General features: G+C 34.5%; 4 protein-coding genes across 8 annotated transcripts in view; 2 read left to right on the plus strand and 2 right to left on the minus strand.

The window, feature by feature from the left end:
- Window positions 1-2,584, plus strand: part of Clec7a (C-type lectin domain containing 7A) — a 12,614-nt gene extending 10,030 nt beyond the window's left edge. For both annotated transcript variants that reach the window (XM_013153225.2, XM_013153226.2), the window contains one exon: window positions 587-2,584. In XM_013153225.2, coding sequence (XP_013008679.1) covers window positions 587-719 — 133 coding nt within the window. In that variant the 3' untranslated portion in view covers window positions 720-2,584. The remainder of the gene's footprint in view (window positions 1-586) is intronic.
- Window positions 2,585-16,911: 14,327 nt separating this feature from the next.
- On the plus strand, window positions 16,912-39,260 carry Clec1a (C-type lectin domain family 1 member A). 3 transcript variants are annotated; one of them, XM_013153162.3, is made up of 7 exons: window positions 16,913-17,178; window positions 25,130-25,159; window positions 27,499-27,597; window positions 29,128-29,304; window positions 34,438-34,589; window positions 36,659-36,777; window positions 38,220-39,260. In XM_013153162.3, the coding sequence occupies exons 1-7, from the start codon at window positions 17,055-17,057 to the stop codon at window positions 38,368-38,370; spliced, it is 852 nt and encodes a 283-aa protein (XP_013008616.1). In that variant the 5' UTR covers window positions 16,913-17,054; the 3' UTR covers window positions 38,371-39,260. The 3 variants fall into 3 exon arrangements, with proteins under 3 accessions (XP_023421059.1, XP_013008616.1, XP_003470390.1); XM_023565291.2 differs by lacking the exon at window positions 25,130-25,159 and having other exon boundaries at window positions 16,912-17,178; window positions 36,711-36,777; XM_003470342.5 differs by lacking the exon at window positions 25,130-25,159 and having other exon boundaries at window positions 16,915-17,178.
- Window positions 39,261-41,508: 2,248 nt separating this feature from the next.
- Clec9a (C-type lectin domain containing 9A) lies at window positions 41,509-59,434 on the minus strand. Of its 2 annotated transcripts, XM_013152943.3 has the most exons (6): window positions 59,259-59,434; window positions 57,965-58,045; window positions 48,171-48,251; window positions 45,343-45,494; window positions 43,895-44,016; window positions 41,509-43,320 (listed from the first exon to the last, which is right to left on the minus strand). In XM_013152943.3, the coding sequence occupies exons 1-6, from the start codon at window positions 59,347-59,349 to the stop codon at window positions 43,188-43,190; spliced, it is 660 nt and encodes a 219-aa protein (XP_013008397.1). In that variant the 5' UTR covers window positions 59,350-59,434; the 3' UTR covers window positions 41,509-43,187. The 2 variants fall into 2 exon arrangements, with proteins under 2 accessions (XP_013008397.1, XP_063094295.1); XM_063238225.1 differs by lacking the exon at window positions 48,171-48,251.
- A 3,875-nt stretch (window positions 59,435-63,309) lies between these two features.
- Clec1b (C-type lectin domain family 1 member B) lies at window positions 63,310-69,762 on the minus strand. Its single transcript, XM_003470347.3, has 6 exons — window positions 69,477-69,762; window positions 68,767-68,865; window positions 67,646-67,771; window positions 67,335-67,486; window positions 65,741-65,847; window positions 63,310-63,513 (listed from the first exon to the last, which is right to left on the minus strand). The coding sequence occupies exons 1-6, from the start codon at window positions 69,538-69,540 to the stop codon at window positions 63,369-63,371; spliced, it is 693 nt and encodes a 230-aa protein (XP_003470395.1). The 5' UTR covers window positions 69,541-69,762; the 3' UTR covers window positions 63,310-63,368.
- Between the last annotated feature and the right edge of the window lie 2,327 nt (window positions 69,763-72,089).

Genomic DNA, 72,089 nt, shown 5'->3' on the forward strand with positions numbered 1-72,089 from the left:
TGGCTTCTTCAGGAGACTGAAGAGCAAATAGAAGAGGGCTGTGCTTCCATTTACCCATAGTAATAATTATTATAAATATCTACATGTGTTATATTAAAATTCTGCCTCAAGGATGCAGTAAAATGGAGAAGGATGCTTGTCCTGCCTTTAAGTGGTCTTGACATCTCTGCTTCTTCTTTTATTTCTAGATTGTCTTCAGCATTAACTCTTCTGTTTGGTCTAATAATTAAATACAGTCAATAGTAATTTCATTAAACTATTTCTTGATTTGATAAATATCTAGGTAATAGACTGAAAGGTAAATAATCAACTTTCTATAGAATATTTGATAGGCTTTCTTTTCTCTCAGGGGCTTAATTTAATTTTATGTGGCTAGTGGTATTTCCTGAAAAATGTTGAGTCATTTTTCTGCCTGAATTATGGAGTCAATTCTATTAGCACTTGTGAATCAAAACAGTTTAAGTTCGGGCTCCTTTTCCAGTAATATAGACCCTTTAAATTTTGTTCACTATCATTTTGATTTCAGCTCTATGAACTAGTATTACTTCGGTTGTGATAATTATATCACTGTATTTTATTTTAACAGTTTGCAAATCCGAAGTACAGCTACCCAGGAAAACACACCTCACAACTGTGTATGGCTTCATGTGGGAAACGCTTATGACCAACCCTGTAATATTCTTTCATTTAGTGTCTGTGAGAGGCTGCTGTCAGGGTGAGGAAACACAGGAGAAAAATATCTGGGATTTAAGCATGACAAGAAAACAGTACAACAGTGTGGTATGTGAGTTCAAAATACAGAAAAGGTTAACAGATTGATAAATTTTAATATTAGCTGAGAAACAGACTGCAAGGCTCTGATTTCTGTACTTGTCAACTGCATGAAGAAACTAGTATTAAGTTATAGTAAACAGAGTCCTAGACTTGGATCCAAGGCAACCAAGGTTGAAATTTGGTTGCAAGATTGACTTAGTATTTTTGAGACATAAACCACAAGGCTTTGGTGCTTCAAGGGTATTTTAATTTGTGGATCTTCCAGAATTGTTCCTTGTTCTCAGAAAGCGACCATAGAGTATGCATTGTGTATTTCCATGACTTGTTCCAGAATTTTGAACATAACAGACATGGGTAGAAGACAAAAGGTACAGTGATGTCTCTGTTCATGAACGCTTGTATTTGCAAACAATTTTGTTCATAAACCAAAGAATTTGGCAATTTTTGTTTATTTGGTTTGTGAACTCTGAATCAGATGACGAACATGACCACAGTCATCTTCCTGCATGACCATGAGTGTGGTCACCATCAATTCGAGAACCATGGAATACATTACGTTTATGAAATGAGGGACAATTGTACTTCTGAACCACTAAATGAAGGAATAAGAAAAAACTTCACTAAAATCAGTTATTGTTTTCATCAATGTGATTATGGTTATGATTATTATCATCAAAAAGTACCAACTCCAGCTTCTTTTCTCAATTAAATAACTCAGATAGGACTACGTCTCTAATAGAATCCTGTGTAACGTATTGGAAAGCTACTCTTATGGGAAAGCTTTGTCCTTTTTAAAGTATTATAAAGAAAAAAAAAGATCTGAAAATGATTTTAAAACAGAAGCAGGCTCATTGCCAACAGTGTTAGTATTTTGGAGGACACGTTTTGCTATTTTTATGATGCATTATTTTATAATTTTACCTATTCCTTAGGTAAAATCCTTTACCTATACCTATTACTATAAAAGTATTATTATAATGTAAGTATATTTCTTTATGTGCTGGTTGATCTCTCTTCTTTTACACTTTCCCATTGGTTCTAGTAAAGATAGAAAAACTGAGGCTGAGAGACCACTTACTTCCACCCATTTTAATTTGGGCAACACTCCAGGGCCAGTCCTCTTCCACTGCTCTAAGAGAAGCAGAAATAAAATAATAAAGATCAAAGAAATCTTGAAGATCGAGGCCTGACATATTTATGTTAAAACTCATGGTCTGACCTTCAGTAACCATCTCTCTATTTGAACTTTCTTAAAGATTCATAGATACGGACTGCATGCCATTTATATAATTTAGTCAGAGTGAACTCTGGGAATGCATGCATATTGAAAGCCTCTGAAGATGACTCAGTACATTGTCAGTCATTCTGGTCACTCTTATCCAGAAATCCATTGTGAGGCACCAGGCCTGAGGTACATATCTTTTAAAATCCAAATTTGCAACGTATCTATGTGCTGTGCTTTTTGTTTCCATGTCACCCCAGTACCACTTTGCTGATCATACTTGTCCTAAACACACTTTCCCATTATCTTAAAAAAATATAGCTGAATTTTCTTTTACCAGTGGATAAACCCTTCCAATTCTTTGTTAGCCATACACAAGAGTCTGGGATCTATGCATTAGATCCACTATGTGGTAACAGTAGTGTTAATACTGGACTGTGAGGATTTCTGTATTGTTGAGAGACACTTGTTACTTTGTTAATATGTGAAAAGAAATTGAGTCAAAAATCACTGAATTTTTCATAAATGTAATTTTGTATTGTGTTGATTTTACTTCAGTGTAAATAAAATGCTTATTAAAGAACCTTATATCTCTAAATTATGTGTCTTTTATATAAGTATCACTGTTACAACCTGGGCTTTTCCCAAAAGTACAGATGAGTTTTATGCTAGGAATAGCATATACATATAGTAGTAGTGAGTTAAAGAATAAATTTGGGTTCTTAAAGAATTTTTTTAAGAAACTCAAGGGAAGATAATGGAGATTTTGCGACATTTACTTTCTTCTTTTAATGTGCAAATTCATATCATCATCATCTGAGGAAAAAAGTAAAGAAGGCAAACATAATTCAGGATGAGAGTATATGAAGTATAATTAATATAGTTAAAGCTTAGAATGGGAGTTTGAAGAAACTCCAAGTATTTTAATTTTGTTTTTGGTTGGATTAATTTCTTCTAATTTCTCAGGGTTCAGAAATCATCATAATTAAGGAAAGTAATTTATATACTGAAAATCTATCGGTTCTAACCCAGAACAGATGGGACAGACAATTACTCAAGAGATAGCTGTATAAGTTTGAATATGACCAAAGTGATGGTGTAAAGCAGGATTGCTGCGGGTTGTCCAAAAGATTCTATTCCTGACCTGTGGATGTATAGTTTATGTTGCAATTTACATAGAAACGTACATGTGAATGAAAGGAAACATTTGTATTTTTTGTGAGGCAAAGAAGAAAAAGCTGCTAGTTGAACCCAAGTCTAGAGGATAAATTCAAGGTGAGTGGTAATTATCTTAGAGGAAATGCCTGTTGAAGGGCATCTTTGCTTGCCTGTGTTGTAACAGTAATTTTTGAAGTTGTTCTCTAGTATTCATCATTGTTCCTCTACAGCGGCCCTGGTGTTTGGGTACCCACCCTAACTTTCATAGAGCCAATATCAAACAAATAACCCCCAAAATTACCCGAGAAAGATTTGCTAGAGCAAAGGTCAAAGTTGAGGGAGAGTCCCCAGGCCATTTTGCCATTGCAACTCGCTGTAAGCCAGCGGATCTCAAGGAGTAGTGAGATAGTTTTGGAACTCACTTAAGTAGCTCCTGGAAACTGGGAAAAAAAGAACTTGTGCTTCTCTAAACCAAAGGTACTTGTTACCAGCATTTCTCTCTCCTCAGAGTTGAGCTCAGGAAAATCCATGAGGGGTTTCTGTTGCTTCTGGGAGCCCTCAAAATTTATTCAATCCAAACCCATCTATCCACCATGAAGATCAGGCCCTGGGCATACTCTCCCAGGTTAGGGTTAAGGTTAGGATTAGGGTTAGGGTTTACTAGTGTCAATTTGCCCCAAAGATCAGGAATCCACTCCATTGCTGTATCCAGCACAGACACAGAAAGAGAGTAACAAAGAATGTAAGGTAATGCCCTTATCTCACATCCTCTCTTACTGGAAAAAAAATATAATAACCTCAGAAGTTGCGGGGCTGACTATGCCCTAGAGCAAGAGCAGTTTGTTTAGTAGCTCTAAGATAAACATCAATGTAATCCATTATTTAAACAGTCCTTTCACAGCACAAAAGGAGTTCTCTTTCTAACAATATCTGGTGTTAGTTTATTATGAGATCTCTGTGCTAGCTGGTCACCCCTGAAAAAGTTCTGATTAGTCATTTTGTAACTATATATCTGTATCTTTAAAAGATTGAACTATAGATCAATGTGGCCAAAATATCTAAGAGTGCAATGTGATTTAAAAGCAATTGTTCTGGGGCTGGGGATTTAGCTCAGCGGCATAAGCGCCTGCCTTGCAAGCAGGCAGTCGTGAGTTCATCCCTGGTACCGATAAAAAGGAAAAAGACAAAAAACAAACAAACAACAAAAAAAAGCAATTGTTCTCTGTGCTTCTTCTTTGTCCATTTAAATTGATTAAGGTAACTTCAGCTGCTTTGTTAAAGCTTTATGAGCTCATATCAATTTTGTGGTTTCTTTTTCATGTTTGCCCTTGCAAACTTTTGGATCTTATGGATTTTACATACACAAAATATATGCTCTAGGATTTTGGGGTTATCAAAACATAAGGCTTGAAACATTGCAGAATGAAGGTTAATGGGCTATAGACTTACATGGGGTGTACAAATAAGAGCCTTTAAGTTTGATAATATAAAGAGTATGTATGATTTAGGTTAATATTTGCGTTTCTGTGCATCAACTCTAAGCTATAACATCCTCCAAAATTACTAGTTAGACATGATTTTAGCCCAAATATTTTTTAGTTCACATAGTTTAACAGTGGACTAATTTAAATTACTTAGTAAGAATAAAGAATAAAGATTCCTTGGTAACATGTTTCCATCTAGGTGGTTAAGCCAATCAAAATAAGATTTTCAAAAAAAGTTTTTTTAATAAATAAAATGTATATTGTGGTCTATACACAAAATCTTACATGCTTTTTTTCTTGATCGAAAATGATACATAGCTTTAAAAAAGTGTTAAATGTTGTGATTTACTACTCATATACCATCTAAAATAATTGTTAAGCAAATAAATGTGGACTCCTTGGGCTTTGAAAAACTTCTGGACAAATCTTTCAGCTGCTGCCTGAATGTATTCGTTCAGTTTTGTCCACTGATGAAACTTGCTAGGTTCTTTTCCAAAGTTGTACAGTGATGTATTCCCAAAAATATTAAATATGTTATTATAATATAAGTTGGTTATAATTAAAAGGTTGGATTCTCTATGTCTAAAACAGTAAGACTTTTTTTAAGATATTAAGAGATTTGGTTAAATTTACAAAGATTTTAAAAACAAAGGTTCTATGTTGTGCTAAGATAGTTTCTTGTGTTTTTCATTGTTAAACTTTTAGTTATTAAAACTGAATTTTAAAAGTTTAATTAAATTATAAAACATTTTCAATAATCAATTTATAACTGGTTAAATAAGTATTTTCTTAGTTTGTAGCACAACATATGTGTTCAAAAACAAGAATAGCTGTAAGTCCAAACTTTAACATGATTATGGTGTTAAAACCTCTAAATATGTTTTTTAAAATCTCTATGTATTTTAAAACCTTTAAACATGTTTTTATTTTTTTTTTATTTTTTTTGTCTTTTTCTTTTTTTTTATTGGTACCGGGGGTCGAACTCATGACTGCCTGCTTGCAAGTCAGGCGCTTATGCCACTGAGCTAAATCCCCAGCCCCAAAACCTTTAAATATGTTTTTAAATCTTATCAGTGTAATTACACCTTATAAGCCTGTTAAAAATATAAATTCTGCCTTAAATATTAAAACAGTAAATATGTATAAGGATTTCTATATATAGCTATGATAGTAATGATTGCTAACTTCCAGTGAATTAAATCCATTTGTGTTTGTCAAGTATATAGGCCTTCAAAGATGCAAAACTAAAAACTTATATTAGTAACTTTCTGCATAAAGTTATCAGTAAACTTTTTATGATTGTGTTAAAATCATAAACGTATGTAATTATAGCTGTGACATCTCCTGACTTTTTATCTCTCTGCGAATTCCTTGCATATATCATAGATTCCAAGACATACTGATCTTTAAAGAAATTTTTTGAGTAAAAGTCCAAAGTATGTACAACTCCTTTTTCAAGTTTCTGGATCTGTTGATGAGGATTAAAGTGGCTATGAGCCAGGAAAAATGATTCTTGCTCTGGATACAAACAATGGATCTCTGTGTGGATGGCAAGGGTGCCTAGACCAGTCCCGACAAAAAGCAAGATGGCGATAGTCTGACTTTGGTTTGTAGTGGGTTGCACATGCAATGTGACCTCAACTCAAGACTGGCAGCTTCCTTCGAGAAATATAAGCAGGGTGGTTTATCTCTTCCCAAAAGTACACAGAAGAGATACCAAAGATACACAGTAGTACCTCACTTTATGAACTGAACTCGCTGCACAATTTTGGAAAAGATGTCCATATTCATGTTTGTGTTGGAAAGATGAACCCCGACATTTTTGTCACCTGATGCAGAATTTACAAACAGAAACAAAATTTTGTCAAAGGTTTCTGCTTGCAAGCCAAATTGTTTGCACAAAAATTGTTCATGAACCTAGCTACCACTGTATACTACTTGTTTTTAAAATTTTTTAATTAAAAAAATAGATAAAAGATAGAAATAATGAGTAATTTCAAAAAACACAGAAAGAAATCAACACTGGGTAACATTATCTTAGAAGCAGTTCAAATTACATGAGCTAGGCATAAAACATGAGCAGATAAACAATGACAGCATAAACTGTTCTATTTGATGAGTTAACAAAGAGTTAGTATAGTTCTCTATTTTGCACACTTACAAACACATCCAGATACATGTGTACACCTTCATGCAGGTAATCTTTTCCTTTCTTGTACTTCTCCATCCCCTTTTCCCAGCTGTTCTTTCATTCTGAGCACTTTCTTTCCCTTTCATTATTACAATATCTATTGTACATTTTGGATCTTATACTTCTTAAATAATTATAGGTAGCTCAGTGTTTGTACCCAAAACATCACTTTTAAGTTTTATTCTATAAACTTGGGGCCAGTGTAGAGGATTTAAGATGTTTAATTATTTCTTCTCTAGATAGAAGTAAAAAGGATGAAAAGACATACTCCTCAAACTTGGCTTAATAATAAGGAGAGATAGTGAACAAATATCTCATCTAGTGATCTTCAACTCTTTTCTGGCATAAGGCGTTACATACTAAAATAAAAATGCAAATATACTTTTAAAGATAACCTTCCTCAATGCTTCTAACCTACCAATCTAATGAAAGTCACCCAATCTTATGAAAAGGGATGTTGGTATTCCCCAAAGGACAGGAGTCTACATTGTACTAAAAAGAGTATCACCAAAGAAAAAATAAAAAGATCTCCTATGCTTCTAAGGGAAGCAACATAGTCAAGCAAATCCATGATCCATCTTGGCAGACAACATTGAAAGAACTGAGAGGGCCTATATATAGTCTCAAAAGGGAACTCTGAGGAACCTTAACTGCTCTTGCTATATACTAGGATGTTAATTTTGCTTATACAAGTTTCACTTAACTTGGTCTTAAATACCCAGGAGAAAAACAGAATAAGATATAAAAAAAAAATAATAATTTAGACTATCTATGCAAAGGGATATATAAGTGCTATACTGACCCCTGCTGCCGGTCTCCAGCTACATCTGCGATTTGTTACTATTGTGGTTCAGTGAGGTGAAAAAGCCACAGTGACAGCTATAAAAGTTCCAAAACCTTTTAACTCCTTAGTTAAAATTGTTTTTTAAAACTAGAGTCTTCATTTTTCTTACAGCCAAAACTAAGTAATAAAACTTACACGCTTATAAATAAAACTTGTCTTTAAATAAATAATTCATATTAAAAAATCTTAAAACAAAAACAATCAGACTTGAGATCAAAATGTTGGAATGGTAAGCAGCAGAGAAAAAGTCTCTAAGTGTTATCATCCAGGTTCTGGAATATAGTAACATGAGGAGACCAGAAGGAGGAAAGTGGGTCCCCTGGACCCAGGAAGAATCTCAAGCATGAGTTGAAGCCCATGGAAAGTATGAAGAGACAAACTTCAGCCAAGAAGTAGCCAGTGGTGCCTTCTCCCTGAGATGGGAGTCACTGCGTGAGAGGAACAATTCAAACCTGTGGGCACACAGTGATGGTGGCAAATAGCAATCCTAGGGACCTCTGTGGAGAGACACCACAGTGGAGAGGAGCAGCCATGTGAAGGCCTGCACTGGTTGGCAGTGAATGTGGAGGGCTCAGTCCTGCTACCAGAGAGTGCATCTGGACTGTAGCCATTTTGGAAATGGATCAACTGTGATCAGAAACCAGAGCTGCTTCTGGCTCATTTAGCATCACTGAGCTTGGCTCAGGCCCGTGAAAGGTGGTTAGATGGCTGCAGGCAGAATGAGTCTGGTCTCAGTCAGGAAGGGCAGGTCTCCTGATGCTATTCACTATCCTGCCAAAAGGCTGTAGCTGGCTTGCTGGGATGTATCGGTACAGATCAGTTTCCACAGGTTGTCTACCAGTGACAGCAGAGACAAATCTGGAAGTGGACTTTTTTTCCCTCTTTCATTTGTTTTCTTTTGTTGTGGTGGTTTTGCTTGTGTTTTCTCTTTTCAGTTATTTTCTCCTCGTCTTGTTTTTATGTGAGCATGAACATAGTTTCTAGCCTCTTTGTGGTTGTGGTTCTGTTCTTGTCTTCTCTTTATTCCTTCTGTCTTTCCCTCCAGTCTTCTGCATCAGTTTCCCAATTAGTGTGACACCCCATTGTCATCCAGCTTTAATTTAATCTCTCTTTTTCCACTTCCCTATTTTCTCCTTAAACCATTTTAAATTTTTACCTGAAATCAAAATTGACACATTAAGGATTTGTGTACTTCATAAAATTTTTTGGTTTGTTTTAGATTTTGTTACATAATCACAAATCTAGTTCATACGGTTAAAAGTGGCAAATTAATGCTAAGCTTTATCATTTTCTAAGTTGTATTTGATGCTATGAATACCATTATAGCCAAAAGGATCATAATTTTTCTAAGCATTTGGTTTTCCTGCTACTTCATGACTGAGATTGATTAAGGGTCAGAGAAAATACTGTGGTACAGTGCCAAAGAATCAGTGACTGGGTCAAACAAACAATATCTTTCATATCTAAAAATTTGAAGAGGTATAATCTTTAAGCAAACCCAAAACCCCAAAACCAGCTGTACCTGGAAGGTATCTCAGAGACATACTCATTACTTATGGGTCCTAAATACTAGCAATAAAGCAATCCACCATAGGCAATTTTAAAATCACCACCCAAGGGGAAGAAAAGAAAAAATGAGAAGACACTTAAACAAGATGCAACCCCAGACATTCAGTTCATCAAGGGCAAACTCAGGAGTCAATGAGGTGGAACAATCTGAAAACCTTCCACCTGGCCTTTCTGAAGAGGTAGCAACAAAGGAATTGAATGAGGCTCTTTAAAAAAACAAATAAGAAATAATCTCTCAGATAATTGCAGAGTTGGTGTACAAAATGAAGATCATGCTTAGTGAAGTTAGAGCAAATACAGAGAAAAAAATTGATGATTTTAAGAGAATTATGGAATCAATGAATGCTCAGCATAGGAAAGAAATGGAATTCATAAGGTAGATTCAATGGAATAAAAATTTCGTTGAAAGTATTCACAGCAGATTAAGCCAAAGGTAGGGACGGATTTCAGATATTGAAGAGAGGCTTGTAGTTAGCAAACATGAAAAGAAAGATTTCTCAAAAACAGCAAGGGACCGTGAGAAATCAATCCAGCAGCTGCTAGGTGACACAAAGAAGAATAACTTAAGGTTGATTGGAGTCAATAAACAAGCAGGAGATACCACAAATGATATAAAAATCTGTTCACAGATGTCATGGTAGAAAACTTCTCTGGTAAAGAAAAAGAATTTGGCATACAGATAAGTGCAAGCATAAAGTACTTCACTTAGCCACAATCAAAAAACATCTTCAGCCAGGCAGATCATAGTCAAGATTCCAGAAACTCAACACAAGACTAGTCTTTAGAGCTGTTAGAGAAAAGAAACTGTAAAGGAAAGGCAGTCAGAATTACAGCTGACTTCTTAGCCATAACTCTAAGTCAAAGAGAGCTTGGAGTGAAATACTCCAAGTTCTAAAGGAAAACAATCTTCAAACAGAATGCAGCAAATGATCAAGCAGATTATATATACCATGACTAAGTTGGATTCATTCCAGGGATGCAGGTAGGTTCAGTATATGCAAATCAATATATATATAATTATGCTATATTAACATAGTCAAGGACAAAAATCATATGATTATCTCAATAGATGCAGAAAAAGCTTTTGACAAATTCCAGCGCCCATTCACAATAAAAGGCTAAATTCTACATAAAATAGAAATAATTGGTCTTTACCTCAAGCTATTAAAAGCCATGACAAAACAACAACCAACATAAAATAAATGTAGAAAAGCAGTAAGCTTTCTCTCTAAAATGAGGAACAATATAGGGATGTTACTATCTCAACTTTTATTCAGCATTGTCCTGAAAACTTTAGCCAGAATAATTAGACAAGAAAAAGAAAAAAAAAAAGGAATAAAGTTAAAAAGGAAGATATTAAACTACCCTTATTTGCAGGTAATATGATACTCTACAAGAAGACCACAGAAACTCCACCAAAATATCACTAGATTTAATGAACACATTTAACAATGTAACTGGTTACACAGTCAACACTCACAAGTCAATAGCGTTTCTGTGCATGAAAACAAACTCACAAGAGAGAAGTCAGGGAAACAACACCTTTCACAATAGCATCCAAAAAATGAAATACCTAGGAATTAATTTAATGAAGGATATGCAAGATTTTTACATTGAAAAGTACAGTAATCTAAAAAAGGAGACTGCAGAGGATACTAGAAAATGGAGCAATATCCCACGCTCTTGAGTAGGAAGAACCAATATAGTGAAAATCACCATATTTCCAAAACTGTTATACAGGTTCAATGCAATTCCAATCAAGATTCCAAACCTTATCTCACAGAAATAGGGAAAACAATCCTAAAATTTATCTGGAAGCAGACGAAACCTACAATAGCAAAGGCAATTCTGGAAAACAAAGGCAAGATACCTGACTTGAAATTATACTACAATTATACTATAAATTATACTATTGTGATGACAATAGCAAGGTACTGGCAAAGGAAAAAAAAAAAAAAGACTTGATCATCAATATTACAGATTAGCAGAGCAGAAACAACTCCAGACATACTAAGTCATCTTATCTATTACAAAGATGTCAAAGATTCACTGGAAAAAAGACAGCCTCTTTAATAAATGGTGCTGAAAAAATTGGCTCTGTGATGCTGGACATTAAAATTAGACCCATGTCTTTTGCCATGCACTACATTAAATTTGGAATGATCAAAGATCTAAATATTGAAACAAAAATTAAATCTGCTGGAAGATGGAACGGATAAAATTCTTGAAGACATTGGTGTAGGCAAAGATTTTATGAATAAAATCTCTATTGCCCAGGATCTATCACAAAGAGTCAATAACTGAGATTTCATCTTATTGAAAACCTTCTTTGCACAGAGAGAGAAATCAACAGAGTGAAAAGATAACCCACAATGTGGGAAAGATGTTTGCCTGCTGCTCTTCAGACAAAGATTTACTGTTGAGAATATGTAACAAATTCAAAAATAAAATCAAACCTCCCAAATGTAAAAGCCCAATCCAAAACTGGGCAGCTGAGATGAACACACATTTCTCAAATGAATAAATGCAAACAACAAATAGGCATATGAGAACCTGTTCAACATTACTGGTCATTTGAGAAATGCAAATTAAAACAACACTGAATTTTGACCCACATCTGAAAGAGTAGCTAGTATCAAGAAACCAACAAATAATAAATTCAGAAGAGCATGTAAGGGGGAAAGGAACACTTCTCTATGGTTGGTGTAAGTGTAGACTGGTGCAAGCATTGTGGAAATCTGTGTGGAGATTCCTCAAAAAACTAGGATTAGCGGACCCATTTAATCTTCCTTTTCCCCTTCTAGGTATCTTCCCAGAAGGATTAAAAACATCATACTACAGAAATATATTTGTACCCATGTTTATAGCAGCACAGTTTGTAATACTTGAAACATGGAAACAACTTAAATGCCCATAAAATGAACAATGGACAAAAAAAAAAAAATGTATTTTTATACAACGGAGTACTACTCAGCCATAAACAAGGATAAAATTGAAACTTTCATAGGCAAATGGATGCAACTAGAGGCCATATTTACAAATTAAATAAATCATACTCACATGTATATACATCATATCATATCCCTAGTGTGAGAAGCAAAAAATTATATATATTTTATAAAAATTTTATATAAAATTATACAAATTACATATGCAAATTACATGTACATTTAAATACCATATTAATTATATTATATGTAAATATTGTACTTATTATATATTATATACACATATTTATCATATAAAAACTATCATATATACATGTGATAGGTAACATAGTTATACTAATTTCTCTCATTTCATTGAAAAGTTTATGCTAACATTGTTTGGACAATTAAATATATTAAAAATGTCTTGTACTATGCATAAGTAATTTGAAAATAACAATACATATCATATTAACCATTGTTATCCTCTAATTATTTTTTTTGAAATTTTGTTTTATTCTCTTCAAATAAAAAAAAGAGACAGATAATCTCCTGTCAGAAAAAGGGAGATTGTATTTATTCCAAAAAGAAAAATGTTGCTTTTATGCCAACCTTTCTAAACAGTCAGAGATCTAGCATGTAGACCTGAAAGCCTAAAATCAACCTGCATCCATTTACATCCCAACCTCACTGTGTTGTAACTCTATGGTTCCTGGCAACTTTTTAATGAGAGTATTCCCTTGTTATCCAAGGGTCGCCAGTTCTAGAACCCATACTGATAACAGATCTGCAGACATTCAAATCTGTTATGCAAAATGGTACAGTATTTGTATATAACCTATATCATTCCACTCATAAACTTTAAATCACCACTAGATTATTTATAATACCTAAGGCAACACAAATATTATGTGAAATTCTGTTACAGTGAATCATTTAGACAAAAATGACAAAAACAAATTTATATATGTTCACTACATAGACGATCTTTTTTCAGGTATTTTAAATCTGCAGTTGGTCAAATCTGGGATGCTGAACCCTTGAATATAAAATTTAAAGCTACACATGACGATATACACAGATTTACCGACGGGCACTCCTCTTGATCTGTACTCAGGGCCCTTAAATTGACCTCACAGTGCAAGGCATCTTGGTGCCGCCCTCTAACGCCCACTCGCAGCTCAAGCAGCAGGAATGATTGATGCCTCTGCATCCCTAGCGCAGTTAGATCATCACTGCTGGAAAGTGGATTGAGAACAGAAAAATAAAGGACAAAAGCCAAGCACTAAGCAAACTAAATAGACTGATTTCCCTTAAGGAAAATTAGAGTGCAGAGGAAAAACAGAGATGGAATCCACTGGCGATGGGAACCTTGGCAAACAGCAAGAAAGCAGCAGACAGCGGAAGCAAACCTGCATCTTTCAGGTCCTCTTTCCCTTTGCCCTCCTGCATGCACTGCACAGTCAGGCACTTCCTCCATCCTTCTCACCCTCCTTGTCTATCAGGGCTTTTCTTTGTTCTCTCTAACAAAGAACAAGCATAACACAGTGTCATTCCCCACTGCTTGCTGTGTCCTGTCCTTTGTCACCTCAGAATAAGAACATAAAGGGAAGGTATTGAAATTCCAATATCATATATTGTAATTCAAATACTGTATATTGTAATACAATAATGTAATCCTTTTTCCAGCTCACTTCATAACCCAGAAAGTTGTATTTATAATGCTATAGGAAGTTACTGAAATTCCAGTGAGTTAATTCCAATCTACCACCTCCGATGTAACCCATGGCAATAGTAAAGATGACGCTATGACATATTCAAAGTTATGATCAGCTAAGGGATCCTAAATTACATCCAAATGAGGATATATGGACAAAGGCCTTGATCCAAGACCTCTCCCAGAATTTATTATCTTGTGAAGGAAGGAGTGGTTCAAGGGTGAGTGACAGGGAGGATGGGGGGAACTATGTGAGTAATGTGAGCTGCCTAGCCAGGTGGGGAGAAAAGCATCTTTGCAATATGCAGGGAGAATGATATGTAGAAGTATCGGTCTTCATAACTCAATTAGGGTAGCATTTGAAAGGTTTTAGGAGATTGTTGCTTCACTTTCTAATATGTCAACTTTTGTGTCCTTGGGTGCCAGAGCTTTTTACTGGAGGTAACTGGCTCTGCCATCTCACTGTGCTCAATGCTTTACAGAGAGCACTATGTGAGAAACAGGAAACTGTCAGGTTGGCTTCAAGACTGCATATCAGTACCTCAGCTAGCCTTATTTACATCACTTAGAGTCAATTTATGGGAGAATGGGACAGCAGAGCCCACTTTGTACATATCAGTATAGGGAAATAAGACTTGATTTAATTAATGTCCTAGCAGGTGTTCTGTATTTAAGGAGAGGTGCCTAAATCATCTTCTACATCTCTCCCTTCCTTGTCTTTTGAAGAACGTTGAGCAAGATCAGTCATGGTTTCATGGCCTCTAGGCATCTCTAGGTTGTGAAACCTCTACGACTGACTTTAATAAGAAGAATTATAAACAAGAGGATGAGCACACTAATTCTGATACAAAACCAAAATGAACCTTGAGGTATATAAAGGGATTCAATTGTTTTATGGTATCAGCAAATTTATGCCAGTCTTTAATTAAGACATCAAAAGGAGCTATCCATTGTGACATTGATAGCAGTGCTCGCTGAAGAGAGCCTACATTCATAGTAATATTTCGATGAGTTGTTCCGTGTATACATTTCTAGGATGTAGGCTTTGGTTATACAATTAAAGTTGCAGCAACTGTTCTGCATTCAAGGAGAGGTGTCCAGGTTGTCTTCTTCTACAGGAGGGCGCTTTCCCTCAATGAATCTCACCAAGGTGGCTGCTGGACTTCCTCTCACATCTCTTCTAAGACTCAACACACACATCACTTTCGCGAGGCTTACCCTGATTATCTTATTTAAAATTGCTAGCCATGCTTTTCCAACATTTTAAATCTCATTTTCCCTTTCTATATTTACCATAGCACTTATTGGAGACTAATATACTCTATTATTTATTAATTTATTTTGTTAGTATATCATTTTCCTTTTTCTGGGAATGTGGACCAAGACTGGAAGAGCTTTAATTTGTACTGATGAATCCCAGAATCTGAGAACATTACCAGGAAAGCACAGATCAGTGATGCTGATTCTGCAGCAGTGTTTTTTTTTTTTTTTTTTTTTTAAAGACAAAAGATGTTAATGTAGAGTTGTTTTTTAAAACTAAAATCTTAGTATTCAGGTTTTGTTGTGGTGTTGGCACTTTGTGACAAGTAGGTGGGTTTTGGGTCGCAGTTGGCACTTGGTCTTTAAGAAGTTTGCCATCACTAGATGTTCAACAAATATATTTGTTTTTGTTGAAAACATCAAGTACCCAAGGAAAAGTAGTGGGAGTCTTAATGTACATTGTGTATTAAAAAATTATTAAGTATTTCCCTGAATAACCAGAGCAATATTTGTAATTGCTGGTTTCCTTAGAACCATAGTTAAAGGTACTTCTTACATGTACTTTTTTTCTGGCCTCACTTATTGGTATTTTTAACGTTTTATCTTTCTTTTAATATTTCACTATCATATTTCACTTGCATATTTTAAATTCTTACTGCCTTATCTTCTGTAGTATTCTCTAAAATTTTCAATACAATGCAAAATGACAATTAAGTTTGAACTTTTTACTTTTTAACAAGTTGTTATTCAACATAAAGTCCTCCTTAGGTTTCTTTTTTTAAAATTTGAAACACTGTGTAGTATATATGGCTTGAGCTTCCACAGTGCCATGTTATGAGGATGCAGCATTTACCAGACAACTAAACCTAGCAAGCCTTGTTCTTGGACCTCCCATCCTCTAGAATTACGAGGAATAATTTTGTATTGTATTGTTCATAAATTTCCTAGTCTCAGATATTCTGTTGTTGCAGGACAGCCTGCCAAGTATTGTCACTGTACTGGAATAATTCAGGAAGAATTTTGGGACATTACCTAAAACAATTGCTTCATTTCCTTTTTCAGTTTATGAAAATTAGGCACACATTTTTAATTAGCTTCTCAAAGGATTGTTAGCAAGAGTACTAAAAAGTCTGCTCACCAATAAAATATGCAATTCTGCACAATCATAGTGCACGTATGTACAACAAAATGTTAGACCAAGTTCAACTATAAGAAGAAAATTGGCAGTAGGAGAGCATTTTTAAAACTGATTCTGCTAGCAACCAGCTATGTGACTAAACAATCACTTCCCCTAGATGGACTTCAGCTTCCTTCTGTGTAAAACAAGAGTAGAAATGATTAGACGCTCTCAGAAGCGATTTTTTGGGCTGACTTTCCCTGTATGTGATAGTTTGCACTTTTATTGAGAGACAGGAAGAGGCTTGTCTTTTTCAACAGCGCACAGGTGATTAAACTCATCAAAGTGACTCAGTGAGTGCATAATCAGTAAAAAAGAAAAAAACTGGGTAGCATGTGACCCCTTTTTGGATTATCATTCTTCAGTGTCTAAAGAACCAGAAGTGCTGTTGCAAGGTCTTATCACCTTTACACTGCAGTTTCCTAACTGCAAACAGATTCAACATAAAGAGTCTGAGAAAGGCAACTGTTTTAATAACTGTTCTGAGACTGCCCAACAGAAAACAGATGCTGTTTCCCCTCAGCCTGACAAACTTGGCGTTTGGAGCACAGGCTTACAGGGAGGGGCTGGGCCTCTCCAGTCAGGAACTAGAGGCAGAGGCTTCCCGTGCTGCTTGTCGGGAGAGAACATTAGGAATGCCTTTCAGTGCCTGGCTTCCTGAGCTATCCTCTGGTAACCAAGCAGCTTAGAGCAATCTGATCACACTTCCCCTCAGCCCCGCAGGAATCAGAATGCAGACCAAATACAGCAGCGAGAGGGACGTGAGGGACATGCTGGATGACGATGAGGACACCACCATGAGCCTGCATTCTCGAGCCTCTACTCTCACCTGGCGGCCAGAGCCCAGACACACAGGTACTCTCGTCTCCTGGAGCCCAAGTAATGACAGCCCTGGGCAGGCATAGGAGATGAAGCACTTCTATTGCTTTGCAGCTTCTGGGCTAAGATCAAGTGAGAAGAGGCAGCTCTCCTAGGAAGGCACAAAGTGGAGGGAAGAGAGGAAGCTTTTTTCTTAATTTGCAGTGATGTATATCTGTGCTCTTTCCGTGACTTACATGACATACAGACTGGTACAGACATCTGAAAAACGTAATCTCAGCATGTACACACATTTGTTTTTTCTGAAATTCTCTTGTTAGCATCATAGTTTACAGTGTGAATGGGTTGCTGGGTTGCCTTTCCAAGGTGGTAGAACATTCTAAGGTGAAATCGTACCCATATTAAAGCAACACCCTTTCCCTTTTCCCCAGTCCCATAAAGACCAAATTGTGTGATTTTAATGTTTTTTTTTATCACTTGTGATGTGATTTTTAAATTTAAATCAATAAAAGCTGTTTGCTAGTTTTGAACTCATGGCTCTCAGAGGGCAATTTCCAAGTGCACCAACTCCTCTTGGTGTTTTGGTGTAATAATTTTGCCTATTGATGCTATGTGATCTTGGATGAGTCATGTCAACACCCAGCATTCAGCTTTTTCTCTGTGAAATGAAGGATGATTGAAAAAAATGCTTTCTAGTACATTCCTCAAACCCTGATACTCTGTGATTTAATAATCTCAGGAGGGTGCTTGGATCTAATTACACTCACTTTCTATTTCCTTTTGTCCTATTGATCTCAGCATATTATTGAGAAGATTGATTCAGACTAAGAAAATACTTCATTTTAGTTGCCTTTACCTTCCATCTTATTTTACTTACAACTATTTATCTGATATAATAATACTTTTTGTTCAGTTCCACTCATTTCCATAATTTGTACCACAGAGAAGGATCATGTTTTCTTATCTACTAAGACAATACAAAGCAGAAATGTGACTTAGTTCTTGAAAAAACTGACTCACACAATATAGATAGTTCCAGGTTCTAGGTTCTAACATCAGGTATGGCACTTATCTTGGACAAATTACTTAAGTATTCTGGGATAGCTCAGACTCTATTTATAAAGCCTTACTGATGCTAGACAGGTCTTCAACGCCTATCAGATGCTCAGCACTGGTTTAATCACTTTCTGCATATTTATTCGTATTAGTCATTTTATTTTATTTTATTTTATTTATTGGTACTGGGGATCAAACTTACAACTTCATGCTTGCTGGGCAGGCACTTGTGCCACTGAGTTAAATCCTTGGCCCTGTCTTTGTCTTTTTGAGACAGGGTCTCACTATGCAGTTTAGGCTGGACTTGAGCTCACTTTGTAGTTCAGGCTGGCCTCGAAATTGCAATAACACTCATGCCTCAGCCTCCTGAGTGCTGGGATGACAGGCATGTATCACCATGCCTGGCTCTCAAACTAATTTTAAATAGAGCTTACATTAAGGTAGCTATGAGTATTAAGAGCAACAAATGGTATAAAGAATATGGTATATCTGATACTCCAAAAGTTTGAGGTATCTTTCAGTTTTCTATTCCTTGAAAATTCCTACTGCTGTGTTTAACATTTTTGCATCCATCTGTATCAGAGAGATACTCGCTGAGTGACTGCATTATAACATGACCTTTTTCTTTTGTTTATATCCAGGTTTTCTTCACTTTTTTTTTTTTTTGTCTCTCGTGTTTATCGGTACCAGGGATCGAACTCAGGACTGTTTGCTTGCAAGGCAGGTGCTTATGCTGCTGAGCTAAATCCCAGCCCCTTCCTCACCTTTTAAAATCAGGACATACCCCTTCTTATTGCTGTGTCCCCTTTCTCCTCTATCAAATAACAGTTTTTTTCTTTCCTGCACTAAACTTTTGCGTCACACTTTCTTCATAAACGCCCTTCCAGTTAAGACCTACGGATATGGATTTTTGTTTTTCAACTGAACTACCCAGTAACTTATCAGGGGATACTGGGGATTTCCAGGCTCCTTGACCTCCTTGACCTGCCAATAGCAGGGAGGTCAGTTTCTGCAGCCACAGGATATGTGTAATAGGATATGAAATGCTTCCCTCTGACAGATCTTGGGAAGAATCACTACTCATGGCTGTTGTTTATTGTGTATAACTTCGTTTTTCAGCTCTCACTGGAGTCAGGAGTTCTCCCAAAGGTTAGTGATCGACAGCAGCAGGAACAGTGTGTACAAATAAGTTCAGCTAAGGTTGAAGGGTGGAGAGGAAAGTGGAGCAACATGAAACACTAGCCGGAACATCTGGAGGGCCCTGAAGAAACCGATTTTGGAGGACTAGGAGTGTAGGTTACCAAGAAGTATCTTGGACACAAGCATCTGGTAGCAGTCGCCTTAGCCTGTGTGGAAGAAACCTTGTTTTCTTCCTGTGGTCTTGAAAATATTTAAAGAAATATTACCATAAAATTCCAGTTATTTCTTGGAAAATATATCTGCTATCCTTTGCTGTAGAAAACCACAGCCATCATCAGGGAGACTGTTTTGGGAATGCAGGTTCAAAGGGCTGCTGAAGTGAAACCACAAGTACTTTTTATTTTAGGATTAATAAAAATAAACCAAACACATACATTTGTTTCCCAGATTTTTATTTTCTCAATAAGCAATCATGTTTGTATTAAAAATACAAAACAACTGGGAAGAAAGTAAAAATCAAACAAAATCTCACCCATGTTTTTTTCCCAGTAGTAAATATAACTCCAGTTTGGAAGGCAGTTGGACTGAAATACTAAGTGATCAGTACAGTAGTGTGCTCAGGTGGAAATTCATGCATGAGCTTGGTCATGTCTCCCTGACAGTGGCTGGAGGACCTCAGGACAGATCTGAGAGAGCAGGCAAGCGCTGCACTGGGGGATTCAGGATGCACCACATGATATGGAATGAGGCATGCGGTGTTTGGGCTTGGAACACTGCAGGGTGAGAGACAAGAACGGAAGAAACAGCCAGAATAGTTCTAAACAGCTATGTTTTTGGAGAATTACGCACAATATGTATGGCTAAGATGTACAGTTGGAGACAGGCTTTGTGAGGGGCAAATCTGAAAGTTAAAGAGGGCTTTTTAGAACATAATGAGATATTTTAATTCTATTTAGTACTTAAAGTGAGATTAATGCAGTATTTATACAGGAAGGAACACAATTTATGTTGTGGGGTGACCATCTAGGCTTTGATGAGGAGGATGGACAGAAAGAATGTGGAATTAAACAGGCTGGCACTCAAGTTTTGACCTGTGTGTGTGCGAGATGAACTGAGTTTGTACAATAACAAAGAAGATGAAGCAGGTATGACAGATGTTGAGGAGAAAGACTTTGAAGAGTTGATGACATGAGAGAAGACAAGGAGAGAGAATCAATTTAGCTTGACCAAATTCAGTCAGCCGCTGTGAGAATGGTGCCATCATTACTTAGAAACCACAGGAGCAGGAGGGCAGATGATACATGCAGTTTGAGGGCTTTTAGGAGGAGAAGCATGCATTTGAAACTGTCTGCAGGTTTGTATGTGAAGCAAGGACTAAACCTGGACTAAAAACACTGTGGATGTACCTTAGTGGTTGACTGTCTGCCTAGTGAGGTCCTATATCAATCCTCAGCACTATAAGATACAAAGATAGATGATAGATAGATAGATAGATGATAGATAGATAGAATGTGAGAATAATAGATGGGCGATGATTCCTGCTGAAGACTAAACATTATCACATCAAAAGGATATGCAAAACTACTCTGCTTTCCTCCCAGCTTTTTTTTTTTTTTTCTTTTTTTGTGATACCAGGGATTGAACTCAGGACCTGGCACTTACCAGGCAGGTGTTTACGCTGCTGTGCTAAACACCCAGTCCTCCTCCCAGCTTTTTAACCTCCTTTCCACAACTGCAGTGTACATTCTTCTATGCAGAGGTAAGGTATAAATCACATCTCACTAATTTAACAAACCCTGAAGCATACTCACTAAGTATAAAATATTATAATAGACACCAGGGAGCCCTTTGCTTTTGAGGTACTTAGAAAGTAGAAGAAATAATTTGAATCAGTAGATATAATAAAATGTCATTAAATGCTATTAAATACATGTCAGAGGCCAAGAAGCCACAAAGGAAAAAGTAAGTTACCTGCTGATTGGCTTTCAGCATTCAAAAGACAAGTGCTTTAGATCCTTAAGGTTCAGTCTCCAACTGGAGAAAGATGGAAATTGGGTGACTTTTCTTGGTAAGGATTATAGTTCAAAGAAAACACCAGAGAGATAAGAGACAGCAGTTCTTCATGTCAGAGAGAGAACATATTAATGAGCAAAATTAAGAAAGATGAGTTCATAGTAAGGAGGCTCTAATTTTGGATTAGATTGTAGAACAGGATACAATATTTTTGGGAATCATCAGCAAAATTTAACAAGAGAGGGCAAAGAAAAGTGTTTGGCTGAGGATGAAAGGCCCTCAAAATGAAGAGCAAGATTTGGCTCAATGATGCTGAAAGGTAGGCGAGGAGCCTGATGGAAGATGATAAGCAATTCTGACTAGTAATGGATAGGTCTTGAGAAACTTTTCTTCTCAAATAAGGGCCATGATTAAAAGGCCATGATTATGCTTTAGAAAGTTCACCAGGCTGGTAGAGTTGAGAAATTCATGCTTCAATGGGGTTGCAGTGGGACTGAATGGAAATGAACAATATGGAAGGAAACAATGGGATCTTTCTATGATTCCATACGGATGTATTGTTCAAGGTCAAATACTAATTTGATATTCATTAGGAGGATTGTAAAATGATTTAAAATGTTTAGCTCCAAAAACAGTGTACATTTCAGGTACACTGGTACATTTCAGGCTTCTTTCCTTATTAGCTGTGCATACCTATGCAAGCTAAATAACTCCTGTGTAGTTCAGCTCAGTTCAGTTCAATTCAGTTCACTTCAGTTCAATTCAATCCAGTTGAGTTCAACTCAACTCAACTCAATTCAATTTCAAGTAAAGGTTAAAAGTAGTTGCTCTCCTGGGGATTTGGTTCAGTGGCATACGTACCTGCTTGGCAAGCTTAAGTTTCTGAGTTCAATCCCTTAACACAACAACAACAACAAAATTGTCCTTTTGAATAATTTTTGAGAGCTTCCAGTAACTACAACAGTATTAATAACACATTTGGTAACAATTACTAGCAGTAGCTGTGTGTTCCTGGGTAGAGTAGCCCTCCAAGCCTCCACTCCTAGCTATAAAATAGAGTAACAATCTCTACTATAAATAGCATGTTAATGAAACTATATAAGATAATCTGTCTAGGATATTTATTTCTGTAATTCAGGAAATTTCATAATCATCATTAATGGTAGTATTGTGTTTGAACTATATTTCAGTAAGTAAAAGTCACTCCTTGGGTTATAAAATTTAGTAGTCTAAATATAATTATCATTGCTCTGCATTGAAAACTTAGTGATATTCAGGAAATAACTCCTATAGTTTTAGATGCAAAGTTTTAAAAATAATAGGGATGATAACTCATTTACATTTAGAGAAGGAGAAAATAGCAATAGATGAAATATATCCACATAGGAAACTGGGTTTATTTTTCTTTTGTCTTTTTGTGTTTTTGAGACAAAGTCTCATTATGCAGTTTAGGTTGGCCTTGAGTTTACTTTCTAGTGTAGGTTGGTCTTGAACTCACAATGATCCTCTTGCCTCAGCCTCCCAAGTGCTGGAATTAGGAGACATATATATATATATATATATATATATATATATATATATATATTTTTTTTTTTTTTTTTTTTTTTTTTTTTTTGGACACAAGAAACAACCTCCAGGCTTGGGATTTAGTTCAGTGGCTGAAGTGCTTGCCTGGTAAGCACGAGGTCTGGGTTCAATCCCTGGCTACAAGAAAAAAAGAAAGAAACAACCTTTACCCCCTAAACTGAAGAAGATTCCCATGAAGAATCTACTGTGAACTGAACTTAAAGGAACAAAAAATAAGTTGCTGAAAAGAAAAAGAAATAAATTAAAAAATACATCTAAAAGTCCAAGAGGGGCTAGCATGTGCCATCCTGGAAAATGTTAAAAATACAGTGATCTAAAATGATAAGAGAAAGAAAAATAAATTGCAAAATATTATGTGCCTTGCCACGACTTCTGGCACCATTTGCCTATGATTCCTGGTCCACAGGGAAATGTGCAATGTAGGGTTAAGCATGACAGTTTAATCCTATCTTTGCAACAAGTCTGCAGCATGACATTATGCAAATTACTAAAATTCTGTTTCTTTTTCAGCTTTCAAGACAATTTGCATTTCAGAGGGACATTCCTACAACACATTTGACAATGTTTGCTTAATTTCTTGTAGGCCTTGGGATTGGCAGAGTGTAAAGGCATCCCTTTCAGTTCCCCCTGAAGAACAATTGGTCAAGCATGACTACTTTCTTCATCCACAATAGTGTTTGTCATGACAAAGGAATTTTTATTCAGAACTTAACCCTGGCACTGTAATATGGTTATAGTAAAAGGACACAGGAAAAGAGTGCTTTTTCTATATATATCTTATTATTCCTAGGGATGTTTATATCATTCCTTGGCCTGTCCACACCTCTTTCTAAACATGCCTCAGGAGACAGCAGAGGGGTTTGCTTCCAAAAACCAAAACCACAGTAAAACCAAGCCAAACTCAGGAATCCCTCAGGCTGTTTCTTTTTGCAATAATTTTTTTTTTTTTGGTCTGGGTGGTCTCAGACTTAGCGTGTTTCAGAACACTTGGAATAGAATCATGGAACATAGAACTCAGAGTTAGGAAAACAAACAAACAATAACAACAAAAAACATCAGGAAGGACCATCTCTCTAAAGAGTGACACATTCAAGTCTTTTTATCATGGAAGCACGCTTCTCAGGGACTGACCATGGCAATCACAGAAACTCCTTATGGTAGATTTCTCAGGGTACTTAGATAAGGGAAGGAGCAGTTGAGAATGTTGAAGGAGAAAGGAAGAGGGTTTCCAAATGTGAAAATTTGACCTGGGAAAGATGATTCACCAGAAGGAAGTTTTTAAAACTTTGATTATTAGCAGAAAACAGCTTGCATTTTATTTTTCTGTCCTAGAGGTACTTTCAGAAGGATCACGTACTCATTGTTTTTGTGAATATACTAATTATAAAATGATGTTCTAATATCTGAAATCTAGGCTTTTTCTTCTCAGTAAGTTGAAAATTTGCCCTTTTCTCACTCTTGGTTCTCTGAGCACAAACTCAACACTTTCTTTATCTCTAGTATTATGTAAGGGAAAATAGATTTGTAAAGGGATAAGTAATTTGTTTTGTTTTTGTAGCTCTTTTTCTCCTTTTGACATTTTTCTTGTTTTTAACTTTGGCCATGGCAGTATTAATCATAAAAAGTGAAGAATTTTTATATTTATGTATTTAAGATGTGTATTTGTTTATTAAGTTTAAGTAGGGGTAGTCAGGCGTACAGCAGAGGTATTTTATACAACAGATACATTCCATCATATATGCAGTATTATTTAAGCCATTTCAATTCATGTCCTAGTTGGTAGGCTACTATAATGGCTATATAGGTAATAGTAATATCCAAAAGGAAGCTTATTTTCTGTAGAATAAGATACAAGTTAAAACAGTGTGTATGCTTGTATGCGTGTGTGTGTGTGTGTGTGTGTGTGTGTGTGTGTGTGTGTGTGTGTCTATGTGTGCATTTTGCTGAGATTGCACCCAGGACCTCACTCATGCTAGACAAGTGCTCTATCTGCTCAGCTATGCTCTCACCTAGGAGTTATATTTAATAGTAGTAATAAGAAAAAAATAAGTCCACGATGGTGGTAAATCCACATATGCACTTGTGCCTCTAGAAGCTACCATAGGATCATCCACATGATTAATTCTCTTGGATTATATTTAATTTTTATTTATTTATTTATTTTTGTCTTTTTCCTTTTTATCGGTACCAGGGTTCGAACTCATGATTGCCTGCTTGCAAGGTAGGCGCTTATGCCGCTGAGCTAAATCCCCAGCCCCTATATTTAATTTTTAAATTCTTAAGAGTATTGAAGAGAATATAAAGCCTCACCTGTATTGTTTGCTGGAGCTTGTTCCTTTATGTTCTGCTGATCTGAAATACTCAAAGTCATGAGAAAATGATTCTTTTTATAATTATATTTATTTTTTATTTTTTGGTACTAGGTATTTAACTCACAACCTTTTGCTTGCCAAGCAGGCGCTTATGCCACTGAGCTAAATCTGAGGCCCAAGAAAATGATTTTTTTTTTTCAGGAAAATTTAGAATACACCACATAGGTGAGATCATTACAGTACGTAAATGGAAGCAAATGTTTCATATTTGTTCATGACACAGGACTTCCCATACAACAATGTATAGACACCAGAAAGTTTGGGAGGTATAGTTAGTTGTTTTTGTACTTTACTAACAGAATTGCTGCTAAAAAGTCAGTTGATTTTTGAAAATCAACCCATAAAATTTTTTAGGTAATTCTTGGCTTTTTAAAACTTTCTATCTTAGGTAACAATAGTTTTTCATAATTTAATTTTTTTATTTAAATGTTTCCATATTTATTAAGCCCTTGTAAGTTCTATTTTTAGTACTGGAAATACACTAGTAAACAAGATAATGGAATCCCTGTTTTAATACAGTGTCATTTGTGGGGAAAGAGACAAACAAATACACATTTAAGTCAAGAAATATTAGCTATAATAATACCATCAAGCACATACTCATAACAGGGTAAATCACTCGCAAGCTAGAGATGGGCTCAGGAGCCTCTTCCAAGATTGTGCCATTTAAACTGAAACAAGAAACAGGAAGCAGCCTGTTAGTAATCGTCTGTGGACCTTTAAAGGAGAGGAAGAGGTAGGCATAACGTAAGGGGTGAGGTAAGGCTACTGTGAGTACAGCTTTAAAACAATGGGAGAGGAGTTCAGAAAATGAAAAGAGTGAGGTAAGACCTGTATGGAAAACAGTTTTGTAGGATTTTGTTGCAAGTGCAGTAAAGCTACGGGGGGCTTTCAAGTCACAACAAAATTGCCATTATTGAAGAAAAACAATCTGTGAAGGATTTGTATTTTGTTCTAAATGCAATGCAAGCTGTTGCTAAAGATAACTATTAAGACAAATAAGATTTATATTTCAAAACATACCACTAAATCTACTCTGTGATTTTTTGTTTACTGTCCCTGCGAGACTGTAAGTTCCAGAGGACGTAATCATATTTCCTATTTCTACACTATCTTTACCACCTATCTTTCCCCCTTCCTTGTTCCTAGCAAACATTATATATAGGACCTGGTGAGACGGAAATGAATTTAATGTGTTATAATGTGTTTCTTCAATCTTTCTGCTTTGGAACCTGACTTGAATTTTCAGTGAAGTGCAACTCCTAGATCACAAAGAGATCAGTTTGAAGGTTTCACTCTATTTTATTTTAATCACAGTGCTAGACACTACCTGCAGTCAGGTGGTGGTCTTTTCTCTCAGATATGTGTGGTCATTCAGATCCGGATACATAGGTGATAGTCTGCTCCAGAGGTGCTGTGAGACCTCTGTAATTACAAGTCAAACTTAGGGGATTGGTGATAAGGAAAGGATGTTGTCTATGGGTTTTGTTTGTTTTATTTAATGATGTAAAATTTGAAATGGCTCCTATTCCTTCTTGAGAAATATATGCCCATAATCTGCTATATTAGATAATAATCTATTTTTATAGATTATAGTAATCTTACAGTCGACTTTTGGGACATGCATCAAATGGAGGAACAAACAATAATCTTACAAAAGAGAGATGTTCAATAAAGAAATTCTGAAAAGAAATGTTAAAATGATAATTTCTGATTACTGATACACAATTTGCTTCTTTGAGAAAACACATATGGACACAGAGAGGAGAGCATGTTGTATAAGTTCATTTTCCCTGATTGTATGGAAAATTGATTCTTGGTAAATTTCAGGGATTCTCAGGCTCTGCTTCAGGCATTTTTCAAGAGCGTGTCTCATATTTAAAACTTTGGCAAGCAAGTGATACAAGCACCCATATAAAGACTGTGGTGATGCAGATGATGATTCAGTGCTAAGTAGGAGGACAGGTGAGCACAGAGAAGGCTGGTGCTGTGAACAAATCTAGTGCTGATAAAGAGACTTAGTTGAACTGGTAGATCACGCTTCTAGGACTGAGTCAATAATCTTATGCTTATATGCTGTCCTGCATACATTTTTATGGTCCAGAACTGACTCCACTCACTTGCTGGCTGATGACTTAGACCCAAGTGGGAGAAGCTCAAGTTTTGTTTTCTGTTTTGTTCCCCACAGAGCTCAGGACTCCTCTTTCTACTTGGCGCCCAGTGGCCCTGACGCTGCTAACTTTGTGTCTGGTGTTGCTGGTTGGCCTGGCAGCCCTGGGCCTTGTGTGTAAGTCTGCACTCTGCAGGGGGGAGGTTCCTAGTTCTCAGGTTTGTCTGGAAGGAGGAATACTTGTTACAGAATAGGTTTTGGTTTTTTTTTTTCCTTTAATTCTGAAACCTGGGAGTAATTCAATGTTCTTTTTGCTAAAGCAACTAATTAAATGATGAATAGTAGAAATAGTAAAATGTAGCAATCACTTGCCAACTAGAATTAAACATTTTAAGAAGCATTTTTTCCATCTATATTTCAGTGTCTAACTTCATGCATGCTCCATGCTGCTATTGTACAAGAATGAAGTGACTGGGTGTTTGTCCTTAGCCTGCGCGGTTGGCTTGGCCAGTGTAGATAAGAGACTTTGTTTATATTCACACCCTCAATACAAGGAGAATGGATAAGTTCTTTAATCACTGCAATAGTTTTCAAAAAGGCCATGAAATTAAAATCATTTAGCAAAAATTTGTGAAAAGCAAATAGGGAAAAATGCTTTCAGAAATCTTTAAATTTGAAACTAGCAGGAAATTAGAAACTAGGAGTTCCTTAAGGAAGTGAGTGTGTATAGGAACTGCAGGAGTTTATGCTGGAGGTTATTGAGACTGTGTCTATATTACACTGTACAATTCTTAGAACTACCGGGTATTCATGAATAAGGGAGAAAAAGGAAGTGAGTAAACTTGCCTCACTGGATTAGGACGAGAAGACCACTGAATGCCACAAAGAAAAGCAGATGTTTTAAATGTCAGAATTAGGTTTGTGTGACATCTCAGATTGACACTAGAGTGTCCTAATTCTTCACTTTTTAATGCCTACTTTATTCTGTTGCACATATGTGTGCCACGAAAAGGCCTTTACTCCTCAAATCTTCCTTTTTGCTTCAAAAGTGGGGTTTTATAGGAAATACCAAACATTTTGTTTATGGCCTCTTAATTTTAAAAATAAAAATTTATTTGTTCTCCCAACTTCTTGTTTCATTTTTACATGACTAGTGTTTTGCAACTACTATTCTTCTTAGGAATATAATGCAACTGAGGATTCATAAGGCATTTCTATATTTAGGTTTAGAAAACTGAAGTTCAAGAGCGGGTTGAAATTTTCTGGTTAAGTGACGTTAAGGAAGCTACTTTCTCTCATTAATAATGCTTATAAATTTATGAGAAATGGATACAAAATTTATAGTTTTAAAATTTGAATGAGCAACAATATATGACACATTGACCGTATTCAATATACTGAACAGTAGCTATGTGGTTTAGGCTGAGTGACAGTTGATCGTACATAAAAATAAGAAAGTTTGGAATTTACTTTTGAAGTTAGGGGCTATTATTATGATTCCATATTTTTAGATTGATTTAGAGAAATTAATTTTCCCATAACATAATGATTTGTTATGTATATCCTAGAATTTGAACTCAAATATAGCAATTAAGAACTGAGGCTCTAGGACCTTAAATGATATACTTTTTTTGTCCTCTTCATAAGTGAAACAAAGAAGAAGGAATTAAGAAATAGGCTGCCAGTGTGACTTGGTTGCTTGATTAGTTTTTCAGTTCTACCAGCTCTCCAACATTCAGCAAGCCATCATCACTGAAAAGGAGGAGAGGCTGGGGAACCTGTCCCAGCAGCTGCAGTCTCTTCAGGTTAAGAACAAGAAGCTCGTGGACACTCTGCAGCGTGTGGCTGAAAAACTCTGCCGTGAGCTCTATAATAAAAGTGGGGGTAAGTCTGTCCTCATCTCTGTGTCCCTAGACTATCTGTCAATTTAGAGCTCAGTTTTCTATCACCTTAACTGGGAACTGCGTATCAGTTGACTGGTTTGCTTTGAACTCAGTAAAGAGTTTGAACTTCAAGATCTGAGCTGTTACGGGATGGTGCAGCTCACACATGTCTGTGTAGGACCCATGAACGGATTCCTCAAATGCAACATTAGAAAACACAGAAACGTGGGGGCTGGGATTTAGCTCAGCGGCATAAGTGCCTGCCTTGCAAGCAGGCAGTCGTGGGTTCGATCCCCGGTACCGGTAAAAAGGAAAAAGACGGAAAAAAAAAAAAAAAAAAACAGAAAACACAGAAACGAGTAGCTTGAAATGACCAATATAATACTATAAATAAGTAAAATTCAAGATTATGTCTCAATTTACTATGGCACATATGCTTAAAAATCCATCTGAGTCAAGAAGTTAATAAATTTATAACAGTAGTTCTTAAGTTTGAAGAACCATACAAGGATCAAATATAAAATGTAGATAGCCTTCATCAAATCCTAGTTATTTTAATTCTGTATTATTTGGCTGGATACCAAATACAAGCTTTTAATTTAACTTAATTTATTTATTTTGTCTTCTTGAGACAGGGTCTCGCTGTGCAGTTCAGTCTGGCTTTGAGTTAACTTTGTAGCCTAGGCTGGTCTTGAACTCGCAACGATCCTCCTGCCTCAGCCTCCTGAGTGTTGGGATTATAGGCGTGAGCCACCACACCCGGCTTTTATTTTATTTATTTATTTGATCTTTTTCTTTTTTATCGGTACCAGGGATTGAACTCATGACCGCACACTTGCAAGGCAGGCACTTATGCCGCTGAGCTAATCCCTAACCCCTTTTTATTTTATTTTTTGAGACAGGGTCTGCAGTTCAGGCTGACCTAGCATTCACTTGATAGCCTAGTCCTCGAACTTGCAGCGATCCTTCGGCCTCAGCTTCCAAGTGCTGGGATTACAGGCGTGCACCACCATGCCTGGTTAGAAGCATTTTAATAAGGACTATAGATAATGGCAATACTATACTTTGATTTAAAATGTACAGCTGACAAAGACAAGAAGTATCACTTTAATCTCTGTCTCACTCTATCACTGAATTTCTGTTTGTCTGCCTTTCTCTGTATGTCCTACTATTCTCTCTCTCTCTCCTCTCTCTCATTCTCTCTCATATTTGTGTTTTACTATTCTCTTGACTTTCTTGGATTTCATGGTGGTTCATTAGCTTCATTAAAGTCAATCTTTTCTTTAGTTTTCTTATACATGTATAAGAGGCAACATATTTTTTTTTTTCTTTTTCTCTTTTGGTACAAGGAATCAATCTCAGGGCTTTGCAATTGCCAGGCAGGTACTTGTGCCCTGAGCTATGTCCCCCATCAGCATACATTTTCAAATCTGCGTTATTTATCATTTGAGAACACTACAGTAAGATGATCTCTTTTTCTTTCACAAACATACCACTTTCCATCCTCAGCAGAAACTCTGATTGTGTGATTACCCAGTAAATAATGCCACACTTCTGCTTCTCCAAGTGATTCTTTCCTTTGTGACCAATGATCTCACTGACTATAATTTTCTTATTCTTTCTGACTACCCAGCTGGATATTATTATTTTCTTTTTGGTCTCCTATCATCAAAAGGATAATCCACATTTCTATGAAAACAGTGGTCTCTGGAATTTTCATCTGGTATATAAAAATAAAAGGAAAGCTAGGGAAATAAGTCATATTTAGCTTAAATATGAAATTGACATATAAATGTTAAGAACCAGGTATATAAGAGTACATAAGAAATAACATCCAGGTCTGGCCCGCAATAAACTGATTAGTGTTCCTCATGTTAAGAGAAGAGAAGCAGAAACAGAAAAGACTACAAGAGAAAAAAATGATCAAAGATGTATTTTCATGTATTTATACAACTAAATTCTTTTCCTGAGGGTATTGGCCTTGATTATACTAATATTCTTGCTTCATAGATCACAAACAATTTTAAATGTCGCATTCTATAATATATATACATAGATAATTTATATGTAACAAAAATTCACAGAAAGCACAAGTATGCATCTTTAATATTCTTAAATATGTTTGTAATTTTCCTAGTTGTACATACCATGAACAAAGCAGCCTATTTTCAGTATATACATTAATCTAGCTAAAACAAAAAAAAAAATATGAGCTTTCTCCTTAAACATACTTTGCCTATATAGGTGCGTTTTTATAAAATATCATGTGTGTGAAGTGAACTTGTTCTGGCTTTTATTTCATATTCCTAAATGATTACATAATATTAAGTTAGATAAAGTTACAGAGGTGAGAGGGTTTTGTACCTCAGTTTCTTTAGTTGCATGGTGTTTCTAGCTATTTCACATAAGGCCCCCAGTCTTTTTTTTTGCTTTCCATCTTATCAACCTTTGCAACGCTTTATACATCCTTTAAAGTTACATTTTTTCATCAGGTTTTGGGGATGCTGCATGTATAAATTCTTGTCCTTAGTGCTATTTATATTTTCCATATTTGCCCTTTGCCACAATCCTTTTAGATGAGCATCATTTCCTCTTCTGATCTAACTCATAGGAGGTCTGAAGCTCCTTTCATTTGGGAGAGAGTTTGTCCAGCTTTGTCCTTTTCATGATGGCGGAATTCTAAGATGAGCAGAAGTATCCGAGGAAGAGAGAGAGCGCTCAAAGTTATACAAATGCACAGCAATTTCGTAGCCATCATGTGATAAAGATAACCTCCTAGATTATTTATTAATCCAAAATTTTCATGAAAAATTTAAAATACACAAGGAATTATTAATAATATAACATCCATCAGGATAGTGACCAGATTTTTCAATGAATATTTTCTATTTTTATAGGATACAATATAATTTGAGTCAGTATGCAATGCATAATGATCAAATAAGGGTAATTAGCCTGTTCACATTTTCAAATATTAATTACTTTTATGTTCTGGGAAACTTGGTACTCTTCTTTTTATTTAGAAATTCATCATAAATTGCTGTCGATTTTATAGAACAATTAGAACATCAAAATTTATTTTTTCTCCGTGTTTTGGTGCATCTTATCTAAGTTCTTGTCGTCCCCTGCCCAGCTCCTTGCCTTGCCAGTCTGTAGTGACCAGCATTCTCCTCTCCTCTTCTATGAGTTTAGTCTTTACTTTCCACAAATGAGAGAGAACATTCAATATTTGTCCATTTCTGACTTACTTTACTTAACATGATGCATTCTAGGTCTATCTACTTTGACCCAAATAACAGGATTTCGTTTTTATGGCTGAATATTTTTACACTGTATATATATATTACATTTCTTTTATCTGTTCATTTGTTCTTGGACCCCTTGGATGAATCATACTGTGGCTGTTATTGTAAGCTGTCTTGCAATAAATATGAGTGAGCAAATGTCTCTTTAATCAAATGACTTCATGTGCCTTAGACACATGACCAGGAGTGTGAAACTGAAAAATAGCTTTTAAAGGAATCTTCATAGTAATTTCCGTATAGTGCCTGTCCTAGTTTACATTGCCACCAATAGTATAAAGAGCTCCTCTTTCTATAGATCCTTGCCATTTACTTGTTATTTTTTTTCTGGATATTGGCACTTTTAACTGATATGAGGCAGTATCTCACTGAGGTTTTTACTTGCATTTCTTTAGCTAATACTGGGTATGAGCATTGTTTTACACATATTTATTGGTCATCTGTATGTTTTCTTTTAGAAATGCTTATTTAGATCACTTTCCCATTCGTAACTGGTTTGTTTTTGTTGATGACTTTGAATTCATTATATATTCTCGGTATTATTTTTCAAATGAATAGTTTACAAATACTTTTTCCATTTGCATTGATATCTCTTGATTGTTTTCTTGTCCATGTAAAAGCTTCTCAATTTGGTATAAATCCATTTGCCTATTTTTACTTTTATTGCTTATGCTTTTGGGCTCATGTTTATAAAACTCTTTGCATAGCATTTCTCCAGTGTTCCTTATGGTACTTTTATGGTTTTTGGTGTTACATCTAAGTCTTCCACCCATTTTTTTACTTGCTATACTGTAGAGGATAGGAATCTACTTTCTTTAATCTGCACAGTTTTGCCAGGACTATTTATTGAAGAAACGTTTGTCCCTTTGGTTAATGTGGAAAACTCAGTTGGCTGCATGCTTATGGATTAATTATGGCATTCTCACTTATTTTCTATTTGACCATCTAGATTTTTAGCATGTTAACCGTGTCACACTAAACTGCTTTGAAAACAATGAAACCTTTATGAATATGATTAAATTTCTTGCCCAATCACTTATCCACAGAGGACTCAGGTCCTGACTCTCAAAGGTCAGGTACCCACATAGTGTTTAAACCGTGACTCACAAGGCCATATGTATTCTGGCAGCAAAATCATGGCCCAATTTGCACTTGACTTTTCTAGACTGGATGCCCATTTGAATGTTTTTTGTTTTTGTACTGGGGACTGAACTCATAATCTTGAGCTTGCCAGGCAGGGACTTGTGCCACTATGCTAAATCCCCAACCCACCCACTTTAATATCTGACACATAAAAATGTATCACTGTAACTTCATGCTTTTCTCAGGGTTCATTTTTTTTCCTAAAATTCTAGTTTTGATTAGAGTAACGATAGGATTCATCTCATATTGGTATATATTATTTTTTTCAAAAATCTACCTTCTATTGTTCAGGAGGATTTTGAAGAGAAAATTAAAGATCTTTTGTTTCTTGAAAACATGCATTTTGAGTTTCTGAATCATGAATAGCTTTATAAGACTAATTATTCTCTCCGTGGATTGAATCACATAGGCAAGGGCCAAAGAATTTCCATTACTATGTCTCATACTTCATTTAAGAAGTTCGTTTCTTCTTTAATTTCCACTTACTAGTCATTAAAATTTGCTGGAATATTGTAAATGCTTAGTAAATATTTGTATTTATTATTGCCTGGGGAATTAAATTGTCCAAAACAGAATTAGTTTGTTCTTGGGACATTAAATTCCATATAAGTTCATGAGAAGAAAAACAGCACAGTCAGGTAAAAACTAACTTACTGAAGTTTTTCTTCCCTGTCTTCTCTACCTGCAAGGACCCAGGTGCAGCCCTTGTCCAGAAAAATGGAAGTGGCACGGGGATAAATGTTACCAGTTCTACAGAGAAAGTAAGAGTTGGCAGGGCTGTGAATATTTTTGCAGTGCTGAGAACTCTACTATGCTGAAGATAAATGCACAAGAAGTTTTGGTAATGTCCTGAGTATTTTCAATTTGAAAATGTATCCATCAGCTTTTTGCCTCAGAGACAAAACACCTGACATATACGATTTAAAAGAAGAAGGATTTATTCTGGCTCATGGTTTTAGGTGTTCCAGTTCATGGTCAGTCACTCTCAAGACAGAAATATGAGGGCCAAAGGACATGGTGGAGAAATCTGTTTACCTTGTAGAAGCTGGAAGCAGAGAGCTTGGGAAGAGCCAGATAGGAAACAATCAGATGTAGTCTCCAGTGTCAGACTAGCTCAGACACATCTACAAGTGTCCTTTGTTAAACTTCTAGGCCTCTCTCATGCCCATCAAGTTGGCAATCAAGATTAACCATCACTGAATGATTCTTTCGAAAAAATTCTTGTGTAAAAAGAACAGGGTAAACTGGGCATAGTTACACATGCATGTAACCATAGCACTCAGGAAGGCCTATAACTCAGGAAACTGAGGCAGGAGGATGGTGCATTGTTCAAGGTCAGCCTACACTACAAAGTGAGATGCTGTCAAAAAAAAAAGGAAGAAGAAAGAAAGGAAGGAAGGAAGGAAGGAAGAAAAGAAAGAAAGAAAGACAGGGAGAGAAAGAATAAATAAGAAAATTCTGATGAGTCAAATTGACTGACCCATGGATTTTTCCACTTACTTCAGTTTAGGCTCAAGTCTTATTCCTGTTGCTTTGAGTGATTTACTGAAGTAGATAAAAGCATCTCTACTATTTACAGATACTACATAAACCTGAGTAATAACATCCCTGCAGGCTATCTTTTCATTCAGGAAGAAAATGGGGAATGTTTTTAATTTCCTTCCTCTTTTGATTTGTATAGGGAGGGAACAATATTTATAAAATGGCTAAAAAGTGAAAATAACATGTCTGCCCTTCCATTATAAAAATGAGAAAGCTGTTAATTGAAAAATATTCAATGATATCTTCAGCATAATCTGCGAACATATATTGTGCCTTCCCGAAGACTAGACAATGTAGAAATCAGAATAAGCATACAATTTGACACGTATCAAATAAGCACACTATTAAAATAGTATGATTGTTCCCTCTCATATTATTTTGTTTTTGGATTGAAGTCCTCCATCAATGTAATCATTACTTATTTATTATTATTTCTCTAGAATTTAGCAGAAGTTATTGAGGCAAAGCAGATAATCAAGAAATGGTTAATTAAATACACAACTCACTGTAAAATTCTTAACACCCTTCTAATTACATCTTAATTTGAACCATTTCCTAAAATCTTCATGAATGATTCTTTGTAATTCCTATCATTTACTAGCACAATATTTTTACCCTTTCTTTTAGGCTCAGTTTATGCATAAAGGGAGGATTTTCTTTTACGAGTGCAACATGAATTGGCATAAATCCTCCTAATTGTTCTTGTTTTCTCTGCCTCTTTCCCATACTGGTGACACAGATATATAATTCATGTACTACATGCAGTGGTGGAAAGTTTTCTTCTGAGAGCTCTATAATTATTTTCTCTCAGGTACTTTATACATTTATATATATTTTAATCATTTTCACATGACTTGCTTTCAGAACTTTTAATTTGAAGGAACCCTCTTTTACTTAGAAAACATATTTTCAACCACAGTTCTTTTCACATGCCCACTTTATTGTCTTCTAACAGTTTCACCTACAGTTCCAATACTCTGGTTGAATCAACAGGTACCAAAATTAGACATAAGTGTATAACAATGATTAATGCAATGTGATTGTCTTAAAAAACTCACAGAATGGTAGAAAGAAAAGACATATTATACTCAATTTAGAGAATTTCTACTAACATTATTAGGAGTATTAAATAAGACTAGATAAAAAGGGGTAAAAAACTTTTTAAAATTTCAATATGGATATTACAAAAAATTGTCACTTACCTTACTATGAAGATTTGCACAAACATATGCGCATAAACATGAAAATTTAAAAATTTCACTTCCTCCTGTAAGAAGTAACCCTTTCAAATTCTTTTACCAGCTTTAAGTTGAAGCATATTCCCTATTGTTTTCTCATTAGCTTTCTCTCCTGCGTGCCTTTTCACAGGATTTTTCCATGCTTCAGAGCTACTCTGAGTTTTTCTACTCTTATTGGACAGGGCTCTCCCGCAACGGCAGTGGCGAGGCCTGGCTGTGGATGGATGGAACACCTTATTCCTTTCAACTGTAAGCCCTTTGAGCATTTTGTGGGAAAGGCATTTAATAAAGTATTGGAATTTAGTATCTTGGTTGCAAGCATTCATCCAGTATATCCTTTGTACTGGATACTGTGATGTTTGCAGGGAACTCTTAAAATGTTGGAGACAATGCTTGCTCTTGAATTTGAATGGCTTATAAAGTGACCAGGAAGACAAATGTTTAGTAAATGTCAAGGGCCACTTCTATGACTGTTTTCAACAGAGCATATCTAGGAATCACTGTCAATGTCCACCCAGCACAAAATGAGAGAGACAGAGAGAGAGAGAGAGAGAGAGAGAGAGAGAGAGAGAGAGAGAGAGAGAGTTGTTGAAGAGTAAACTGAAATCCAGGAGGAGCCAGGTTGTAATGGTGATTCTAAGGTCACACAGAGTGTCAATACACAGAACCAGACACGGGATAAAACATTTGATTTCTTGACTTTCTATAGAGTGAAATAAGGAACACATGTTTAAAAATATATTCACCAAGAACAGCTTCTGTATTTTCCACAGTAATGACTTTCATGTTGTGGAGGGTACTTCTTTTATTACTTTTACTTGGCTTATTCTGCAATCTGTTTCTTTTCTTACCTTGAATAAATATAAAACTTTGGATATAGTCACTGAGAATAGATTTACTGATAATATTTAAGAACTGCTATAAAACACTACTTTTACTTATGATGGGAGCATTAGATAGAAATATGCATGGAACTCTTTGAAATAGGAAAATGTAGCTTTGTACCAAAATATGTTATATTTAAAAGTGTATTTGAACAGATATCTTTCTCCCTTACAATAAAACATTTATTTTCCTGGGATGTGAGCAAATTCATGAGATCATTTGTATTTTGTATTTAAATAAACTAAGTCACAGAAAAGTTATACATTTTTAAAAATAGCAATAAAATCATAGGACATATTTGAATTGGAACGTGTATTTTCCCCCCTCAATACTGGGAAATGAACCAAGAGCCTTTGGGCTGAGCTATATGTTCAGTCTTTTATATTTTAAATTTTGAGATAGGGTCTCACCTAGGCACTAAATTGCTCAGCTTGGTCTCAGACTTGGGATTCTCCTACCTAAATTTTGCAATATGATAGGATTTCAGGCATGCAGCACTGTACCAGAGTGTCTATGTTTTATTTAGAAATAGTTTTGAGGGGCTGGGGATTTAGCTCAGTGGCATAAGCACCTGCCTTGCAAGCAGGCAGTCATGAGTTCGATCCCCAGTACCGATAAAAAAAAGAAATAGTTTTGAGTCCCCTGATTCTTCTAAGAAGGAGATGGAAATGAAGTGTTGAAAATAAAGAACTTGGTGATCCCATCTTTTCAGTAAACCCATTCTACCCCAGAAAGGCTTTTATGTGCTTTATTGCTCCTTAACATTTCCTTTAGAGATGATTAATTAACCTTCTTCTTTTTTTAAGGTTCGAGATAATAATAGATGCCAGCAATCTGAGAAGCAGGGACTGTGTGACCATCCTCAATGGCAAGGCCTTCTCCAAAGACTGCAGGGAGCTCAGGCGGTGTGCCTGTGAGCGGACGGCTGGAAGAGTGGATCCTGAGAAGCTCCACTAGCTGCTGAGTTTGGGGCGTTCATGTTCAACTCCAACACAAAGGTCAGGCCATGTGAGGCCAGTGCAAGGGATGAGCAGTATGAGACACTGGAAGTAGAAGATACTCAAGGAAAGCAATTGCTTGTCTCCTGCTCAGGATCACCGGCCTTTCTGAGCTTGAGCTTTTTGCACAAACACACCATGGACCATTAACTGGCCCCAGAAACCTGTGAAGCTGTCATCTACCTTTTTGACTTAGAGATAATTTTTTAGTTCTTTTCCTTCTCAGTACCCAGTTTTACTTCTTTATTTCCTTTCTTCCTTTTGTTTAAAGAAGAAAGTATCTTACTGAAGTAAAAGAATTCAGTGGAAATGGTATCATTTGCTCCAACAGTCAGTGGACTAGGACAAATTAACAGACATTTACCATACTTGCTGCTAAATACCTAATTTTGTTTGTTCCCGTTTTATACTTTTTCAGTCTCTCAGTAAGACTCAATCTGCTTTGCCAATGGTCAGCTTTCCAACTGATGTATCATTCTTGATGAGATGTTAACTTCTAATAGGTATACCTCTTTGTGCCTGGGAAGATTTCAAGAACTGCTTCTTTCCCCTAGGAGTTTATTATCAGTATTTACAACTAAAGTATTTACAACCTAAGAATCACTGCCCTTTCAAGGAAATTGAAGATGAGCAAGAAAAAAGTGTCTCTTAATTGTATCTGGCACCTTGGATTTAGTTCTTACTGCCTCCTATTTAATCAGTGTTTATGTCTTTCAGGTACTAAGGATTTAATAATAATAATAATAAATTAAATAATGTGAAGAATGTGTAGTTTTATAATGGATGTGTGATTTGGGAGGAAATCTATTATGAGTATACTTTTCAAAATATAATAATGATTCTTCTGGTTACTTGTGCCTTACTGAGAATTGGTGAGAATGCTAAGAGAATATTACCCATCTGATTATTTGGAAAAAATGCATGTTGTAATTAAAATACATAGTTTTAGGGCTGAGGATTTAGCTCAGTGGCATTAGCACCTGCCTGGCAAGGGCAAGGTTTGATCCCCAGTAAAACACACACACACACGCAAATAATTAAAAAAAAATTTTTAGTATCTTTGAGTCAATGGTCTGAATGTTTTCCCAAAATGAAATGTTTTGAAGCAAGATCATGACTTTAATACATGGTCATTGAGTAAGCTGACTTGTGAAAGACCACGTGATGTCCACTCAGTTTATGAAAGTGCAAGAGAGGCTGTACCATTCCCACAGTTAGGTTTTGGACTAGTCACGTCTTTCTTAACTACATTCACAACAATAATGGAGATCTTTGCAGACAATATCATCACAATCACTGACTTCGTTCATTAAGTATGATTCAGTTTTAAGGGTTTAACATTAGGAAGTATCTCCTACTATAATTAAATTGTTTTAATTTAATTGCTTCAGTTTAATTTTCAGTAAACATCTATCTCATCGTGAAACTGAATTTGTGATCTTGGGATGAAATTAGTTCTGTGTTCATTTTTGTAAGACTTCATTTGGTAACATCATAACTTTTTAGATTCTTCCTTGAGAGTTTTAAAATATTTTTTCTGATTAGCTGGGAAATTCATTTACTTTTAAACACATTTTATTCTTGATCACATAATGATCACATTCGTCACAGGGGATTGGTGTCTGTACATAGTATACCTTGATTCTTCTTTTATCCCCAGTTGCTGTCTTTCTGTCAACCCCTCTTCCCTACTTTTTACAAAAGCTTCGGTTCCATGTTTTTTTCTAGTCTCCTTTTACCTCTCCTTCTTTCCTTCCTCCTCTCCTCCTTTGTTCCCTTTCCCATTTGAACCCTATCTTGCTGTTTCCCAATATCTTTTTATACATTTCTGGGTAAATGGATGTACCGTGAGACCATACTCTTAGGTGAAATAAATTGAACACACAAGTTTAAAGTGTGGCATTGTTTCTCGCTCTGGTGGGAGGGTAAATAAGGACAATGATTTTTAACTGGATTGCTCTGAAAAGTTCAGTTGCCTGGAGAGGGCATGGTCAATAGCATTCATGCTCCAAATCTGGGGCATGAAAGAAAGTGTCATTTTAGATGGCAAGAAGAAAAAAAATTACCTTTTATCAGACATTCTTTTCTTGAACTTTGTCTTTGCCCTTAATTCCCTTGTCTGTACCATAAAATTCTCAATATGAATTGCTTTATGAACAAACATTTCAGAATGGAAAGAGAGTATGGCATATTTTCTTCACATATTTTTCAAAAATTTAAATATAGGAAATGATCAATGAAAAATTTTCATTTAATTTTTAACTAAAATTTTAAATATGAGAAATAGTCATAAATGAACAGAAAATACGATGCGCCGAGAACCATTTGCAGTTGAGAATCAGAAAGGTGAAACATGAATTGGTTTTGAGGCATCAGTAGACTCTCTTACAGGTTTTTCTGTGTGCAAATAATTCAGAACAAATTGCAGGAAAAGTTATACAAGGAACAAGCCCTTTCCTGGTGGAACCGAGTTCCCCAGAGTACACAATGAACCCTTTCTCTTCCTGAGGATATTAAATCTGCTCTGAGGACTTATCAACAGGAAGCAGCTCAGAGTCCTGTAACAGCAGGAAGTGCAAGAAGAGTAATGGGGAGCTTTTATTTGCTGGATGAAAGCAAACTATTAACCACCTATAAGAGTTTAGCATTGTGTTTCAGGACCAGGCTTATGGTTTAGAAAACAAATCCTCCATAGAAGGATTCTTGAAATATTATATTAAATGAGATGGACCAAAAATATCCAATTAAGGATGGGATATAAAACTAGTTATCTCAGTGCTAACTGCCTTTAAAAACTCTTGGGAACCTGGGTCAAAACAACCAGCAGGGAAAACTATCATATCCATAACATCTGTGGAAGCAACTTTATTGCTGAGGAAATTTATAGGAACTCCTATCAGTTGCATTGTAGATACAATTGTAACTTGTAAATACAGCATGCCTATGGGCTGGTTGGTATCAGATAGAGGATGTTTATCTTTGTTTCATTGTACTTTTTCTAAGAAGAATTGTAGATACTTCCTATTCTTTCTCTAAACATAGGTCCATGACGATACTTTGAAGAATCTTACAGACAAAGGGTCTTTACTACTAAAAATCGCTGTGGTTTCCTCCTTTATTATACATTATTATATTTAGCTCCCATCTGTGAAAACCAAACACAGGAGCTAACTTACATTGTTTTTGTTTTGTTTGTGGGGGGACTATTTTACTTGGTAAGGAACAACAGAACACTAAAGAAATTTATTTTGTTGATACTATTTAAACTCCAATTCCAAGGTAAATTAAAAAACAATGAAACAAAACAAAACAAAAAGATATCCTCTTCCCATTCTTACAGGACTTTTCCTATGGTAAAGAGACAGTTAGGCCAAAATATTTTTCATTTCATTTGAATGATCTGCTACCTTAGTGAATTAGATTTTGATTTATATAAGAGATGTTTTCAATGAAGGAAGAAAAAAATGATAACCCAATATATATCAGCTATTTCTTTTGAGAGACAAAGGATCAAATACAATTATATAGACTTTAGCAAATATCTACAGAGGGCACAGCATTGCTGAGGCATTGCTCTGCTTATAGGATATTAGTGGGAAATATAACACTTAGTGAACACTTGCATATCAACTGTCACTTAGAATAAAGATACTCTGAGTTTTAATGACCCTATGAACTATGAACAGGAATTTTTAGAAGAGTTATTTGAGGACAATTCACTAACTTTAAAACAGACTGCTGACAGTTTACATAAAAATGTTACCTGCAGTGTAAGCAGAAATAAGGTTCTGTGTTTGCCTGGAATATACAAGTAAGCTTGATTCCTAGAGATGATTAATGATTTACTCCAAATAATAATCACAAGCACTGATACAATGCCCAAATGGGTACAAGACACCATCTCAACCACTTACATTATATTCCTGATTTAACTCTCAAACAAATTTTGGAATAATTACTAACATTATTTTTTAATGTGGAAATTGGAGCATTAAGAAACACAGTTGTGGGCTGCTCACTTTGGGAGTGCAAACGGTGAGCCCTTTGATTTGTGAGGGGCGGGTATGGACAGAGGGCAAGAAGGAAGCTCACAGCTGTCCTTCACTGTGGGACGTGCTGGGACTTGCATCCCAAATACTTTTCCACTTATGTCATGTTTTAGATATTCACTTCTCCAGCGGGACTCAGCAGTCTTGAAAAGAAAACAATCTGAGACTGCAGACAGAAACCTTCTTTCTTTCGGGTTTGGAAATCCCTATCTCTGGCCCTCTCACTCTGGCAATCCAATAATATATATAATACCTGCAAGCTTAGGAAACATACACAAAGATGTGGAAGACAATAAATTTGGAAGACCAGTTTCATTTACTTATCTGTTTTTAAAAAATCAACCAGCTATAAATGTACCACCTCCCCTAATGACACATAGGTTTCTGTGTGTGGCATTTGTAGTTACTCTAGAATTTTTTTTAAAAGGACAGGATTAACTATTTTATTTACATCATTCTCAGTGTATCAGGATTTGGTCCATTGTAACTGTAAATCAATTTTACTCTTGGCAATTTGAACAATATCAATTGAAGCTTAGGAAAGTATTGACAAATATTTCCAGGAATACATACAAAAGCATGTTTTGAGTCCCAAAAAAGTCGGCTTCACAGCTCCCACAAATATCAGTTTACTTCTGTATTTGCTGTTACGTTTTTCTGTGGCAGGTTTTCCAAGTGCTTTTCCCAAATATCAGTGCAAAAGAGGCATCACTTTGAACAATTGCCTTCAAACAGGAGATCTTAATGCTTCCTTCTCACAGATGAAGTATTTCAAATAGCTGCAATTAGTGGAGAAAAGGGAGCTATCTCTGATGTATCTGCAGACCTGGCTAATTGATTGGGTTCTCTTTATTTGCAATCTGGAAAAACAAGTCAAAATATTTGAGGTTAGAGTTGAGAGTGACAGTGATGTTTTTGAAAGAGACTCATGAGAAATGCTTCTTGTTTTATTTTCTTTTAAGATGGCACCTCCCTATGTTTTTATCTTCTTTGTTCAATAATAGCTCAATTTTGTTCTCAATAAAAATATGTTACAAGTAGCTTATAATGCAAACAAAATACATGTGCAATCTTTGGACTAAATTCACTTGATTCTTAATTAGTCCTTTTAATTTTAGCTGAAAAGCTTATTATGGAAATTCCTTAGTAATTGTTACAATTTCTTTTTCTTAGAGGTCCCTAGGCATCAAGTGATAGAAAGGAAATGCACTTCACAATTACATATTGCTCACTTAGACACTCAAAAGTTGGGTGTGAACTGTTTAGAGCACAATAGTAAGAGAGGATTGGAAGGAAGAAAATTTAGAAGGTCTGAAACTTCCTTTCTGTTATATTTCCATTATAATAGATAACAACCTATAAAACTTGTAGAAAATAAATGTTTGGATTGTCTTATTTTTCTAGTTTTCCTTGTAACATTTCTCTTAGACTTACAGCTCAGGAGAAGGAGAGGAGCCATCTTGCGAAAGCCATTGTCCCCTGAGTCCATCCTGAGACAGTTCCACCCAGTACTCAGAGCCAGCTTTGACCTTCTGCAAGATGCTGTTGATAAAATCCTGTAAGAAACAAAACCTGCACTGTGAAAAGAAAGAAACAGTAAACAAGGCCACTCTGAAATATAAAGCCTGAAATTGTTGGGCGTGGTGGCACATGCCTGTTATTCCAGCATTAGGGAGGCTGAAAAGGGAAGATTGCTGTGAGTTTGAGGCCAGCCTGGGCTACAAAATGAGTTCAAGATCAGCCTGAACCACATACTGAAACTACCTCAAAATATCCTGAAATTTTACTAGTCAGAAATTAATGAGAACTTGAATGCAATGCTGGAGAAAGAGATGGTATTTAAAAAGCAGGAATATATTTTACAGACCCTTTTCTATCTTAATGTAATCAGTGTGGTATTAATGACTCTGGAAAAAAATAGGACTCTGGTATGAAATTAATTTTTCAGCAAATCCAGTATCTGATAGATAGCATGTATAAAAACAAGATGAATTGTTACACTGTTCTTTATTAGTAGTAAAATCATCCATAGCATCCTACATCACAAATACCACTCTTTTCCACTATACTTTGGTATGGGAAATAGTCTAGGAGATTACATTACAGGGGAAATTTAATTAGAAACATTTTATTGGAGGAAACATTTCTAACTTTTATCATCAAATTTGCAAAGAAAATAATTTTATGAACCCATAATTTGAAAAATTTAGTTCAAGTCTACATCTTCAACAAATTGTTTTTCCATTAATCTTGTAGAAATGAACTAATTACTGAATACAGCAGCTATGTATACTTCATATGATCAAAATGTGCAATTGTGCATTTTGTTCTACTCTTATTTATGGGTGGAATACTTTTAGATAAACATGATATTGTTTATTTGTTAAGGTGTTTGTAAACTAGGCTTAATGCCAATTAAAAATTTATTTTTCCAATACTTATTTTTATTGGAAATGTTAACTTCATGATAGCACTTCAGTTTTTATATTTCTATGCTCTTTTCCTGATTACAATTGTAAAAATGATTGTACTTCCCTACAATATTGAAAGTTATGCATTTAAAAACATACATACAGTTATTATGTGGTATAGTTTAAAGTAGATTAGAGTGTCATAGAATAATATTCCTTACCCCCCCCTCCCTTTTTAGGACATAGACCCAGTATCTTCTTCTTGATTTCTGAAAGTCTGACCTGTTTGCTGTTTCTCCCACTAAAAAGAAAATAAACCATACATTTTACTTGGATCCCTTAAAAGTGAACTTCAGTAAATATACTACTGCGATAGAATACTGAGAGTCTGTCTTATGATAATCTACTCTTTCTTTTAATAAGAAACACAGTGTTTGTATTTTCAGAATAAGAACATAAAACAATGTTTACCATTTCTTCTTTGCTGTCTATTTGTAGAAGACTGGAACCGTCCTTCAAACAATCTTCTTTACTAGAATGCCAAATTTTCTGGTTCTCAAAAACATGATAACAACTTTCTCCATTCTGAATCCAGTTGTATGGACAAGGGCTACAGTTATGGGCTTTGAATATAAACATTTACGTTATTATCATCATTGTAAAATACCAGTATTTACCCAGAATAACTACACTCAAAACTCCTAACAATATTCACGAATTCCCCGTATATTTATCAATTCCAGCTTCTCCAAAGGTGAATGCAATGCAATTTATATAACGATTCTTACCTGCCATAGCTTTCAAAGTGTTGATTCAAGTTAGAGTTGATTTGGAGATATGTTTATCCAAATCCTTCACCTTATATAAAAATTGATCTGAATTTTCAAGTTTTATCCATCATTTCATTCTTTAAATTTACAATCTGCTCTTGTTTTCTTAGTATTTCATGCCTGAAAATCTTACTGCCTCAGTTTAGCAAGAAATGTACTGATCATTAGGTGGGCTGAATAATAAACCACATATTGTGGGATTCCTCACAAAACTAAAACTAAAACTAGAAATTCCATTTGAACCAACTATTGCCTTTCTAGATATCTTCCTAAAAGAGTTAAAAGTCATCACATTATGGGAGTAAATAAATATTCATATTTATAACAACACAATTTATAATAATTAAATGTTGGAAATGCCCTATCAACAGGTGAATGGGGAAAATGTAATTATACACAATGGACTATTGCTCTGACACAAATAAATTAGATGTATTCTTATATAAATGGATGCACCTTGAGTCTATAATATTGAGTAAAATAAATCAGATACACGAGCTTAAATATTGTGTGGTTTCCTTTATATAAGAAACCCAAAATATAAAGAGCAAAATAAAAGATTGATAATAGGAAGTAAGGAGATTGTCTTCAAATGGGAAGGAAAACAAGAGGTGGATAAAGAGAATGAGGAAAAGGGTAAAGGAAACAGGATGGGAAAAATAAAAGAACTAAAAAAAAAAAAAAAAAAAAAAAAGGGAAATAGAATGGGAAGGAGACCAAGGGTTGGAACATAGAAAAATGAGAGGGAAAGGGGACAAAAAAAGAATTAAGATGTGCTTTGTACACGCACCAGCTCCTTATGATAGGTGTAAACATTATGTATCACAAATTTATACTAATAAAGAATAAATAATTACAAAGAATGTAAGTGAACAACATGCTTATTTTGGACTTTGATATAATTAAGTTGTATTAATGTGCAAGAAGTTTTAAGGAACTTGTTTTAAAACAAAAGATAGTTACAAAAGAAAGAAGGCTAAAGACACAAAAGGGAACAGAAGAGCTAGATCTGACCAAGCGGTTTTGGCACAATTCATGGAGGGAAATATACTGAAAAATCCAAAACTGCTGTTTTTAAAAAGTGGCCCTCGGGGCTGGGGATTTAGCTCAGCGGCATAAGCGCCTGCCTTGCAAGCAGGCAGTCGTGAGTTCGATCCCTGGTACGGATAAAAAAACGAAAAAGACAAAAAAAAAAAAAAAAAAAAAAAAAAAGTGGCCCTCGATTTAGGGTCAGACAGTTCATTTGTAGTTCCCGTGGCCCAGAGGCTGAGTTATTTAATGCTCTTTGATATTCCTGGGTTGGGATCCATGCTAATCCATTACTTGAACATTGCGGAAGTTATAATACAGCATTGAGAATGGTATTTAAAGGATTGGAGAATGCGTTGGGGTTCGTAGGTCTCCGTAATGCATACTGTCTTGGGATTTAACATTCATGGCTCTGGGAGAGCTCTAACTCGTGCTTACAACAGCCTGTTATTTTTATAAACACTGTTGTGGATACAGTGATTCTTAAAACAAGTACTTGATCGATTGTCGGTCAGAAGGAACTATATTGTTTAAATGGTCCATTAAAGGGATTTTAATTATCTAAATCATATGTGTAAGTATTAGTAAATGCTCATTAAGTAACCATGGAATGCTTGACAAACAATACAAGTAGAAATACTGTTTTATGTTTAAAATGTTTGTAAGGATTATAAAAGGCAAAGACTGAGGAATTCTAACATTAGAATTCTAACTTCATAGAGGCCTTTTTTTGTTTTGTTTTGTTTTTTTCTTTTTCCTTTTTATCGGTACCAAGGATTGAACTCACGAGTGCCTGCTTGCAAGGCAGGCACTTATGCCTGCTGAGCTAAATCCCCAGCCCTCATAAAGGCTTTAAAAAGAGCTGAATATTGCATGTGTTAGTAACTTAGTTCTTTTTTCACAACCATTTTCTGCTCAAACAATTATCTAAACTTGAATATAAAGTAATATCTAAATGAAAAATACTCAGGGAGTTGGAACTAGAATTAAAGATACACATAATTAGAGTGACTGAATAAAATAAAACATTACCTTTTAAGTTTTGCTTGCTAATAATACACATCTCACCTTGGCGTTTAGCACTGTTTCTTGTTTGGCTTTATGTTTTGGAACTTCAGTGTTTTCCACACACTATTTAAAAACATGAGAAAGACTGAAGAGTGAGCAACATTTGTTCTCCTTATGATAAAAATCTTGACTAAAACTTTTTCAGAGAACAAAAGAGGTGATGATGTTTCTTTTGAGGAATTGGTGCAGATGTTTACATCTCCATGATGAACACAGATACACACACACACACATATACATATATATATGTGTATGTATATATATATATATATATATATATATATATATATATATATAAAGAATTACCCAAACTGAAAGAGTTTCACCCTAAGTTTTGTCAGTATTTCCTCTGAAGGGCATGAGTTTTCTTACATTGTATAAAGTCCAACCATTCTCTGTTCTGTTGGATGAGTTTTTCTTGTTGCTTCATTATGGTAGCAGATGCCTGGAACACTAAAGACAATCACATTCCTCTTAAGAAAATATTGAAATTTCATAACAAAGTAATCCTTCAATGTAGACTAAGGAAAACTATAGGCTACTGACTGACTACCTTTGAGACTTGAATGTGCATATCTAAGTTTTTATTTAAAATTTACACTCTTTAAGAATCAAGTTCTACCTAGCAGAGAAAAAGTTTCCTTTACCGTCTTTTTACATCTGTTTACTCAGTTTCTTTCCTGCAGAGCAGAAAGTTTTAACAACTTTTACAATTTTTTTCCAAAGGTAACTTTAGTTTTACAAACCAATGAATATAAATTTCTCTGTCTTCCCTTTACACAGATGGTAACAATATGCATGTGTAGTGTGTACTTCTACTGCTTAAAATATATTTTGGTCCTATTTCCATATCAGTACATACAGAGCTTTTGGTCATTCTTTTCTTATAACCATGTAGAATTCCACTGAATGATTGTATCATGATTTCTATAGAACTTTTCTATCACCTTTTGGGTTATTTATAATGTTTTTGTATTACAAAAATGAGTGACTAAATATCTTAGCTTTAACATGTTTTACACATGTGCAAGTATATTTTTAAGACAAGTTTCTAGATCAAAGTGTGTATGTAAATTATATTATATATTTCCAAACTGCCCTCCAAAAATGCTATTGCACATTAGCTCAATATCATCTGAATCTGCAGTTATCTTTATGTTTGAGATTAAAATTATTTTCACATAATGAGTCAGATGTATTTTATTTGTTATAAAGTATATGATTATATCTTCTATAATTTCTCACCATTGGGTTTTTGGTCTTTCTTTTATCATTGTATTGTTCTGTGAGAATTAATTTCAACCAGGCTAGAATCAGTGGAGGTATTTCTGGAGTTGCACGTGGCACTAATTTTCAGACAAGGCTTGAGACACATTGGTTAACAGTGTAGCTTTGTAATCACGGCTGTGAGAATTTGAAGGCTGAATTATACTAATTTGTCAGCATTATTTATTGATGACAATACAATAGATGATTTGTCCCTGGTAATAATGAGACCCTCAGAGAATTCTGCTGCCTAGGCAGGGTACCTTGCCTCAGCAAAATTTTGACTCTGTGATCAGCAAAATATAAAATATTCTTAGTGATATTCCATTTGGGGCTCTCTGGAATCAAGATGTCATTTGTACGTGCCACGGATTCCCTCTAAAAGACAGAACTGTGTCATGAGAGGTCACCGGAGAAGGGTACAGAGCTCTGCTACTGAGATGGACTTCGGCAGAGAGTATCTTTATTAAATGCTGTTGTTAAATTGCATTTTTATCTTGTAGTAAACTGGATTTATCAGGACAGTCATTTTGAGTTCCATGAGTCTCCTTTAGCAACCAACTCTGTTACTCTCACTGTTGATACATTTAAATATCGTGAAGCTGCATTTTTATATGAAGTGAGAGTTATATTTCCCAGGATTTTTGTTTGTTTGTTTGTTTTGGCTTTGTGACAATTTATTTCATTATGATCCCATGTTTTCTGAGCCACTTTTAGAAAATACTTTGTATGTAAGAGTACACTTTTGTAAGTGCACTTTTACAATCATATTTTATAGTTGTTGAAATTTTTGTGTGGCAAATTTTAAGATATAACTTCTACATTTCCCCTAGTCATCTACACAGTTGTCTGTCAATTATTGAATAACTTCTCTTTGCTCTATACTTTTATTTGCTCGCTTTGACTCACTGTAAATTTCTAATAAACTACTTAGACTTCTGTTTTAATTATGTTTATATGTCAATGTGACATATTCCTAATTATTTTTGTTTTATAATTTGTTTCTATTTCTGATACTTCTGTTATTTTTTGCTATTTTAACTAGCTTCCTAAACTTTCAATAAAAAGTTTCAGTGTTATTATCTGTTTCTTCTTTGTAAGAATATTTAGATCTATGTCTCCTACTCAGCAAATACTTTGAAGATGATACACAGTGCATTAACTACTGTTATTCTCTTTTCTTTTGTCATGAAATTTTGTGGGTTTTACTTTACAAATTTTTAGAAAATAAATTTCATGGTATAAAGTGTCTGCCTATTTCTATTCTACTAAATATTTTTTAATATGAATATTGATTTTCTTTATCTTACTGGGGCTTATAGAACTTTTTCTTGAACCAGGAATTGAACTCAAGACCTTGTATTTACCCAGAAGGCACAGTGTCACTGAGCTATACCCCTAGCCCTCATAGAATTTTTTATTTTGCAAATTAATGTTTTAAATCAAATTTGGAAAAGTTTTACCCAAAATATTGTAATATTATTTTTATACAACTTTCTCTCCTCTACTTTAGGATCTAGTAATATACAGGCTAATATTTCTGTTGTATCTTCTGTTTCATTTTTTTTTTTGTTTTTATTAACTTCATGATGCATTTTTATTTCTGTATATTACTTCTTTATCTTCTATTTCATTAACTTACTCTTGAATGTAAAGGATTTATTGAATTCACTTTTGATGAAGGGTGAAGCAAGTTATTGCTGTTGAAATTTGTTAAAACTTTATTACGGTGTAATCGGAACCTGATTTCAAGAGTACAATTTAATACACTTATTCATGCAGTAAGACGCCTAGGTAGATAATTAACATATCAATCACACAAGTTTCCTGTCTTTTTAAAGAAGTAATTATTTTCACTTGCAGCCTGCAAGAAATAATGAAGAATGATTTCATCTATTCTTTGCACAGTTATTCAACTAGAAAATAGTAACACTTTGCAGAATTATAGTTCTATATTACAAGCATGCCATTGATATTGATATGAATAAGGCACACAGCTTCTCCATCACCATTATACTGTCCTTCAACATGTCACACCCACTGCCTTTTGCCTCATTTCTTCTTAACACTTGTGGATCATTAATATTTATCCTAGTTCTACAATTTTTTCATTATAATGGTATTATAATGGTATGACTCCTTATAATTTGCAGTTTAAAGTCAGAATAATTTTTTGGAGATTTTTCTGTAAAAGTAAATATCTGATTCATTTTTATTGTTAGTTAGATTTTTTAAAATATGGATTATCATCCACTAAAGGACATCTAGGCAGTTTTCTAGTTTTTCTCATTACAAATGAAGCTGCTATTTTCACGCATCTATAGGTCTTAGGGAAAACAAACTGTCATTTCTTTGAGGGTAAATGTTCAAAAGTAAAACTGAATTGTAAGGAGGTATTGAGTTCAGATTGTTAGGAAATACCACATTATCTTCCAGCGTAACTGTACCATTTGACATTCCACCAGGAATGTATGAGTGATCCAGAGTCTCTGTGCCTTATAAGCATTTAAAATTGTCACGAGTTTTTATCTTTAGCTTTATGATAGGTGTGCAGTGATGTCTCATTGTAGTTTTGATTTACTTTTCCTTAATGCCTAAAAATGCTGAACACATTTTTTATGCTTATTTGATCTTTTTATATGTTCTTTAGAGAAATGTCTTTTTTTCTATTTTCTAGTTGGATGGATGTCTCACTGTTGAGTTTTTATGAACTCTAGATTCTAGTTCATGTTGGAATGTATGGTTTGTAAGCATTTCCTCCATCTGTAACGTCTTTTTTTCTTTTTAATGGTGTGAAAATTTTTAATATTGAAGTAGCCAGACATGGTGGCCTATGCCTGTAATACTAACACATGAGAGGCTGAGGCAGGAGGATTGCCATGAGTTCAAGGTCAGCCTGGGTTACCTAGTGAATTCAAGGCCATCCTGTACCACACAGTCAGACATTGTCTCAAAAAGTATTGAAGTATGTAGAGATTATTGCTTTTTCCTCTATTAAAATATTCTTTCATATCAAATCCAAAAACCTAATTGCCCTTAAGTATTTCAGACTTTCTCTTATATTTGCTAAAAATTTTATAGTGGTATGATTTACAATGAGAGTACAATTTATTTTGAATTAATTTTTTGTGTAATGTGTGAATTATATTGAAAGTATTTTTTGTCTTTGTTTTAGCTTTACCAATAGAGTTCCCAATTTACTCACCAATATCTACTGAAAAGGCTATTTTCCATTGTAACAAGTTTGGACCTATGTCAAAAATCAATTGGTGTATTTATAGGTCAATTTATAGATTGCCTACTATATTTTATTTCTGTGTCTGTATCTCTACTAATACATACAGCCTTTATTAATACAACTACATGGTAAATTTCAAAATCAAGTATATTGCTTCTTCCTACAACACTCTAATTTTAATTATTTAATTTTTTGGACTTTGTACATGTTTTATAATAAAATTATCTCTCTAAGAAATGTTGCTCAGTTCTTAAAAGAAGTTGTATTAAATCTATTAATGTTATTTTTTTTAATTAATTAACTTTATTGGCACATTTTAGACGTGCCTAATGATCACATTCATCATAGGGAATTTCTACAGTGTGGAGAGTCCTCAAAAACCTAAAACTAGAGGTTTCATTTGACCCAGCTATTCCCCTTCTTTGCATCTTCCTGTTAGAACTGAAAACATCACACCAAAATGATATATGCACACCCATCTTACAACAGCACAGTTTATAATAGCTAAATCTTGGAAACAGCCCAAATGTTCATCAACCAATGAATGAATAAAGAACATGTGTTTTTTTAAATATATTAACTTTAGGATAACTGATGTCTTTCTCATGTTAATACTTGCTATCTTCTTGTTTCAATCTTTGATTTCTTTTAAAATATTATATAGTTTTCAGTATATAAATTTCATATATATTTTGTTAGATTTATACCTTATATTTCATTTTTTGAACATATATAAATGGCACTACACTTTTGGTGCTCATTTCTAATATATAAAAATGATTCGTGTATGTTTACAACAATATACATTGTTGCATGTTTGTATTCTGACATTTCTGACCATATTCATTAATTCTGGGTTGAAAAGTCCTGCCTCCTCCACTTTCTATGCAGAAATGGCTTAATGGAGATTTATATAATTGGTTTAAAATAAGTCTCTGATATATTAATCTTATTATATAGCAGTTATTAAATGGACATGTTATATAGAAAAAAAGAATGGCTTCAGGGACATTAATTAGTAAATTAAACCACTATATTATACATGTCTGCCAAGTCTCAAGTAGAAATCAGATTCCTTAGGTAAACAGCAAAATAAATGCAAAATTATGAAATGATTTCTTTCATTTTTAACCAGAAGAGGGAGGAAGTCAATAAAAGGAACCCAGTGGAGAGCAGCTGAACCCATTTCTCATAACTGCAGTAGCCAACTCCACTCTCATCATGTTAACATTTACATTCATGGATTATTAAAGAAATGCAAATGAAGTGAATATTAATTAAGATTGGTTCACTTAAAATTCAGTTAATTCTGCTTAAAGGGAAACTTGGATACATTTTGGCTCTGGTCTTAATAAAGAATATTGTTATAAAAGGAAGAATATAATTTACGTGTAGAAGAATATAATTCGTTTCAGTACTTTGCTCCTTCCCCACTTCTGGTCAGTTAGCATGCACAGAAAACACTTAATTGCTTTACCATCTTCTGATTGGCTCAGAACCATGGACCAGAGAAAGCCTGTGAATGCTTTGCTTGTCTCAAGTTTGTCAGCGGATGAGACTGTTTTATACTAGTAAAGGTTCAAATCTATCCAGAGAAAGAAAATCGTATTATTTATCTCATCCTGTTACTAGTACTGCACTTGAGAGACTAAAATATAATCATCTCCCTTTTAAGAATTTTAGGGGCTGGGGATTTAGCTCAGTGGCATAAGAGTTTGCCTTGCAAGCTTGCAGGCATGAGTTCGATCCCCGGTACCAAAAAAAGAATTTTAAATATAGTTTAAACTTTTTAAATTTTGATGTAACACTTTTTAGGATATATGTGTATATACATATACATATATATATTTCCTTACAAATTATTGTTGCTTTGGTTTTTACTGTCTGGTGGTTCTGCATGAAACTGTAACAAGACCAGAAACAAGGAAATATCACTTCTCTTTGAGTTTCATTCTAAATGGGAAGTAAAATATTTCACCTTTATTAGTGAGGAAGTTGTAAGTAATTTAGAATAAAGGAGAAATCTAAGCAATGTAATTACTTATAGAAATATAACATACATAATTATTTTACGATACCATACATTGTATCTGATTGATGAATTAGAGAAACAAAAATGAAGCAAACAGTGAAAACACTTGCAAAATTTCCTGATATTTTAGAAAATATTTTGAATTATAGAGCTTTTTTCTTTTTTTAGTGTGAGGATTTTGCCCCACACGTATTAGGTAAGTGCTTTACCACTAACCTGTATTGCCAGTTAATTTTATTTTATTTTAAGGCAACGTCTTGCTAAATTGCCCAGGGTGACTCCCAACTTGCAGTCCTGCTTCAACCTCCCACATAGCTGGAATTAGAGGAATGCATCACTGTGTCCACTAAGAGGAGTTTTGTTGTTGTTTGTTTGTTTGTTTTAATAGCATAAGTAAGTAATATGATAGAGTAGCCAGGAAGATAAAATAGCAGGAAAGGTAGAAGTTAATTCTAGTTAATTTGAAAATTATCATTCAAGTACAGAGATATCTTGGTTCACAAACTTATTTTGTTCCTCGATCTTGGAAAAGACGGCTGCATTTGTGTTTGTACAGGAAAGATGAAAGCAGTTGTGTATGAACTGTCCTGACTTTTCAAAAAATGTATATATATAATTATACATCTGTAAATGTATAATTTAAATATAAATTTTGATACAGTAGTTTTCTTACAATAGAAGTTTTCATGAAAAGTATCAAATGTGACATTTGTATTCATACATCTACTTTTTAAATATACTGTAGTGATACATACTAATATAATGCTAGTCAATATATATATAACATGAGGAAAGGAAAATAATGACATTTTTTGACAAAAAATGCTAGATACAAAAAAACTAACAACTTATACAGCATAAATATCATTACTTCTAGCTTGACTTTTAATTAAGAACATAAAGATTTCATGTTTTATGAGTTACTGTATAATACATATATGCATATATATTTATAATGTTCAAGTCAAACACTTTTAATTTCCTTGTAGTGAAAATGCATTATTAAAATAGAACATGATTCAAATGCAATATCTTAAATGTGATTTTAATATCTCAAGGCCTACTGGCTATTACATATTTTTTAATCAGCAGGTAAAGCAGTTACTTATTTAGCAGAATATTTGAAGAGTGTAAACTACTTTTTACTTAAACACTGTACTGTTATAGTAACTAACCTTGCCTCAAAAAAGGTCTTAACTGATAAGGAATATGAGAAGAAATAGGCAAATCAAAATGTTGATAACAACAACAAAATTAAAAACTAATATATTTGGAAAAAAGCTGAGGGAAAAATAGTTTTACATTTCTATATTTCACATTTATATCTGTTAAGCTAAAATGAAAGAAAGCAAAACTTCCTTTTGTAACAATTTTCTAGAAAGCATTAAGTCTTAAACACACTATTTGCTAGATAGCTTCTCCTTATCAAAGTGACATTTCTTTAAATGCAATTTTTATTTTTGGAATTTAAAAATTTTTTATCCTACATTCTTAGATTGAACTTATTTAAAAATTAAAACACAAGTAAACATTACTTAGCTTACTTAGCTGAAACCTTAGCTTCACCATTTTCCTCTGGTCTGTTTCTCCTATTGCCTTTCGTATTTGTTTCTTATAAATAAATTCTTATTTTGTGTAAATTCAAGAAAATATTTTATTTAAATCAAACTATTCAAATTATGATGCTATGAATATATTATTTGGAATGATCTTTTTTCTGTAGCAAATTACCATGAAGATATTTCCATGTCAGTGCATAGATAGCTGGTTCTGTCCCTGCTTCTTTGGTAATCTACAGTGTGGTGCACAATTAATTCTTTAAATGGCTTCTCATCAGTCGTACAATTTGGATTTTTCCAATCCTTTTTATCTCAATGTACAGGTTAATTGATAGCAAAAATTTCCAAAAATGATATTGCTATGACAATTAACTAATACCATTTAAGATAACTCATCATTTCCTTAGTAAGATGATTGTTATAGTTTATCTAAACACATTTCGTGGACTAGACACACACACAACTAAAATTACATCTGTACTAGACAACACATATTAATGGGGACATGGAATAGTAACAATATATTTTAATAAAAATAGCATGTACTGTTTGATATTTTGCTATCTCATAATTGCAAATTAAAACTATAGATTAATTTCTATATATTCCATTCATTAGACAATACAATTTCCAGATACTGTATCCCCAGTTAATTTTGTTTTTAATGGAAAATGGTTTTTAAACTTCAAATTTCATTTATTTGTTAATATTGATAATAAAATCCAAAGTTCATTATACAGGAGTAATATTTAAACTGTAGCCTTTGGTTTAGGCAACATGAGTTCGTTATGGAAATCCACTGTAGAGTCATGAAAGCAATATTTCATTAAACGTCCTCATATTTTACAAAATACACTAGATGATCAGAAGCTAATTGACTTATCTACTAGTTCTCTTTGAATTAAATTTTTCAGTGTCTCACAAGGGGATATTCACTACATAGACATCTCTAAGAATGGACTATAATTTGCTTAAAATATTTTTTAAAATGGATGGTAGAGAAGGAATGATTCTTGGAAGTTCTGATATCCATTTTGGATATCATTTTGGACTGTGAAATTTCATTTTAGGAGACAGACAAAGTAGCAAATACTGGTTTAGGTCATAGTAGTTCTTAAAACACTTCTGTAAAGACACAAAAGAAAAAGAAGCTCCTAGCATCATGTGTGTAAGACCTACCTTTCTTACTTAGTGTAAACAAATCTGAATGTTTCCTTTTCAGATCCCAAGTTCATAGAGCTATTTCTACAGTAGATAGATGACGATTAAGGAAATTATTTGCCAACATCAGAAAGGAAAATTATAAAAACAATAACTTCCATTACTATATTCCTAAGTTAGAGGTTCTAAGTTCTTTCCCTATAATCTAAAGTTCTATGACATTCTACTGTATAATCACTTTTGAGCATGGCAACTTGTCTTCAATTTGTACTAAATGGAATATAGCAGTGTAAATATAAAAATGGAGTAAAGCATATAAATATGGCCAAAATAAAGCTCCCTAGCTTCTTTAAATATTTAAATTTTTACCTTGGCTAAAAGAAAAGTAAACAAATTGATGTAACCCAAAAATGTCAACTTAAAAAAATATAGTATAAACAGAAGGGCATGTTCCGAGACCTTTCAAAGTACATGCTTTTGCTTGCTGACATGACTTATTTAATTGGAACAAAATTAATGGGGTCAGCATCATGTGTGATAAACGATTTTCTTAACATGCAGAAAGCCTTAAGTTTGCAGATGAAAAAGAATGAAATAAAGAAAGTAATGTTTTGTATTATTTTTCCCAAAGAGAACTATGACCTACAATAGTAGATCTGACTTAAAAAATATGTAATTTATTATTGAAAGTTATTAAGTGCTCAGAGGTAAGTCAAATAAATATCCGCTAATTTAAATTGGGAAGCCTTTTTATATTGTTTATATGCAATTGATAGTTCTTAATTGATTTTTTCATGTGCTTATAAATTCTGAAATTTTATATGCATGATACAAACATAAGTACAAATACAATATATGTAGCTAATAACACATGTGTGTATTTATTTTGAAGATACACTTTTGTACTTACACTTGATTCCCAAGAAAATAGATGTTGTTAATAAGCCCATGCAGAAAATACATGAAATCATCATCACAGTACACGATGTTCCTAAAAAATTCAACAAGAACACTGAAATTGGGTGAGGAAAGGCGTGTGACAGGTGAGGGTGGGAATATAATAAAATTGAATAATACAAGAAATTAGCCTTGAAAATTCCTACTGAAAAATTGTTAAAGCCATGAATTTGTAATAGCATGAGAGAAACTTTGCTTAAACTCTCATGAGATTTATAACAGGATGTATCTGGTTTGGAAAATATAAAATTAAATGGATTTGGCATTGTATCTCCCCAATTGTTACATAAAATATCACAATGTCATTAACTAATTATGCAAATTCTGTTTTGAACAGGTTTTATGGGTTATCACAAGCCATGTAGCAACACTGAACTTCTGAGTACAAAAATAGTGTGTCATGTTTCCCAAGCCTTTTTAGTTTCACTTGAACATGATCAAAATACAGTGCATGTTTATGCTGAATGAGAAACAAATTTTCCTGGCACATTTTTGAGGATAAAAAATGAAAAATGTAAGATTTTCTACGTTCTAAAGATGTCATTAAATTAAAGATTCGGGATAGGGAGATTAGTCTGGATTATCTGGGTCATCACAATCAAATGCAGGAGATGAGAAGCATTGAGTGTGATTCAGTGATGAAACAGAGAACAGCTGGAGACGTTTTGCTGCTTGATCTGAAGATGGAGGAAAGGGCTAAAAGCCAAGACAAGCCCTAAGTAAAGCTCTAGAAAAGTAAAAGATAGTCAATAGATCCTCTCCTAGAATTTTACCAAAACCTCGATTTGAATGTAGTAAAATTAATTTTAACTTCTAATCCCTGGAGCTTCATAAAATAATAAAGTTTTAGTCTCTACTGATTTGTTACAAAAACAAAACAAAAAAATGCATATTAAATACTGCAGACATAGTGGATCACTATAGGAGACATCTTTAGAACAATGAGGTTTTATAATTTCTTCTTTCTTAGTACTTACCAGATAATTTATAGAGAATCTACGTTAGAAGTAAAATAATTAAACAATATGCTTTCCTTCATCTGTTATCCAATCCAGAAATTGTCTTGGAGGGATGAAGAAAGAGAACTACTTATTTGGCAAATTCAGCCTTCTTTTCCATCCTTACTATTCTTCTACTTTGTTTCATTTCGACATATTTTAAGTAGGTTATCTCAAGATTGGAAGGAACATCCTGGACTCATTGTAGAACAAGAAACAAAACATAAACTAATCAGTAAAACTAGATACCTGAAATTCTGGTGAAAGACAGACATTTCTGAGAAGATTCTGATGGTGGACTGTCCCACTGAAGAGAGGTATATATTTCTTCTTCATGCATGACTAAGATGATTTGCTAGATAAAGAAGCTTGTGCAGAAAGTTGATACAGATTGTGGAAACTGACCAGATGGATGAAAGAAGTGAAATTGGCTACTTTTCATAGTAGTGCGAAAATGTGTGTGAATTTAATGAACAAAACGGATGCATTTTCATCCAGAAAGTGGAAGTTTTTAAAGTTTAAGCCAAAATATAATTTGGTAAAGGAGGAAATGAGAAGGCACTGAACTAAAAAATAGCCAAAGGTAAAATATCTTGCTGCCCTTATTTCTAAAATGTGGCAGATTTGAAGGCTGTAGCACTGGATTAGCATTAAAATGAGGATACAGATGCAACAAAGGCAGGCTATTGGCATAGAATGTGAAGCTTAGTTAGATAATGAGGGTATGAAGTAGGTGATACTGGGCACACTTCAGTGTTCATAATTTTGTATCCTTAAACAAGAAAGCCAAGAAAGTTTTCTTATTATTAAATAAATTTATGTTCTATATATTAATCAAGATCGTGCTAAGTTCTGCACTAAGTAAACCCTAAAATATCAGTTAATTCTGTAAATGTTTATTTCTCACATAGCATTTTAGTTCCAGTAATCTTGGTTGGTGGGTAGCTTTCTTCCAAAGGGGACCTGGCCTTCCAACTTGGGAGACATTGGAAACCTCTAGTCTTATCCACTGGGAATAGAAATGGAAGATAAAGAATGAATTTATTTTATTTTTGACCCATTTTTATTTTTATTACTATATGTTTGCAGTATAATAACAATTATATTACAATTATATTCCTAGTGTGTAGTGGGTACATGTACATAACACATACTTCTATTCGAAAACTAAAATCTCAAAACAAAATGTATTAAACGACATGTACTTATGGCATATGTGGATATAAAGATATATATAAAGATTAGAGTTGAAAAATAATTTTTCTTGAACAGTAAGCTTACAATATAACTAGATGTGAAGTATGAGTTATTTAGTAGGCAGGTGACTATTTTTGGCACATTTTGTGAGCGCAGCATTGGTACTGAGAAATTTATCTTTTGACCCTCATCATCTTTGAGCCATTTGTCGTTACAACTAAAAGTAATGTCTCAGTAATGTATGGTCTGTAAGCCCAAAATTGTTAAGTTATTTTTGTTTCACAGATTGCGTCTAATGACAGTTAGGATCTTAGATGCAAACCAAAACACGCTCGAGGGGGCAATCAAAAGGAATTTGCCCCCAGGACTGCTTATATAGTTTTGAAAAATATTAAGAGAAATAAAAGGGGTAGTGAAATGTGCTCTGAAAAATTGCTATCTGCTAAATGGAGTGTTTTCATTGGAATTTTGTGACCTGAGCTCACAGGCTCAGACTATGTCAAGCACTATAAGGAGAAAAATATCTTACTTCGCTTACTTCTAGTGCCTGCCTTTGCTTGGTTTTATAGGAAACCAATAGCCAAGCTTGCCCAGAAAATGTGCTCATTTGAGTTCAGCTGTCCATGTGTCCGCAGTGACAAATAAGAAATATCCAGCACATTCCCTAAACGTTTCATATTCCTGTGCCTGAGAATGAAATCTTAAATATAAGTTTTCCCTGTAACCTTTACAGAGAGCTAAGTTCTATGTTAAGGGGGAGAGGGGGGAAGTAACCAGAGTGACCACTGTGTAATGAGATTAATGCCAGAAACAAAAGTTCAATTAGCCATTATCCACTTCTAGTTTCAGCACTATAAATTAGGTTTAGAATGATCTGATTTTCCCCAATACAGTATATTCTCTGACAAGTTTATTGAGAGGAATTGGTTTTTCTCATTAAAAGGCTAACATATTGCTTATATTACTTTTGATGTTTTAAAGCACACTACTTATTTATTGTTCATTCCATTTTGATTACTATTTAAAAGAACTTTTACATGAATTATTTTGACTTCTACAACACACAACAATTCTAGGAAATAAGTGTTACTATTAACATAATAAACTTAATTCAACTTGAAGTAGAGAGATCTCAAAGTTTGCTGAAGTTCATTTCTCACGTCCCATGTTTCACATTTGAAACTGTCATCTTAGTTAGCTATAAACATCTGTGTTATTCTGATTCCATACTTAAAATGTTTTAGATACAAGTACCAGAAAAAAAAAATCTTTGTAGGCACAGTTTAATTCATTTAAATGTTTTATTTATGCTTGAGTCTTGAACTAACATATTATTCTTCTAAATGTATATGCCATAGTGTTATCTAAATATACCATTTTCATTCAGAAGATATGAAACACATATTTGATTGATTTGAGGACAGCTTTCAGAATTGAGTTCCTCCTACTTAGCTTATCTAAATAAAATTTTAAAAATAAGATGTGCAACTATCTAGGCTCAAAACCCAGGCAAGGAAGGAAGGAAGGAAGGAAGGAAGGAAGGAAGGAACAAAGGAAGGGGGGAAGGAATAAATAAATTTTCCTAAAGTCAAGATCTCTAGGTAGTTGAAATGGCAAACAGAATCTGAAGAATTTCTGCTATTTGTATTCAGCTTCTCAAATTTGCTTGTTTATTGACATTTCAAGCAAGGAAACTGTGTTCAAGTGTTAGTGCACAAAGCTCCAAAATAACACGTATTTATCAAGCACATATTACATGCTTAATGTTCTGATCAATACATTATACTAAGATATTCTCACAACTATTCTGCCTACAAGGTAATTATATTAATACCATTTCACAGATGAGGAAACTTGCATTTTAAAGAAGCTACATTAATTACCCCAAACTCACATAGGGAATAAGTCCTAAAGTAATGTTTCTTGAAATACAGTAAAGTCTACTTATGCAAAAACCAGATAATGATGTTTGTTGAAAACACAGGTCTCCATGTCTCATTTTCCTGACTTCACCATTAGTATTTGTGCTTGGAAATCATCACACGTAGAAAACACTTGAATTGAAATGAGTGAGAGTCATAGTTATCAAATGTACTGACCACAGTTAATGAAGGAAGTTGTGGGAAATAAACGCATTTTTTTGCCTCTTATCCTGTAAAAGCTGTCTCTCCACATATTCCATAACTATTTCCTGGGTTATTCAGCAAAAGACAAACATAGAAGTGCCAGGAAATAAAATAGATAAAACATTTACTTGTTTTTCTGCCTTGTGCCTCTTGGTTCATTTACTCATTTTAAAAATCCCATGAAGTTTATTTCAAATTACTCCTATTGATTCTGACCAGAAGTGGACTTGGAATAGTAGCTCTATTTGTTCTGTGTTTTACTGATTAATGTATATTTAATGAACTGTCTCACATAATGAAAAGCACATAACTTTCTGTTTCTTGAGGATCAGAATCTGTGCTTGTGCTAGTAACAGAATGGAGAAAAGAGAATTCATGGTGCTGGTCTTCATGGAGATTCTGTTGTAGTTAATAATGTGAAGCCCTACATTAAATATGGGAAAATGGAAATTAAAGAGGTTACATGACTGGTTCGTGGCTGTACTTCAGTTAATTGAACATACCATTCCAATTACTCTTCATATTCCAAATTTAGAATTATTTCTACTTTATGCTGCCTTTTAATCTTAGATATTTTGGGGCTGGGGATTTAGCTCAGTGGCATAAGTGCATGCCTTGCAAGCATGCAGTAGTGACTTTGATCCCCAGTACCCGCCCAAATAAATAAATAAACTTAGATATTTTGTACAATTTCAATCACTTAAGCCCTATCTTTTCTTGTCTTAATTTTAATTTTGTATGCATACATCTGAAGATGCAGGAAATTACAGTATGTTCAAATACAGTAATTAGAAATCAAAGAAAAGAAGAAAGAAAATTAATGGAAAATAGAACAATTAAAAGGGAATAATCAACTCACATTGCCTTCTAAATATGCAAAGAAGGGGTCAGGTAAGCAGTGTTGATAGTAATAATAGCATAAAAAGTGGCTGCAAGGGGAAAAAGGAAAAATAAGCAAGTTTATGGTTTGAGATTCTTTCATATAGAAATTTTATTATACAAACACTTGTCGTATATCAAATGCGTCTTTCTGGCATTAAAGTAGCAGGTCCGCACGTGGCATGCCAGCCTTCCTTTCACACATTAAATAATGTCTGTTATTACAAAAGGCAGGGTGGATTTTCCCATTTTGAAAATAAGCACAATTCATATTTTCTCTTCCATCTGTGAAAAAGTCAAGCCTGCAAATAAAAAAGGTAGAGAGTCTTCATTTGAAAAAGGAACAAACCACAGTCAAATTGTGAGTGAAGAATATTTTCATTATGAGAAACGTCCAAGATGTTTCCCATATAAAGTATGCACATACCAAAAAGACCTATTACAATTTAATGAAGCATTATAACACAAAATCAAGGATCAAGTGAAGACTGATTAATAATGGGAGTCCAGAGGAAGAGACGAACACATCTATGCTATAATGACAAAGGTTGTATCTACAAGATCAGACTGCAGTGACCAATGGGGGAAGAGTGGAATTGAGAAAAACAGAGAGAGACAGGAGATTCTTTTTTTTTTTTGGTTCCAGGGATCAAACTCACGACCACCTGCTTGCAAGGCAGGTGCTTATACCGCTGAGCTAAACCTCCAGCCCTGAGACAGGAGATCCTTGTAGGGAGAGCAACTGCATAATGTACGAATAAACTCAAGGAAAAGACAGCTCATTAAATACTTTCAAATTGAGAACTTACGCTACTGGGTGGCAGATCAAAAAAGCATACTGAAATGTAATTGCTCTTTAACTTGTTTGCATCACTTTATGATAAATATATATGAATATATATATATATATATATAATCAGGTTTACTTGTCAAATGTTACAAAATACCAACTATTTACTAAAATTGTTCAACTTTCTGAGAATAGTGATAAAGAAAGGCAAGTTTCCATTCTGGAAGGCTAAGATAGATTCACAAGTCTGAGCCCTGACTGGGCAACTTAGTGCGTGAATAAAACACTATCTCAAAGTAAAGTGCAGAAAAACAACAAAAAATGTTCTGGAGATGGTGCAAACGCCTGGATTCAATCCCAGAAAGAAAAAGGTAAATTATAAAAAAGGAAAGAAAAAGACAAAACGAACAAGTGAGGGAGGGAGACAGAATGAGACAGAGAGGAAGAGGAAAGGAACTTAACTTCGTCAAATTGAACAATTCAATGGGAGTGTATTAGTGAGAAGCCTATAAATAAATAAACAAGAAAACCTCAGAGTGATAAAATTATGTAGCAATAAAACAGTGAAGATAAGCTAGCACATAAAGGATAGGTTGAAGAGAAGGTAATTGAGTTTGAGTTATTAACTTCACTGTAGAAGTGATGTTTAACCTAAAACTTAACTCACATGGGAAGTCAGTCATGGAGTTATAGAAATAGAACACTGAGGAGGAAAACAGTAGGTACAAAAGCCTGACAGAAAAAAGTTTTCATTTGTTGAAATAATGGGGAGAACATCATCATTTTACCTGCTGTATTGTACAAGAGGCAGCAAATGGTAGAATATTAAGGTCAAAGCTGGCAAGAGGCTTGCTTGTATGTGGTGCCCTGGGTTCCAATCTAAAGTAACAGGTATCTGCTGAGTACAACTAGTGATTTACATAATGATCAGATTATATAAGCTTTGGATATGAGTTTAAATTTTAATTAGAGAGAGGCTGCACTTTCGATAGGTTGAACGAAGTGTGTTGAGTTTAGAGACTGGAATGCATTTTAAACAACTTCACTACTAATGCAATGGGGCTATTTGCTTGAACTGCCTGTGAAAGGATGGAGCCTCAAGTCATACGTATTAGAAATGTCTTCTCGGGGCTGGGGATTTAGCTCAGAGGCATAAGCACCTGCCTTGCAAGCAGGCAGTCGTGAGTTCGATCCCTGGTACCGATAAAAAAAAAAAAAAAAAAAAAAAAAAAGAAAAAGAAAAAAAAAAAAATTAAAAAAAAAAATGTCTTCTGACCTACAGTGTATCTGATTTTTGGAGAGACACTGGGTAAAGAGTAGGGAAATTCCAAAGAATTCTTAAGATACAAACTTTGAACTATAAAATAATGATGATGATTTTGTTCTAAAAATATGAGAAGAGAGTCAGATCAAGTTGAGCATAAACATACACACACACACACACACACACGCACACACACACACAGAATGTTGCAACTGTAATGTCAGATATAGAAATCAATGAGAAAAACAGAGAATAAAAATGAATCATAGCTGAGGCAAAGAGAATGAAACAGAGAAATATAGAACTCTATTCAGTGTCCTTTGGTTTAGAGTAGGCTGTAAATTATTTGGCTGTCGCTTGCAAAACCCATAATAGAATTTAGACATATATGTCAACTTTCAAATAACTTGTGCTTGAGAAAAGAGTGTCTCAGCTTTATAGTGGTTCCTTCTATTCTCAGTGCCCAATGACTTACACATTGTCGGAAAGAACTGATCCATCTTCCCACAACCAGACCTTATCAGAATTCTGGCGGGATAATCCAACCCAACGGATGAAAACAGTCCTTTCTTTGAAGTAATCCTATTGCAAACATAAAGAAATGTAATGATGAGAATGCTATTTCAGCTTTTGATCATGACAAAGACAAAGGCTTAGTAAGATCTCACACAAATATTGGATTATAGTCTATATTAATATTAATGAGTTATGCTTGACATTTAGGACTGTATTAATTGGAACTGTTTTGGAATACAATAACTTTCTTGATTGATTTTTTTTACACTTAGAAACTATTACTACTATTTTCTATACTAAAGGAATTTGCTTTGTTCATTTTTTTTTTTTTTTTTTTTGTCTTTTTGAAACAGGGTCTCTGTGTTCAGGCTGGCCTTGAGCTCACTTTGTAGCCCAGGCTGTGTTCATTTCTTATTGCTTCTACTAAAATATAAGCCTTTGGGGGCTAAGAATTATTGTTTTATTAAATAAATTTGTCTATGTCATGAAATAGGTGTCATTTAATGTTAAATTAACAATCAATTAATTAATAGATAACTAAATAGAAAGGAAGCCAAATATTCACATATTTTTATGCCTTCCAATATGACTGATAAAAATCTTTTTTTTTGGTCCTGGGGATAAGAATTTATTCTTAAACAATAAAAAATCTCTTAGGTATTTTGAAAGACATGAGGCTCAGAATGACAATACACAGGAGATAATACATGAATGTCATTACATATTTCTTAAAGTCTTAGCCATGTATACTTTTCCTTTTAATTCTTCAGTTTTTCTTTAAAATGTGTCCCTATAGAGTCAGGTTTGATGGTACACACCTGTAATCTCAGCACCTGAGAAGCTGAGATGGGAGGATCATTGTGAGTTCCAGATCAGCCTGGGCTCCAAAGTGGGCTCAAGGCCAGCCTGAACTGCATAATGAGACCTTGTCTCAAAAAGACAAAAATAATAATAATAATAAAATAAAAGGTCCATATTATGCATATTTACTAGAGGACATGACAAGTAAATTCCACCTGAAATTTTACAATTTCTTTTTTTCTCAAAAATATATTGCTTCTTCTCTTAATTATAAATCTTCAAATTGTAATGAGCATGGAGTAATACAATTCTGGCTATATTTTACATTTCCAATTAATCTCTTTATAATGGAGTTGAGATTTTAGGGCATTTACCCATTTTGCCTCAGTGGGAAGAACAGCTAATTTATTTCACTAAATATCTTCTCCAAGAGCATGGGATTCCCGGATGAGGAAGCAGCTGAGACATCCAGCCTGGATCCCAGGGAACCCCAAATGCACATCTTAGGGCTGACTCCTGCCTGACTCACTGTGCGCTTCAGCTCCCAGGAAGGTACAAGCCATTTTTATTGATTAACAATGGCAATTCTGTGCAATAACCTGGGTTCAGTATTTTAGTTCTCTATATTTTTACTGAGAGTGATGAATTTCTGAGCTAGAAGACTTAAGAAAAAAATGTAAAAAGGGTCAAGTGTTACATTTAAGCTGTTTCTCTTTATTCCTCTGGAATATTTGACGTGAGACTCTCCTCACCAGAGTGCTCCTGCTGGCAATCTTCACAAGAGTTGCATTCCAGTTAGAGCAAAACCTTTTGCCCTCTTCCCAGGTTAAGTTGTGCTTGAAGAAACCATAGCAACTATCTCGGTGATATCTCCAGTTTGTTTCACAGGGGCTGCATTTGTGATCTGAAGGAGAAACCACATATAAGTGCCTCTTCCTTCCTAACGTGGCTCACATATCCAACCCTCCCAGCAGGGTTTCCTGCCAATCTCGATTCCTTTCTGTTTGGATCGCAGAAATACTCCTGAACTGGGCAGAGGAGGAAGTAACCAAGCCACACGTACCGGCACTGCGTTTTTGTTTTTCTTCTGTTTGTTGTATTATATATTGGCAGAAATTCCTCGCTAACTTTTGAACAGTTCCTGAGAGATTTTCATTCTCAGCTTGTAGGTTGTTTTGCTGTGTCACAGCTAAATGTGGAAATTAGATAAATTACAGTTGTTAATCCGGATTGTAGAAGTGGTAGGAGGACTTTTCAATGAATTTTCACTTCAACAGAATGGCCAATATACAAAAAGTTTACTAGACACACATGAGTGAATGAGTACTGAGAATGAATAAGGTAAGGGGACTGTGGAGATGAAAAGAAATATGTAAGACAGTTCAGTGATATCCAAAAGAACAAGTAAATTACTTGAAGGAAGTGATCATAAATATGAAACTCTCAAGATAAATAACATGTCCAAAGCAGTTGTTTTAACATTTCCTTAAATACATATTTGTAAGCACACTTTATGGAGCTGAGTGGGTGACCTTGCTTATTTTCTGTTTTTCATATAATACCAAAATATTAATTCAGTTAAGAAAGCATATTGAGTTCTTATTATGTTTAAAATATTGTGATAGTAACAAATAAAACAGGGTGAATCAAAACTTCTAAACTTTCCCATAGAAATAAACATAGAACAAGCAATAACTATACAAATTACAATGCAACATAGTAAGGCTTAGATTTACAGGAAGTGAAGCATTATTTCAATGAATGAAATTAGAAGGGGGCATTCTAAGTAAAGGGAATAAATAGAGGAAGCAAAATGCAAACATGGAGAATAAGATTTATGCATGAAATTGAGAAAATGTTGGGTTAGCTGGTTTCAAAGTAAGCAAGATGAAATGAAGGTGAAAACTGTTACAAAATATAGTTTACATGCATGCTGAGGGGAAATTTAAAGCTGGTTTTAATCTATAAGAATAATTGTAATTAATGAAAAATGTAAAGTGATTTTAATCAGAAAAAAATTTAGTGTTATCCTTTATTGAGGGCATATTGGCAGCCATGGCTAGGGTGATTAAGTACTGGCAAATAGAAAAAGAATTAAAAAAAAAAAAAAGATTACCAGGACACACAAGGACCCTTAAGTAGCACCTTCCTCCATCAAATATTTGGCAGAGAATCAATACTTACACATAAACCCCAGGACCACCAGTGCAACCACCATCCCCACAGACAAGATCAGCAGAATTAAAGCCATCACACGCCACCAAGAAGAAGAATCAGAAGTAACTGCAGATATATAATAAAAATATAAGGCATGGTCAGTGGTGTCATCCCCGTGCCTGTCTTAGGATCTTGCAAGTGTCATAAGCAACATTATTGGTAGCTCTCGCCTGTGTTCTCTGGTTGACCACCAACAAAAAGTATAATTGTCTACTCCCACAATTTTTCTCTTACCCCTCTCAACTACCAGGCAATTTTTACCTTTCTAAGCCAGACCATAGGTCTTAAATGTTAAGGGCTCCTGCTTCTGTCTTTTTGTGAGTGTGTCCACCCACATAAATAATTGCTTCAGTAAGCAACAGCTGAAAAGTCATATCCCTTTTCTGACATTTGCAAAATGAAGGTTTCAAACCTTCTCTTCCCTTATTCTCTTGGCTCTATATCTTCATCATTAAACCATAGGGCTCATAATATAATATCCTTTGCTTGTATCTTTGCTGCTTATATTCTAAATATGTCCCTTTGACCCTATATAAACATTATGCAAGTGCTTCCAAAAGAATAGGAAAACACATAAATAAATAATACTAAATATATTGTCACTAATAGACAAAAGAGAACAGGATTGGCCCTTTACATTAATTAACTCCCAAATTTCTGCTGCTGGACATTCTTACCTGAGGAGACAGCTGGTTTTTGAGGTTTAATATTTAGAGTAATGTATCCATCTTCATCCTGCATGGCTTCCCTTGGACTGCAAGTTAGCTCAAGAGTCAATGATTTTGCAAAACGCAGTGTCTTCTCTCACAGTTTCAGTGTCTGCCAGACTCTGTGATCCTCCTCTCCCTGGTAGAGTAGAGCCATGTGAGTCAGGACACATATTCTTTGTGTTTGTTTTTTGTTTTCCAGGAAACCTTTTCATGGCTGTTCAGAGATAGCCCTTGAACACAAAAATGCAAAAATAATAATCACTTGTGGTAAAGGAGTAGATAGGGTATTTGCTTCCTGTTTCCTATCTTCAGCTGTGAACCAAGGGATATGCCATCATGTGTATCCTTTCAAGGCACAAAAGTTCATGCTTCATCTTAACCCTAGGAAAGCTTAAGTCATATTGCTTAATTTCTTTGTTTCCTTTCTCTTCTGATTGTCATTCGTCACTGCTCTTTGGATCTTTCATAATTCCAGCTACAGCCAAAGGTTGAGGGTCTACGTAAATAGGTGTACGTTGTAGCCCCCTCAACATGACTTATTTCTGTTAGAAATATTCAGGGTGAATATAAAGAATCACAGGGTCAAGAAAAAGCCTTTGATAACTTTTCCTCTTAATTTCGCTTTCCCCTTCTTCATGTGCTCTAAATATAAGCTGAATTATTCAGCAAAAGTAACCAGACAAGTACAAAATGAGATACAGTGTAACAAAAATTTCTTCCTCTTACAAAACTCATTGTCTTCCTTAACTGCCTTTTAACAATCCTAGATGGTCCTTATTCATATGCATTTCACTTGTTATTTACCTTTTCTCCCTTTTCTTCATTTAGATAAAAGCTCTTCATTCCGAATTTTCCAGTGAGACCAAATGTGGAATAAAAACTGTTATCAAGATGATAGTTTACACATTAAAGATATTTTTACATGAAATACTTTTTAATTTTAAATCACATAGTTAATATTGTTTTTCAGACACTGACACTGGTGCTTAGTATTCATGAAAAAAGTCATATCCTGGGCTGGGTAAAGTCACAGAGCACAGTCTGAAACCTTAACTACCTAAAGTTTTTTTTCTAACATTTAGGAAATCTACCCTACCACCAGCCAGCTCACATTCTTTGCTGTCTTTCTTATTTCATGTTTTTTTCTATGACACATCGCTGTCAGATACACATAATCATCTTATATCTTTTAATTTTTCTTTTTTTTGCAGTGCTTGGATTAGAACTGTACTGCACACCTGTAGGTAAGCACAGGCCACATCTCAGTTCATAGATTTAAATTTTTGTTATGTGTCCCCAGAATGATATATTCCACAACTTTACAAAGTAACTAAAATTATCACTTAACAGGTATTTGATGGATGCATACATTGTACGAAAGGCATTATCACTCTAATTGTACACAAGAGGGAAGAGGAGTTTAAGGAATTTGGGAAACTTTTCTAGGATTATACTTTATAAAGCAGTATCAGGTTACCTAGTAGCCAAGTAATTTTCACTACATTAAAATGGATTTCAAATTTACATACTGTCCAGACTTGCTATCTTTGCTTCTGGGTCAAACACGGTTTAAAAGAGTAGGACCACCAGGACTATGTAGTGATGTGATAAGAAAGGAAATGAGTTGAATGAGTAACATTCTGAGTAAGACCGGTTGATATACAATGATGCCTAGTGGATGTGGAAAAGAGAAAGACCGGAAAAGAAGTTGACTGCTGCAGATATTAGTACAATATCTGTAAGCTGAAAAAAATAAGTGAGCATTTTGTAGTTGGTGATCTCTTCTATAAACTTTTTCATGTGCATTACTTTTAAACTAAGCCTTAGATCTTTTTAGTAGGAATATCCTGTTTCCTCTCTGCTGCATTTAAACTACTGATTTATCTTTTACTTACTAGCTTGCTACACATGTATAAAAACTAATTCCTTTCGGAAAAGGGTAGGATTTTCAGTCATGGGATAAAAAGTATAACTAATATTTTCTCTTTCATTTTCAGAAATTTTAAACATGTGGATGAAAAATGGAATGGGCTTTATTAAAAGTTGTTGCATTAGACAATAACCATCAGACAGCCAGAGCACAACATTCATATACACAATAGAGAAGATGAAGGCAAAGCCTACATGACAGCACCCATACCACTAAGGTTATCAGGCATGTGCACAGAAAATGGTGTAAGTAAAAAGTTAATCACAATCAGTAGGATTTATAAGATTCAAAGGAAAAGTAAAGTTAGCTTAGCATGGAAAGGATAAGGGAATGTTCATCAAATTGGAAGTCTGAGTAAGTGTGTTATGCTGTAGAAAAGTACAGTTGATAAGTACATTGGAATTGAGGATTTATGTGAGATTTATGCATGCTGAGATATACAGTGTTGCACTCTCCTATTAAAATTACCATGTAGTATCTACAAGGCAGAGATTATTAACTAATCAGCCATGCAAACATACTGATTTGTTACTGTAGCTATCTGTACTCTTTTTATGTTTTGGGAACTAAGTGATAAATAAATGAATTTTGCTTTTAGTGGCTAGTGGTGGGCATAGATAATAACAAAGAAAAGATAGCAGAGAGCAAGA

Source organism: Cavia porcellus, unplaced genomic scaffold (genome assembly GCF_034190915.1).
Source record: "Cavia porcellus strain 051 isolate PalLab524CR breed Dunkin Hartley unplaced genomic scaffold, mCavPor4.1 scaffold_27, whole genome shotgun sequence".
Taxonomy (NCBI): domain Eukaryota; kingdom Metazoa; phylum Chordata; class Mammalia; order Rodentia; family Caviidae; genus Cavia; species Cavia porcellus.

Coding starts and splice junctions, on each gene's coding strand:
- Clec1a (XM_013153162.3), top strand. CDS start 17,055: ATGCAGACCAAATACAGCAGCGAGAGGGACGTGAGGGACATGCTGGAT. Junction 25,160..27,498: donor CATGATTGCCTGCTTGCAAG/GTAGGCGCTTAT, acceptor TGTTCCCCACAG/AGCTCAGGACTCCTCTTTCT. Junction 29,305..34,437: donor GCTCTATAATAAAAGTGGGG/GTAAGTCTGTCC, acceptor TCTACCTGCAAG/GACCCAGGTGCAGCCCTTGT.
- Clec9a (XM_013152943.3), bottom strand. CDS start 59,349: ATGCATGAAGAAGAAATATATACCTCTCTTCAGTGGGACAGTCCACCA. Junction 48,252..57,964: donor TATTTTCTTGGGAATCAAGT/GTAAGTACAAAA, acceptor GATTGTCTTTAG/TGTTCCAGGCATCTGCTACC. Junction 44,017..45,342: donor TAGACAGCAAAGAAGAAATG/GTAAACATTGTT, acceptor TGTTTCTTACAG/GATTTTATCAACAGCATCTT.
- Clec1b (XM_003470347.3), bottom strand. CDS start 69,540: ATGCAGGATGAAGATGGATACATTACTCTAAATATTAAACCTCAAAAA. Junction 67,772..68,766: donor GGTGGTCCTGGGGTTTATGT/GTAAGTATTGAT, acceptor TTCCACATTTAG/CTGTGACACAGCAAAACAAC. Junction 67,487..67,645: donor AAAACAAAAACGCAGTGCCG/GTACGTGTGGCT, acceptor TTTCTCCTTCAG/ATCACAAATGCAGCCCCTGT.